Here is a 72089-nt window from a genome sequence, read left to right on the forward strand (position 1 = left end):
GCATTTCAGATGGAAATGGGTTGGGCTCATCACTCCAGCTAATGAAGCTGGAGAACAATTCTTGAAGACCATTGAACCAATGCTCTTGAAGAATGAAATCTGCTCAGCATTCATAGAAAGAACGGAATACTATGTGCAATTCAGCGGTCAAATATTTGATATAGCGGATCAATCAAAGCTTTTCTTACAAACTTTCATGAAAAGCAAAGCAAATGCGATTGTTATATATGGAGAAAGTACATCTATTATATGGCTTACGTCTGTTTTTATTGCAAGGAATATGATTCAGCTAATTCTTCCTCAATCTGTGAGGAACAAACCTGAAGGGAAAGTATGGATTACAGCAGCCCAAATAGATTTCATATCAAATATTGTAGGAAAACTGATTGACCCTAATATACAAATGCTCCAAGGTGCTATCTCCATTACAATTCACTCCAAGGAGATTCAAGACTTCTCAGACTTTCTGCAGAGTGTAAAGCCTTCTGGACAAGATGCAGATGCTTTCATCAAGGATTTCTGGGAACAAGCATTTCTTTGTTCAGTTTCAAACTCCTCTGCATTAGCACTCATTATGGGTACATGTACCGGAGAGGAGATGCTGGAGAGCCTCCCTGCGCCAGTTTTTGAAATGAGCATGACCGGCCACAGCTACAGTATCTATAATGCTGTCTATGCTCTGGCACATGCCTTACATATTAAGTGCTCTTCTGAAGCCATCTGCAACAGGACAATGGACGGAAACAGACTCTTTCCTCAGAATGTAGAGCCTTGGCAGGTAGTGTTTTCTGTTACAAAATCTTTACTCTATAACCTGCTCATTGGGAACTGAAGTGGTGAACTCCTGGAGGAACAGGACTTAATTATTTCCATGAAAACTATTGAATTGTCTTAGTAAGGCTATTACAAGACTACATAGAACTTTTGATTCTCTTTCCACCTAGTTGCACTCATTCCTGCAGAGGCTCTCATTCAACAACAGTGCTGGTGATGAAATTACATTCAATGAACATGGAGAATTAGCAGCTGGATTTGATATTACAAACCTGGTCACTTTCCCAAATACTTCCTATGTCAGGGTCAAAGTCGGAAGGCTGGATCCTCAGGCCCCTCCTGGAAAAGAGCTCACCATTAATGGGAACGGAATTCAATGGCACAGAGCCTTCACTCAGGTAAGGAAATCACTGCACACAGGAGTGGCTTGTCTAGCTTTTACTAGTGTTGCCCAACTATTGCTGCCACTACTAATAATGCTGCCAATAATAATTGTATTAGTAAATATAAAATGAACCACTGGTACAAAAAGAGCAATGTGCAAAGAAAACATGTCAAACTAAGAAACAGCAATGGTTATTAGAGAGTGTTGTCCTACATGCTTGTTTGTGAAATCCCCAAGGCAGCTCTCTATTTAGTGGCATTAGATAGAATGCTATGCAAACTGTATCTTTGTGAATGAACATTGTAATCTTTGAGATATACTCAGAGTCGCAAAGTGATTTAATGCTCTTTATTCAGCTCATAATGGTGAGGAGGAATGAATGAAAGTCCCCTCAAAGTATCTGCCTTATATACATTATTTACACAAATATACATTATTTAGCCACATGATTGGCTAATTCTGGAATTCTACTGAAAGCCAATCAGGTTGTGGATTCACTTCTATCTGGAGCATGATTGGGTGGTTCCTGCCAACCAATCATACTGCTGCATTGTTCTAGGACCAATCAGACTGCAGCATTCTGAATCCTATTGTTCTAGGACCAATCAGACTGCTGCCTTTTGGATCCTATTGTTCTAGGACCAATCAGACTGCTGCAGTTTGGATCCTATTCAACTCAGTACATAACATCTTCATGAGTTTTTCTGTTACCGCTTGAGACTCTAGTGTTGGGTTGCCATCATAGGGACCACAGCTGTGAGGCATTCACGTGCTTTTTTGCAGAGAAAGTCCTGTTGCTCCGCCATGACCTCCCTGCCAATTTAGATACAGTGACTGAACTGGAGGCCCCTCAACTGACTTCAGGTCCAATGTTGGACCATTTCGATCGGATACTCCCTGCTGATGTGGATAGATTCCTCCAAGTTGGTAGGCCAACCACCTGCCTCCTTGATCCGTGCCCATCTTGGCTGATTAGGGAGTGTCCAGATGTTGCGTGGACCCCCCTGGTTGAAATTATCAATTTGTCCCTTGACACGGGGACATTCCCAGGGGAACTGAAGGAAGCAGTAGTGTGTCCATTCTTAAAGAAAACTTCATTAGATCCCTTAGACCTATCCAATTACCGCCCAGTTTCAAATCTTCCATATCAGGGTAAGGTAATTGAGAGAGCGGTTGCTGAAGAGCTTGGTAGGTTTCTGGAGGAAACCAGCTTTAGATCCATTTCAGTCCGGTTTCCGTCCTGGTTTTGGGACCGAGACGGCTCTGGTTGCCCTGACAGATGATCTCCGTAGACAACTGGATTGAGGCTGGTCAGGACTCCTGATACTTTTAGATTTGTCAGCAGCCTTTGACATGGTCAATCATGATCTTCTGGACCACTGCCTCACAGACGTGGGGATACAGGGCATAGCCCGTAACTGGCTGTGCTCTTTTATCTCTGGTTGGGGACAGAGGGTGGCACTAGGGAGGGATATGTCGTCACGCCATTCCTTGGTGTGTGGAGTGCCGCAGGGCGCAATTCTCTCCCCAATGCTTTTTAACATGTTTATGCGCCCCCTTGCCCAGATTATCTGGAGCTTTGGGCTGGGCTGTCACCAATATGCTGATGACACTCAGCTCTATCTGCTGATGGATGGCCACACCGACTCGGCCCCGAATACACTGACCAGATGCTTGGAAGCTGTGGCTGGATGCTTTCGTGGGAGCCGATTGAAACTAAATCCTTCAAAGACAGAGGTCCTATGCCTGGGTCGGGATGGCATGGGGATGAGGGACCAACTCCCTTCATTTGCGGGGGCCCAATTAGTGCCATTGCCTTCTGTTAAGAGTTTGGGTGTAATCCTTGACGCCTCCCTTTCCATGGAGGCGCACGTAACAGCAATAGCCAAGGCGACATTTTTCCACCTTCGCCGCATCAAGCAGTTGGTCCCTTACCTTTCACGTCCCGACCTGGCCACAGTGATCCACGCGACGGGCATCTCCAGGCTTGACTACTGTAATTCGCTCTATGCGGGGCTGCCCTTGAAGCTGACCCAGAAACTCCAGAGGGTGCAGGCTCCTCACAGGGTCTCTGCCATGGGAGCATATTCACTCAGTGCTTTTCAAACTGCACTGGCTCCCGGTGGAGTACAGGGTCAGATTTAATGTGCTGCTTTTGACCTTTAAAGCTCTTCATGGCCTAGGACCCTCGTACCTACGGGACCGCCTCTCCCAGTATGCCCCACGGAGAGCCTCAAGGTCCATAAATAGCAACACCCTAGTGGTCCCGGGCCCTAAGGAAGTTAGACTGGCTTCAACCAGAGCCAGGGCCTTTTCAACTCTGGCTCCGGCCTGGTGGAACGCTCTGCCTCATGAGACCAGGGCCCTGCAGGATCTGATTTCTTTCTGCAGGGCCCTGGTAAGACAGAGTTGTTCCGCCTGGCCTTTTACTTGGAGCCAATTTGATTCCCTCCCTCTCTTTCTTTTTTCCTTTCCTTCTCCTCCGGCGATGAGGCTACATTTTAATATTTTAATGTTTCAATATTTTAATGTTGTATTTTAATTTTGTTTTTAAGTTGTAATCATTCAGCTTGTTTTTATTATTGCTTGTAAGCCGCTCTGAGCCCGGCCTTGGCTGGGGAGGGTGGGGTATAAATAAAAATTATTATTATTATTATTATTATTATTATTATTATTATTATTATTAAAGGAATGTATGGAGGTGTTTGTCAAGTTGACTCCTGCCACAGGCCTAGGAGGTTTCCCCCAAAATCATGCCTTGCTCAGAGTGCCATGGAGTCCAGCTGCCCATCCATGTACTCCGTGGGCTGCTGGGCAAAGAATTCAGGCTCCTCTCAGTGCCTCGGGGGAGGAATCCAGCTGCTTGTCATTGTCCTCTGCTGCCACCATGGCAGAGCTCAGTGGAGGGAGAAGCCAGACAACCAGTTAAGTCTCAGGGGGGTGCTTGCCTGGAGGCAGAGTCCGCATAAAAGGTCCAGTCCAGTCCTAAGGTCACGAGTATCTCAGTTCATGTAGTCAGACAATCTGGGGGTCAAGAAAGCCAAGGGTCAAAGGTCACGAGAAACAAGAAGCAGCAAGGTCTGGTCTGGAATGACAAAAGTCAGGCTGGAAACCCTGCTTAAGAAAGCTGGAGCCTGCTGGTTCTCATCAGGAGCAAGAAGGCAGATCAGCAGCAGGTGGAGTCACTTCACTTTCTGCTCCTTTAGGCTGCTGCTCAGTAGGTGAAGCCATCTCTTGGACCATGACACTGGTGGCATTGGCCATCAGAGCAGCTGTGCAGTTCTTCATCCCTGGTTAGCTGTTGGCATTCTTATACATGTGAGCAGAGTGCCAAGCATGGCCCGGAGGGAAGAAAGGAGAGGCTGGTGGGTGGAGTTGCAATAGATAGAAGGTGGGCAGGTGGTATGCCAAGCGAGGGAGGTAGGCAGGCAGGGAGACCAAGGAACCAGGAGGAGGAGCAGAGCAGACCTAACCCCGATGGCTGAGGAGCAGCAGTTACAGATACAAAAGAACGAGGTTGTTTTGCCCTCCCATACCTTAAATTATACTATGAGGCTGCATCCTGATATGGATCAGGGACTGGATAAATTTGGAAAAGCAAGAAGCATTAGATCTGGAAGGACATGACAACAGATTTGGATGGCATGCATATTTAAGATATGGGAACGAGAAAATACATAAAAGTTTTTATAACCATATAATTATGAAATCACTAATGAGAGTATGGGAGAGATATAAAGACTTATTAGAACAGAAGACTCCTTGGTGGCTTTCACCACATGAAGCTTTATTGCTCAAGCCACTCAGTAAAAAAGGAAAGTGGCTCATGTATGCTGATTTATTAAAGGACCAAGAAGGAAAATGGAAATTAAGAGATTACACAGAAATAAAAGACAATTTTCAAGGCTGGCTACACTATTGGCAACTACACGAGATATACAAAGAAGACAATAAGAAAGGATTTACGGTAGTTATACGATATCTAGATTTCAAAAGAAAGTTGTCGAAGGGAAGGTAAAGCTGCTTAAGGATGCATATAGTATTCTGCTAGAATGGAAGATAAAAGATGAGGAGGTGAAATCAGTCATGATCAAATGGGCACAAGTTATAGGTCATAATATATTGTTTGAAGATTGGGAATGATTGTGGAAAACTAATTTAAAATATACAGATTATTCTTTATTGAAAGAAAACTATATGAAAATTATGTATAGATTGTACATAGCACCAGTACAGTTGCGTGGCGAGTTCCCGCCCCCCACCAGGGAGAAATAAAGACACTGGACACCAAGTATTAAGGTTAAATGGGCAAATTAGGCCACAACTTTATTGATTTCAGGAATGAGAGGTATTGGCTTAGTCATTGGTCCTATCGACTAGCTGGCACCAGCCCGATTGCATGAAGTCCGGCATGGGTTAACACCGTAAGGGGGAGTCCTGCTGAGGCACTTCAACTAGGAGCTCCCCCTGGTCACCGCTTGGGGGCGTGCCTTAGGCCCACACCTCCATAGGCTTCGGACAGGGCCACGCCCCCCCGGAGTCCTTTATTGGACTACTCTTAGCTTTGGGGGGAAGGTGATGGCGTTTCCTCCCCCCCCACATCCTCTTAACCCCTTCTTACCAATGCCTAACCGCCAATACCAAGGAGCTGTGACTAGTTGCTACGAGGTAGGTGAAAAACCAATTGGCTGAAATTGCTGATGGCCCCTTGCAGCGACCGACCGAAGCACATAGCAAAGTCAGATGCCTACCTAAAGGGAGGGAAGATGGGAAAACGGGCAAGCTGGCGCGACAAAAAGAGAGTGAGCCCCGGCCGCGCCGGCCCTAAATAGGACAGGCCACGCCCCCAGACACCCGATTGGCTGGCTGGGTTGACGCCACGGCCAGGATTCCCTTGATCTCACAGGGGCTGTAACTAGCCCCCGCGCACGTGGGGTGGGCATGAAGTCCGCAACCCCACCTCCTCCGCAGGCTCGGAAGTGGCTATAGCAAGAATGTATAAAACTGGCTCAAACATATGTTCGAAATGTAAGGAAAAAGAAGGCACTTTCGATTATATGTGGTGGCATTGTAGAGAAATTAAAAAATGATATATAATGAGTTGAAGAAAATGTTTAAACTAACATTTGTAAAAAAAAAAAAAAAAGCCAGAAGCATTTTTGTTAGGGATTGTAAGAAAAGACCTGCCAAGGAAAGTGAAGAACATATTTCAATCAATCAACCTTTTTATTTGAGCGTAAACAATGGCAGCAAGAGTCTTAATAGCACAAGGATGGAAGAATGAAGAAACCCCGACAAAAGAACAGTGGCAAGAGAAATGGATGGACTATGCGAAACTGGCAAAGTTTACACAGAAACTGCGCAATAAGGACAACTGTGGCTTTAAAGAAGAATGGGACCCTTTTATAAACTACTTAAAGAAACAACAAAATGAATTGGACTCCTTGGCAGGTTTTGAATAAACATACACAAATTTATTTGTTAATATAATAGATGAATAATTTAGAGATTTTTACATTTTTATAACATGTGTTAACAAATCAGAAAGAGGAACTGAGGGAAATCATGGGGGGGGAGGGAAGGGGTATGTGGGGGAGATGGGGGGAAATTGGGATAATCTGTTATGTGAAAATAGTCAATAATTTTATTTTATTTTTAAAGAAGAACTTTCGCTTTTTCTCCCAAGGTATATGGCACCTGGGCACATATGGATCCTACAGTTAACATTTCTGGCCCTCCTATTTACAGATAGTTTACCTGATGTTATACGAATCCCCTAAAGCATTTTCTTAATATTAATCCCTTTCTGTCCCTTTGGATAGGTGCCACCCATTTCCTTATGTAATGCCAACTGCCTTCCTGGTTATGAGAAGAAAAAGAAGGAGGGCAAGAAGTTCTGTTGTTATGCTTGTGATCCTTGTCCTCATGGGATGTTCTCAAATGAGAAGGGTGAGAGATGCCATATTAGCATATACAAGTTATTTTAGTAAATTCTAAACAACTGGGCAATGGGGTTTGCTCTGTATGGCCTCAATTTATATTGTTTATTAAAAATAGTATATTAATTTCCCTTCAGTCTCAGTAAAAGCTGCCACTATGAAGAAATTATCTTAACCTTCTAGGGTGTAACCCATTAGAATGTGACTTTATCTGTAACGTAAAGATTTTCCATCACTGTATCTACATTGATCTTTTAAACGTTATTAAATATAATGTTCCATTTTGTTTAATGCAGTTTCCCATTGCTGGTGGCTCACTGCTGTGGGGTCACATTTTAATAATGTGTTTTAACTTTATAAACCACTAGTGTAGCTTTACCTCAAGTCTGTTTTGATGCAACCAGACATAAATTTCATACAGTGGTACCTCGGGTTACAGACGCTTCAGGTTACAGACTCTGCTAACCCAAAAATAGTACCTCAGGTTAAGAACTTTGCTTCAGGATGAGAACAGAAATCGTGCGGTGGCAGCATGGAGGCAGTGGGAGGCCCTATTAGCTAAAGTGGTGCTTCAGGTTAAGAACAGTTTCAGGTTAAGAATGGACCTAAAAGTTTTGGGGAAGGGAGGATGGAATAGAAGTGGCAGTTTTTTCTCTGAGACCAAGGCTCTTTGGGGACAGTGTTAAAATCCTATAAAAATCACCCCGCTTGCTTCCAAGATTTCAGCTATAATATTTCTCTGATTTCATTACGAAGTATCTGTGGTTCTAAGAAAATGGAGGAGGACCACCAAAATAATAGTTTCTCCATATATGAAATGTAAGATCTCATGCATAACTTTATTTTCAAAGCATCTAGGGCACAAGCATTTGAACTAGAAGTTTTGAAACTTTTCCTTGGGGAAACACAATGGTAAGGGGTCTCCTGAGTTTTTTTAAAAAACACTCTTAAGCATATTCCAGATTGTATCCAATTGTCATGCAACCTTTTTTCAGGGTTGGAAACCTGTGCCAGATGTCCTCCGGATCAATATCCAAATGAGGAGCAGAATGAGTGCATTCCCAAGAAACCAAATGTCCTAGGCTTTGGGGAAACTTTGGCCATGATTTCAACTTTCTCTGCACTTTTATTCTCTTTGATCACAGCTATGGTACTTGGCATTTTCATTAAGCACCGGGACACTGCCATCGTCAAAGCCAATAACAGAAGCCTCACTTACATTCTCCTCATCTCCCTCCTCTTGTGTTTCCTGTGCTCCTTGATGTTCATTGGAATGCCTAATAAGGCAACCTGCCCACTCCGGCAAACGGCTTTTGGCATTGTCTTCTCTGTGGCCCTCTCCAGCATCTTGGCCAAGACCATTTCAGTGGTTTTGGCATTCATGGCTACCAAGCCAGATTCCACAATCAGGAAGTGGGTAGGCAAAAAACTGGCTTATTCCATTGTCCTTTCCGCCTCCATTGTTCAAGTGGGACTCTGTGTTTTCTGGCTGGCAACCTTTCCCCCATTCCCAGATGTGGACATGCATTCAAGCAGTGAAGAAATTATATTCTTATATAATGAGGGGTCAGTTCTCATGTTCTATGGTGTTTTAGGCTACATGGGCTTCCTGGCCATTATCAGCTTCACTGTGGCCTTCTTAGCCAGGAAGTTGCCGGACAGCTTCAATGAAGCCAAGTTCATCACCTTCAGCATGCTGGTCTTCTGCAGTGTTTGGTTTTCCTTTATTCCCACATATTTGAGCACCAGAGGAAAATACATGGTGGCTGTGGAGATCTTCTCCATCTTGGCTTCCAGTGCTGGGCTGCTGGGTTGCATCTTTTCCCCTAAATGCTACATTATTGTGGTGAGGCCTGAGCTGAATAACAAAGAGCAGCTGATACGGAGAAAGATGTAAATACAGTGGTGCCCCGCAAGACGAATGCCTCGCAAGATGGAAAACCCGCTAGACGAAAGTGTTTTCCGTTTTTCAATGCGCTTCACAGGACGAATTTCCCTATGGGCTTGCTTCGCAAGACGAAAATTTCTTGCGAGTTTTGAGATTTTTTTTCGCTCCCCACCCCCTTTTTCTAAGCCGCTAAACCGCTAATAGCCTTTTAGCAGCTAATCCGCTAATCCCTTAAGCCTTTAATAGCCGCTAATAGCCGCTAAACCGCTAATAGCGCTAATCCGCTAAGCTGCTAATAGGGTTGCTTCGCAAGACGAAAAAACCGCTAGACGAAGAGACTCGCAGAACGAATTAATTTCGTCTTGCGGGGCACCACTGTAACAGAATAGTTTGTCATTTCTATATTTATGCTCTAGACTTGTTGGCATGGTAATTTCCTTGTGGTTTTTCAAGAAAGGAAGTTACCTGAAATGATCCAAATTACCGAATGGATTGTCTTATCATTTATGTTATTGATGTCCAGCAGAGCTGTTTATGAGGTTTCAATGAACAGGGATTACATGTATGAAAGAAACTATGGATGATAACCAACCACTTGAATGCCTACACGTCCCCTTATTCTTCTTCTCCTGCATCCAAAAAGATGCCTTCTTATCTTCCCAAGAGGCCTGAACCTCTCCTGAGCCGATGATGGGGTGCAGAGAGGAGGGAAGAAAAAGAACACAAGAACTTAAGAAGCTGCCTTATACTGAGTCCTTTAGTCTACCCAGCAGGGCTGTGCACCAGATTTGACCATGCTCCATGCCAAAATGTGCTGATTTTGGGTGAGCTGGGCATCTATCAAGTTCCTGTGGGACAGCAATGAATTGCAGCAGGTTGGATTAGATGAAGCAGAATGATCCAGGGCCACTGTGGAGAGGGGCATCAGTCAGTGTGCGGATGCCAGCATCAGGCTAGAAAACCTCACTGAGCCATTTCAAAAAGGAAGGGCAGGTAAAAGAAGGGAGCCAGGCAATAAAGATACTAACTTTATGTTTAGATAAGGATGAAGAACAAGCTAAAAATCCAATGATAACGGCCAAAGGTTTCTTGCCCACTGCCACTCTCAAGATTCAGTTTACAGCTTCTATCATCACAACTCACAAACCAAATCAGAACTGACACAATGTTAAATACCACCCCAATCATTCCCCTACATATACTGATTATTTTAAGAAATGAGCGGAACATGACAATTTCATGGCGACAGTAGTTTCATTAAATCACGGGTCATGTTTTGTGTGATTCATTTTGAAGCCCCTACATTTATGTATGTATTCATTTACATTGTTCATAATATCTTGAAGCAGAACATTTAAAAGTGCTCTGAACTGAAAATCAAATGCATGTGGCTCAACTTGCCATAGACACTCCTCCAGGTTCTAAGGTGATTTTATATGTTGTGGTCTTCTCTAGGTATTGAGTGGTGTATAAATAACAACAACAACAACAACAACAACAACAACAACAACAATTCTTTATATAGCAGTGGCAGATCAATATCACCCTAGAGGTGGAACCTTATTCTCACCCCACTCTTATTTGCACCAGGGGTAGTTAATCTATGGCCCTCCAGATGTTGCTTAATGACAGCTCCCACCAGCTTACAACAGGCCATTATTATCAAGGATGATGGCAACTGTAGTCCAGAAACATCTGGATGGCATAACAGTGCATATAACTGTCTTGCACTGATGGGCCACCCTGACAGTCTTCTGCATTTATGCTTCCGACCAGAGTAAGAGAGAGATGTCTTGAACCAGTGGTTTTCAGCCAGTGTGCTGTGGCATCCTGGAGTGCCTTGAATGATGGTCAGGGGTGCCACAGTCAACACTGGCCTCTCTTCCTCTTTCCTTTCCTCCCTCCTCTGATGCCCTCTTGTGGCCTCCCAAAGGCTTGCACAGCCTTGGCTAGAAGCTCCCCTGATGAATGTTGCCTCGGGGGCTGGCCAGGGCTGCTTCCAAGGCTCCTGTGGGGCAGTGTTAGGGGGTGAATGGTGCCTCTGGGGCGGACCAGAGGGTGCTTCCAAAGCCCCCATGGGGCAGTGTTAGGAGGGGTAGGGGGCAGCTTAGAGACTAGGTGTGGCGGCGGCAGCAGCAAGGAGAGGGCAGAGGAGAGGAGGCTGAGGGAACCTGCCACAAGGGAGGGTATTTGAAAAAGTGTGGGAAGCTGCCAGCTCGGCAGACAAATCAGTACTGTATTGCAGACCAGAAGACACAACCCCTACTCCTTCTCTATCAGCATCTCTGGTTCCCTCAAGCCTTTCACCTTCACTCTCCGCTGGTGATTTCTCTCTGTCCCACCAGTCTGAACCTGGTTCAAAGTCTCATTCCCACTCAGGTCCCTCCTGGGCCACTGGCTGCCACTACTCTTCCTCGTCCAGCTAGGCCCTGACACTGTTTGGGGCATTCCCAAGCAGCTCACTCAGCTTCAAACAGTATATAAATGTTCTTTCAAAAGTGTAGAGGCTGTATTATCCAGGGTCTTTACATACTGATATGCTTTGGACCTTTTCCATCATTGTCAATCAATCAATAATTTATTACGATCAGAGACCAGCTTGTTTTTCCATCGTTGTTTCCAAGATCCAGCAACTGGAATCAATGTTACATATGTCAGAGAGTGTCAGGGCCAATAGAAGTAGGAAATTAGACAAGTGGGGAAAGGATGCAGTTGGCTCACCTCAAAACACATTTTGATAGATGGATTTTTGGGGGAAAGATGGGCGCCTGCCTACAGGTGGGGTATTTTTCTTTTTCTTGCTTTGTTTATAGTTCTGGATGTCCTACATTAGCAAGCAGATAGGACAAGATGCCCTTAGAGCAGGGGTCTGCAACCCGCGGCTCCGGAGCCGCATGTGGCTCTTTTACACATTTGCCGCGGCTCCAGGGAGGATACTAGCGAGGGGAGGAGGCGCATTGTGCGCCCCGACACTCCCTACTGTGGCGGGCGCTGTACTGGCTGTGACTTCGCATAGGGGCGGTGCGTGCGTTAGTCACGCACCGTCCTGACGTCACCTTCCCGCCTGCTACATTGTAAGGGGCATGTATGCTGGTCACTGCATTGAAAGGGGGCATGTACGCTGGTCACTGTTTTGAAGGGGAGTGAAGAACACACACACACACAAAAGGTAACTTGTTAATTTAACGTTTATTTCTATGAGGAGGAGTAATTATGAGGGGTCAAACAAAGAAAAAATAAAAAAGTGACAAAAAAGATATTTTTATAATGATGAGTTTTGCGGCTCCCAGTTTTTTTTTCTTTGGAAACGGGTCCAAGTGGCTCTTTTTGTCTTAAAGGTTACAGACCCCTGCCTTAGAGTTTCCTAACCTTTGATTCTGTGATGTGACAGATATGTTTACTTCAGAAATTCACCTACTGATTATGAAGCATAGAATCCAAATATATTATCTCCTCTGTAATTATTAAAATTATGGTATTTAATTCACCTGGAAAAGCTCTAGAAGGCAGAATGGGAAATAAAAAATGAAATCTGAAATGATTAAAAGCACCCCAGTGTTCCATTGACAACTAAGGTAAGGGAGGAAAGGTGAGGCCAGCTTTTGGTTTTGCATTGTATTGGTTAGAATTCAAATTATAGCATTCAATGAATTTTTTGTGACAGTGCCGAAGTTAATGGGAAGGTGGATACCTGCCTCTTTAAGTACAGGATTGGCAGAGTCAGTAGTTAGTTACAAATCTCCAGGTGTAGAAGGATATTTGTGATGAGGATGTGGTTGCTGCTGCTTCTCTTGCTGTTTCCCAATATGGTGCCCCAAGTGCACACTGTTTTTTGCAGCAGAAATAATCCTGTGCATATTCCACATGAATGGTATGAACAAGGTGATCTTACCATTGGTGGGATAATGTCTCATATCCATTACATATTCCCCAGCATTTCCTTCCATGAACACCCATCTCAGGTCTTTATTCCCAACCCACTGTAAGTAAACAGCTCTTAAGATCATTTCATTTATTCTTTCTACATTTATATCTGACTATAAAGCACTTGGTTCACTTTGAAACCCAAAGAAAGATTAAACCCAATAGTAAGATTTTATAAGACTATTCTACTCTTAGTTTAGAGCAGTGCTTTGAAAGAGGGGATACGCCATAACCTGCTCCAAGATACATGGGATCTCTCCATCCTCCAATGAAGTATTGATCACTCGCTAGAGCTCCCAAGTCACAGGGGCAGTGTTAGGGTTCTGCGAGAAGTGGCCACGCATTGGGTACAAGCCATGGGAGTGCTATCTCAAAACCTGGTAAGCAAGGCGCTGGGCTTTGGGAAAGAGGCATGGGCTCTGATAAGGTGTAGAGTCCTCCTGCCTCCTTCCCAAAACCTAGTTAGCACTTTTCCAGCTTTGGGAACGAGGTGGGAAGCTCTAGGACTCTACCCGAACCTTGCGTTTCCTTCCATAAGCTGGGCAAGGGTCAATTTGGAAGCTTCATTTCTTCAAGTGCATTGACTACATCCTCCGGCCACAATAATTTAAAGTGACCTAGCAAAAATGGAACAGAGGGTGCACTGCATACCATTTGACTGACTTTAATCACGATACAGGTAAAGGGACCCCTGACAGTTAAGTCCAGTCGTGAACAACTTTGGGGTTGCGGCGCTCACCTCGCTTTACAGGCCAAGGGAGCCAGGGTTTGTCGGCTTTCGCAGACAGTTTTTCTGGGTAATGTGGCCAACATGACTAAGCTGCTTCTGGCGAAGTCAGAGCAGAGCACAGAAACACCATTAACCTTCCCAACGGAGTGGTACCTATTTATGTACTTGCAGTGCGTGCTTTCGAACTTCTAGGTTAGCAGGCGCTGGGACCAAACAACGGGAGCTGACCCCGTTGTGGGGCCTCGAATCGCCAACCTTCCGATCATCAAGTCCAAGTGGCACAGTGGTTTAAACCACGAGCGCCACCTGTATCCCCCTTAATCATGGTATGCAACTCCAAATCTGATTGATTCCATCCCTAAAGTGTTTTTAAAGTTATAATAGCAGGCTGCTAACGTTATAAGAGAAATCTTCTCTTGGCCAGATAACAAACGTATATTCAACATTGAAAAGTTCTTCCGGACAGCTAGTTGTGGACACAATTGTAGTGAAGAAGTAAGCTGTCTTCACCACTGCCCCTTCCCTTCCACGTTCCAGATGCAGAAATGAAACCTCAGCCATGTTTGAGCTGATTCTGTTTCACATCACCACCACTTGCTTTCTAGCCATGATCCTCCTGCCCACAGTAATTTAACATGGCAGAATTGCATTGGGGACATCTGGGTTCAAATCTCCATTTTCTTGGCCAACTGCAATGTGGGGCTCTCATGAGTATGTAAGGGGAGAGAGGAGAGCTGTGGTATCCAGCTTGAGCCGCTGTGTTGAAGGATGGTATAAAATTGAATTCATGTTTAAAGCACATTGAAAACAATCAGGGACAAGCTTCAAATGCATTTAGTAATAATAGGATGAGAGCCATTTTACAATCTTCACTGCCAGATCATCACTTGGCATTCTTTATATTCAAAATCGCAGCTGCCAATTCCTTTATTTTCATTTCAGAACAGTTTGCATTGCTAGGAAAAAGAACTGACCAAGGGATGTAGGAATGATTTAAATAACTGTGCGTGTCTCCAGTGATGAAAAGCAACATGAAGATCATTTCTCAAACTATGTGTTCAGAAAAACTGATTCAGATGGAAGAGAAATCCAAACAGTAACTCTAAAGGCACAAAACAATTTCCATATTTCCAACATGATTTAATTGAGGCAGTTGTATCCCTCAGATCTAGGTGTTGTGCACTGTTGAATACCCCATAAAATAGTAACATACTTCATTTTCAGGGTAATTACAAAGTTCTATCAGCATATCCTGGCCTTGGTGTTTGCTGTTGACGAGATCAATGAGAATCCCAAGATCTTGCCCAATGCCACTCTTGGATTCCACATCTATGATAGCTATTTTGATTCAAAGATGACCTACCGAAACACTCTGGATCTGCTCTTTAAATCTCATCATTTTGTCCCCAACTACATATGTGGCATTCAGAAAAATGTAGTAGGAGTCATTGGGGGACTTAGCTCTGACACTTCCTCATCCATAGCAGACATCTTAGGTCTTCACAAGATTCCACAGGTAGAATATGGGTATTGAAAAATGGTTATTTCGTGCCATTGTTCACACTTTTCTTCTTTCACTAGGAATCTGTTTATGGATAATATGAAGTGGTAAAATGGAAAAGGGAAACGGGTTGCAATAGATGGGTATTGGGGGAGGGGTATAATATTAATACCCAACAATGTACATGAAAGGACCCAGGTTCTAAGGAATGTGTGTATAATATATTTAATGAAAGATTGTTCAAAAAGTTCCAGTTGGATGAATGGGGCACCTTGATGGGTTCACATTACATTATACCTGAAAGCACTGCCCTAGTTGCATGAGAGGTATACCAGTCCCACTTCGTAGTGATGAAGCTGACTTACAAAGCCATAAATAACTTGGGACAACAATGTCCTTCTCCCTAGGAATCATAAGATCCCCTCTTTTATAGGTATTGTGATGTTTAGTACTGTCCACCTTCAAAGGCTAATCCTAAAACAAAATTCTTGTTATCTTTCTGGCATTTGGGGATGGATGAATTCTTATCAATATGGTGTTGTTCTGCTGCATTACTTGACTTACTAACTACTACTTGACATAACTAACATTAGTTGCCTTAATTTTTGCTGGTATTTTACTTTCACAGGATATGGTTTAATGTGGTCACAGAAGAATAAAATGTATAATATTCAGGAAATGTACAGGATTTCCAAGATATCCACCAACGAGTGTTCTTAGTAGATATGACACCAACCTCTCCCTACAAGTGTTATAAAGATTATAAACCAAAAGAATATGATAAATTGCTTGTATTTCTCCAGTTCCACTTCGGAGTATTGTTGAAGGCAAAGCTCTCCTGTTCTTGGAGAAAATCCTTGTGTACAAGTATGCAGCTGTGATGACTCCCATAATAATAGGAATTAATATCTACAAAAATAATTGAGAAATATTCTTTTTATGTAATGGGGTTTGACTCTCTGTAAGATTAGTAAATATGGGATATACGGGATTTATACTCAGAAAATGGGTGCATTGTGAATTCTTGTTTCCACTTGGAAAGGTTTGGCTTTTTCCGTTTCAGATTTCATATGGTTCATTTGAACCAGCCACAAATGATCAAATCAAACGTGGTTTCTTCTACCGCATGGTCCCCAATGAAGATCTTCAGTACAAGGGAATTATCCAGTTACTTCTGCATTTTGGATGGAAATGGGTCGGGCTCATCACTCCAGATAACGATGCTGGAGAACGTTTCTTGCAGATCATTGAACCAATGCTTTTCCAGAATGGAATCTGTTCAGAATTCACTGAAAAAATTGAATACCATCTGCATTTCACAGGTAACATAGCTGATATGTTGGGTGAAACAAGGTTTTTGTCCCCAGCTTTCATGGCAAGCAGAGCAAATGCAATTGTCACATATGGAGAAAGTGCATCTATTATATGGCTATCAAGTACCATAGAGGTAAGGAAAATAATTCAGCTGATATTGCCTCCATCTAAGAGGAAACAACCTGGAGGAAAAGTATGGATTACAACAGCCCAAATTGATTTCATATTATATTATTTTAAAAAAATGGTGAAAGTTAATATACAAATGTTCCATGGTGCTATCTCCTTTGCGATTCACTCCAAGCAGATTCAAGACTTCTCAGACTTTCTAAGGACTGTAAAGCCTTCCTGGGCAGATGCAGATGGTTTTACCAACGATTTCTGGGAACAAGCATTTGTTTGTTCACTTTCAAATTCCACTGGGCCAGCAGACACATGTACTGGAGAAGAGTTGCTGGAAAGCCTTCCTGCACCATTTTTTGAAATGAGCATGACCGGCCACAGCTACAGTATCTACAACGCTGTCTATGCTCTGGCACATGCCTTACATATTAGGTACTCATCTGAAGCCATCCGCAAAAGGATAAAGGGTGGAGACAGGCTCTCTTCTCAGAATGTAGAGCCTTGGCAGGTAATGTTTCCTCTTATAAAGTGTTCACCTTGCAAAGTATTCAGTGTTCTGCACTGTGTTGATAATATAATGTGAGTTGGCATTCATCTATAAGTAAATAATTAAAGTAATAAATACATCAAAGATTAACCTTAAATTATTTTATTTCCTATAATGATATTAAGCAGACATTAGATTACACAGACTTTCATCAGTGACACACTAGCAGCAACTACTTGACAAGTTATTTTTTTTCCTAAAATTTTAAACATTTAGAACTGGCATTGTTCCAGTATTTAAGCTGGCATTTAATTAGACCAGTGGTTCCGAAATAGCTAATTACTGAAGACCCTCTGTTTTTCAAAAGCTAAGCCATGGACCCAGGCTTTTGAAAATTTTGATAACTGCAAAGCGATTTTTTGGAGAAAATGTGGGGTAGCCCAGAATAAGCAAAGGATTTTAAGTATACTGGAAAATAGATTATAAAATCTGTGATTTTACCATGCAAAAATGACAAAGATTTAGTTGGAGCGGAGACAAATTTTATTTTATTTTAGTACAAATGAACAAATTACGACGTTTCCAGCAGCTTCTAAACCTATATCTATGTATTTATCTCTATCTATCTATTTATGAATATATCTGTCAAACCAGGAACCAGACAGAGGGCCTTCTTGGTAGTGACACCCTCCCTGTGGAACGCCCTCCCTTCAGATGTCAAGGAAATAAAGAACTGCAAAGCTTTTAGAAGACATCTGAATGCAGCCCTGTATCAATAAGGGTTTTTTTTGTAATTATTTTTTAATTAGTTTTCAATTACAATGATCCAATAATAGCCTCATTAAATAAATGCCAAATTACAACACAATTCCTAATATCGATTCAAATACACAAATACATAACTTAGGTGGACCTCTGTGTGTTAGAATTGATGCTTTGACGATTTACTTTACTTCTGCTTTCCAAAATCTTATTAATTTCAATTATATTCCAGTCATAATAGTAATCCCTTATACAACAGCTGCAATACTGATAACTTCTATTCGTATTAACACATTTAGTGATTTATTAGTCTACAAGTGAAGTTCTCATGCATCCTTATTCTTCCTGTATGTGACATTTAATCTGTCCATGTTGTTTCTTCCTGTCCTTATAAAACATTATTTTTACCGGATGTTACTGCTATCTGTCATGCCTTGCACGTAGCTGATATCCTGGTGTTATTCCAAAAGTTTGTCCCTCACTCAGTCCCGTGCTTCTTTGGTTTTGCAACTATTGGCGATAGCTGCAAATGTCACTTTATCCCAATTTATTTTTTCACTTTATTTCTTTTTACCATTCTCTCAGTCTAGGGAAAAGAGTGATCTGACACCCTGCCAATGCCTTGTATTGGGAAGTTTTTAATGTATGATATTTTATTATGTTTTTATATGTGCGCCACCTGTCTGGCTCAGTTGCCTCAGCCACTCTGGGCAGCTCCCAACAAAATGTTAAAAACACATTAAACCCTTTTTGGACTTCCAAGATGAGATGAATCCCCAACTCATAAGGCAAGATTCACTGAAAACCCTCCTTACAGGCAGTGGAATAGTCCTTTAAACTTGATAATCGTTAAAAGCAATTGGAAGTTCTTTTCAGTTAAAATGTAGAGAGCAAGAGGAAGGGATTCCTACACATATATATATATTTAGGGTAAGCATGTGAACCCACCCCGTGCAGAAAGCCGTTTGCATCTCTCCCTACCCCACACCACACCAATTGCAAGAGCCCTAAGAAACTGTGTCAGAGGTTTTCCTCCCAGTCCCACCTCACTTGCCATCCAGCGACTCTTTCACAAGTTTCTCCCTTGCCACCAAGCAGGTATTGGTTGCAAGCAGAGGTTGGAAGGTTTACCCTGTGTAATTAACAAGATAAGTGAGTACCCTGGCAAGGGATGGTGCTGGGACCCCTAATAGGGAACCACTGAATTAGACAATTTGTTGTATGAGGTTAATGGCATAAATTGGCCACAGGTAGTGTATCTCAAGCAGCCTGAAATGACCATTGTGGCCAAGTGCGCCATGTTCTGCCCCACATTGTGGGTGTCTGGTGTGCATATGTGATGTCATGCGCTACATGTGATGTCACACACCGGCAGGAGCCCCAGCCATTCAGAGGGCTCTCTAGGGCATCTCTCAATGGCTTTCAGAGATTGTAAGGGGCTCCATCAACCCCACCCATTGCTCCGTAGGAGCCCACTGGCAGCGATGGAGCCCATCACAGCAGCAGGCGGGCCTGCCAGAGCCCTTCCAGCATGGCCCCCTCATTGAAAATTTTGTGGGTGCCTGGGAACTCAGGGCCCCAGACAGATGGTGCCAGTGCTTGTGGCTTTCTGTAGTTTCTTATCATCAGATAATATGCATTAAAATGTCTGGCTTCCATGGTAACTCAAACAAACAGAGCCAGGAAAAGATCTTAAATTCTCCCAGGAAAACTGTTGAATTGTTTTGTTGTTGTTGTTCAGTTGTCTAGTTGTATCCGACTCTTCATGACCCCATTAATTATCTTAGTAACACTATTACAACACTTCATAGACCTTTTGATTCTCTTTCCACCTAGCTGCACTCATTCCTGCAGAGGCTCGCATTCAACAACAGTGCTGGGGATGAAATCACATTCAATGAACATGGAGAATTAGCAGGTGGATTTGATATTACAAACCTGTTCACTTTCCCAAATAATTCCTATGTCAGGGTCAAAGTTGGAAGACTGGATCCTCAGGCCCCTCCTGGCAAAGAGCTCACCATTAATGGGGACAGAATCCAATGGCACAGAGTCTTCACTCAGGTAAGGAAATCACTGCCCACAGGTGGGAGAGCATGTAGTTTTGCCACATGAGGTGAAAAGGGAAGTGCTGCCCAACTACTGCTGCCGCTACTTATAATGCTGCTACTAATAATTTTATTAATAAATAAACAAATGAACCACATCACCAGAAAGAGCAATATGCACAGAAGACATGTCATGCCAAGAAGGACCAATGGCTACCAGAGAGTGTTGTCCAACATGCTTGTTTGTTGGTAGCTTTCTGGTTAGTAGCATTAGATAGAATGCTAAGCTGACTGTATCATTGTGAATGAACATTGTAATCTTCTAGAGTTTTTCTGATGCTGCTTGAGACTCTAGTGAGACTCTAGTGTTGAGTTGGAATGATAGAAGCAGGGATGTACATAGCGCAAAATATGGTCTGAAGCTCAACATCAAAAAAACTAAGATCATGGTCACTGGGCCCATCACCTCCTGGCAAATAGAAGGGGAAGAAATGGAGGCAGTGAGATTTTACTTTCTTGGGCTCCATGATCACTGCAGATGGTGACAGCAGTCACGAAATTAAAAGACGCCTTCTTCTTGGGAGAAAAGCAAACCTGCAGCATCTTAAAAAGCAGAGACATCACCTTGCCAACAAAGGTCCCTATGGTTTTCCCAGTAGTGATGTATGGACGTGAGAAATGGACCATAAAGAAGGCTAATAGGCAAAGAATTGATGCTTTGAATTATGGTGCTGGAGGAGACTCTTGGGAGTCCCATGGACCGCAAGAAGATCAAACCTATCCATTCTGAAGGAAATCAGCCCTGAGTGCTCATTGGAAGGACAGATCCTGAAGCTGAGGCTCCAATATTTTGGCCACCTCATGAGAAAAGAAGACTCCCTGGAAAAGACCCTGATGTTGGGAAACATTGAGGGCACAAGGAGAAGGAGATGACAGAGGAAGAGATGCTTGGACAGTGTTCTCGAAGCTACCAACATGAGTTTGACCAAACTGTGTGAGGCAGTGGAAGACAGAAGTGCCTGGCGTGCTCTGGTCCATGGGGTCACGAAAATTTGGACACGACTAAACAACTAAACAACATGAGCTGGCTCAGCACATATGGTTCCTACATTTAACATTTCTGACCCTCCTGTTTACTGATAGATCACCTGATGTTACCTGAATCCCCTAAAACATTTTCTTAATATTAACCCCTTCGTGTCCCTTTGGATAGGTGCCACCCCTTTCCTTATGTAATGCCAACTGCCATCCTGGTTATGAGAAGAAAAAGAAGGAGGGGAAGAAGTTTTGTTGTTATGATTGTGATCCATGTCCTCGTGGGATGTTCTCAGATGAGAAGGGTGAGAGATATGCCATATTATATTTTTTTTATATGCCATATTAGCATATAAAAGTCATTTTAGAAACTTCTGAGCAAATCGGCAATGGGATTTGCTCTGTTTTACTCTACTATTAACAATAATCTCCCTGCTGTCTCAGTAAAAGCTGTCAGTATGAAGAAATTATATTAGCTTTCTAGTGGGTATAACATGAAAATGTGACTTTACCTGTAATGTAAAGATTTTCCATCACTTTATCTATATTGATCTTTGAAACGTTATTAAATATAACGTTCCATGATGTTTAATGCAGTTTCCCATTGCCAGTGGCTCACTGCTGTGGTGTCACATTTTAATAACGCATTTTACCGTTATAAATCACTAGTGTAGCTCCACCCCAAGATTGTTTTGTCCTGAAGACAGCACTAAAACTTTTAGGGGGGAGGAGGTAATAGGAGTGATTGTCTTTTCTCTAAGAACAAGGATTTTGGGGACAAGGTTAAAATCCTATAAAAATCAACCCTCTTGCTTCCAAGATTTCAGCTGTAATATTTCTCTGATTTCATTATGAAGTATCTGTGGTTCTAAGAATATGGAAGAGGATCACTAAAAACATACTTTCTCCATATAGGAAATGTTAAATTCCATGCATAACTTTATCTTCAAAGCATCTAGGGCACTAGCATTTGCACTAGAAGTTTTGAAACTTTTCCTCATGGAAACACTATGGTAAGGAGTCTCCTGATTTTTTTAAGAAAACCACTCTTAAGCATATTCTGGATAGTTATCAATTGTCATGCAACCTTTTTTCAGGGTTGGAAACCTGTGCCAGATGTCCTGTGGATCAATATCCAAATGAAGAGCAGAATGAGTGCATTCCCAAGAAACCAAACGTCCTAGGCTTTGGGGAAACTTTGGCCATGATTTCAACTTTCTCTGCACTTTTATTCTCTCTGATCACAGCAATGGTACTTGGCATTTTCATTAAGCACCGGAACACTGCCATCGTCAAAGCCAATAACAGAAGCCTCACTTACATTCTCCTCATCTCCCTCCTCTTGTGTTTCCTGTGCTCCTTGATGTTCATTGGAATGCCTAATAAGGCAACCTGCCCACTCCGACAAACGGCTTTTGGCATTGTCTTCTCTGTGGCCCTCTCTAGCATCTTGGCCAAGACTATTTCAGTGGTTTTGGCATTCATGGCTACCAAGCCAGATTCCACAATCAGGAAGTGGGTAGGCAAAAAAATGGCCTACTCCATTGTCCTTTCCTGCTCTGTGATTCAAGTAGGAATCTGTGCCTTCTGGCTGGCAACCTCTGCCCCATTCCCAGATGTGGACATGCACTCAAGCAGTGAAGAAATTATATTCTTATGTAATGAGGGGTCAGTTCTCATGTTCTATGGTGTTTTAGGCTACATGGGCTTCCTGGCCATTATCAGCTTCACTGTGGCCTTCTTAGCCAGGAAGTTGCCGGACAGCTTCAATGAAGCCAAGTTCATCACCTTCAGCATGCTGGTCTTCTGCAGTGTTTGGTTCTCCTTTATTCCCACATATTTGAGCACCAGAGGAAAATACATGGTGGCTGTGGAGATCTTCTCCATCTTGGCTTCCAGTGCTGGGCTGCTGGGTTGCATCTTTTCCCCTAAATGCTACATTATTGTGGTGAGGCCTGAGCTGAATAACAAAGAGCAGCTGATACGGAGAAAGATGTAAATACAGTGGTGCCCCGCAAGTCGAATGCCTCGCAAGATGGAAAACCCGCTAGACGAAAGGGTTTTCCCTTTTTTCAATGCGCTTCACAGGACGAATTTCCCTATGGGCTTGCTTCGCAAGACGAAAATTTCTTTTTTGAGATTTTTTTTCGCTCCCCACCCCCTTTTTCTAAGCCGCTAAACCGCTAATAGCCTTTTAGCAGCTAATCCGCTAATCCCTTAAACCTTTAATAGCCGCTAAACCGCTAATAGCGCTAATCCGCTAAGCTGCTAATAGGGTTGCTTCGCAAGACGAAAAAACCGCTAGACGAAGAGACTCGCGGAACGAATTAATTTCGTCTTGCGGGGCACCACTGTAACAGAATAGTTTGTCATTTCTATATTTACGCTCTAGACTTGTTGGCATGGTAATTTCCTCGTGGTTTTTCAAGAAAGGAAGTTACCTGAAATGATCAAAATAACAGAATGGATTATCTTATCATTTATGTTATTGATGTCCAGCATAGCTGTTTATGAGGTTTCAATGTACAGGGATTACATGTATGAAAGAAACTATGGATGATAACCAACCACTTGAATGCCTACACGTCCCCTTATTCTTCTTCTCCTGCATCCAAAGAGATGCCTTCTTATCTTTCCAAGAGGCCTGAACTTCACCTGAGGCGATGATGGGGTGCAGAGAGAAGAGAAGAAAAAGAACACAAGAACTTAAGAAGCTGCCTTATACTGAGTCCTTTAGTCTATCCAGCAGGGCTGTGCACCAGATTTGACCATGCTCCATGCCAAAATGTGCTGATTTTGGGTGAGCTGGGCATCTATCAAGTTCCTGTGGGACAGCAATGAATTGCAGCAGGTTGGATTAGATGAAGCAGAATGATCCAGGGCCACTGTGGAGAGGGGCATCAGTCAGTGTGTGGATGCCAGCATCAGGCTAGAAAACCTCACTGAGCCATTTCAAAAAATAAGGGCAGGTAAAAGAAGGGAGCCAGGCAATAAAGATACTAACTTTATGTTTAGATAAGGATGAAGAACAAGCTAAGAATCCAGTGATAACAGCCAAAGATTTCTTGCCCACTGCCACTCTCAAGATTCCATTTGCAGCTTCTATCATCACAACTCACAAACCAAAGCAGAACTGACACAATGTTAAATACCACCCCAATCATTCCCCTACATATACTGATTATTTTAAGAAATGAGTGGAACATGACAATTTCATGGCGACAGTAGTTTCATTAAATCACGGGTCATGTTTTGTGTGATTCATTTTGAAGCCCCAACATTTATGTATGTATTCATTTACATTGTTCATAATATCTTGAAGCAGAACATTTAAAAGTGCTCTGAACTGAAAATCAAATGCAAGTGGCTCAACTTGCCATAGACACTCCTCCAGGTTCTAAGGTGATTTTATATGTTGTGGTCTTCTTTGTGAAACACCCTGCAACCTCTAGGTATTGAGTGGTGTATAAATAACAACAACAACAACAACAACAACAACAATTCTTTATATAGCAGTGGCAGATAAATATCACCCTAGAGGTGGAACCTTATTCTACACCCCACTCTTATTTGCACCAGGGGTAGTTAATCTATGGCTCTCCAGATGTTGCTGAACAACAGCTCCCACCAGCTTACAACAGGCCATTATTATCAAGGATGATGGCAACTGTAGTCCAGAAACATCTGGATGGCATAACAGTGCATATAACTGTCTTGCACTGATGGGCCACCCTGACAGTCTTCTGCATTTATGCTTCCAACCAGAATAAGAGAGAGATGTCTTGAACCAGTGGTTTTCAGCCAGTGTGCTGTGGCACCCTGGAGTGCCTTGAATGATGGTCAGAGGTGCCACAGTCAACACTGGCCTCTCTTCCTCTTTCCTTTCCTCCGTCCTCTGATGCCCTCTTGTGACTCAGCCTCCCAAAGATTTGCACAGCCTTGGCTACAAGCTCCTCAGGTCAATGGTGCCTCTGGGGCTGACCAGAGGGTGCTTCCAAAGCCCCCATGGGGCAGTGTTAGGAGGGGTAGGGGGCAGCTTAGAGACTAGGCGTGACGGCGGCAGCAGCAAGGAGAGGGCAGAGGAGAAGTGGCTGAGGGAACATGCCACAAGGGAGGGTATTTGAAAAAGTGTGGGAAGCTGCCAGCTCGGCAGACAAATCGGTACTGTATTGCAGACCTGAAGACACAACCCCTACTCCTTCTCTAACAGCATCTCTGGTTCCCTCAATCCTTTCACCTTCACTCTCCGCTGGTGATTTCTCTCTGTCCCACCAGTCTGAACCTGGTTCAAAGTCTCATTCCCACTCAGGTCCCTCGTGGGCCACTGGCTGCCACTATTCTTCCTCGTCCAGCTAGGCCCTGACACTGTTTGGGGCATTCCCAAGCATGTCACTCAGCTTCAAACAGTATATAAATGTTCTTTCAAAAGTATAGAGACTGTATTATCCAGGGTCTCTATATACTGATATGCTTTGGACCTTTTCCATCATTGTCAATCAATCAATAATTTATTACGATCAGAGACCAGCTTGTTTTTCCATCGTTGTTTCCAAGATCCAGCAACTGGAATCAATGTTACATATGTCAGAGAGTGTCAGGGCCAATAGCAGTAGGAAATTAGACAAATGGGGAAAGGATGCAGTTGGCTCAACTCAAAACACATTTTGATAGATGGATTTTTGGGGGAAAGATGGACGGCTGCCTACAGGTGGGGTATTTTTCTTTTTCTTGGTTTGTTTATCGTTCTGGATGTCCTACATTAGCAAGCAGATAGGACAAGATGCCCTTAGAGATTCCTAACCTTTGATTCTGTGATGTGACAGATATGTTTACTTCAGAAATTCACCTACTGATTATGAAGCATAGAATCCAAAGATATTATCTCCTCTGTAATTATTAAAATTATGGTAATTAATTCACCTGGAAAAGCTCTAGAAGGCAGAATGGGAAATAAAAAATGAAATCTGAAATGATTAAAAGCACCCCAGTGTTCCATTGACAACTAAGGTAAGGGAGGAAAGGTGAGGCCAGCTTTTGGTTTTGCATTGTATTGGTTATAATTCAAATTATAGCATTCAATGAATTTTTTGTGACAGTGCCAAAGTTAATGGGAAGGTGGATACCTGCCTCTTTAAGTACAGAATTGGCAGAGTCAGTGGTTACAAATCTCCAGGTGTAGAAGGATATTTGTGATGAGGATGTGGTTGCTGCTGCTTCTCTTGCTGTTACCCAATATGGTGCCCCAAGTGCATACCTTTGTTTGCAGCGGAAATAATCCTGTGCATATTCCACATGAATGGTATGAACAAGGGGACCTTATCATTGGTGGGATAATGTCTCATATCCAATACATATCCACCAGCATTTCCTTCCATGAACACCCATCTCAGGTCTTTATTCCCAACCCACTGTAAGTAAACAGCTCTTAAGATCATTTCATTTATTCTTTCTACATTTATATCTGAATATAAAGCACTTGGTTCACTTTGAAACCCAAAGTAAGATTAAACCCAATAGTAAGATTTTATAATACTATTCTACTCTTAGTTTAGAGCAGTGCTTTGAAAGAGGGGATACGCCATAACCTGCTCCAAGATACATGGTATCTCTCCATCCTCCAATGAAGTATTGATCACTCGCTAGAGCTCCCAAGTCACAGGGGCAGTGTTAGGGTTCTGCAAGAAGTGGCCAAGCAGTGGGTACAAGCCATGGGACTGCTGTCTCAAAACCTGGTAAGCAAGGCGCTGGGCTTTGGGAAAGAGCCATGGGCTCTGATAAGGTGTAGAGTCCTCCTGCCTCCTTCCCAAAACCTAGTTAGCACTTTTCCAGCTTTGGGAACGAGGTGGGGAGCTCTAGGACTCTACCTGAACCTTGCGTTTCCTTCCATAAGCTGGGCAAGGGTCAATTTGGAAGCTTCATTTCTTCAAGTGCATTGACTACATCCTCCGGCCACAATAATTTAAAGTGATCTAGCAAAAATGGAACAGAGGGCGCACTGCATACCATTTGACTGGCTTTAATCACAGTAAAGGTAAAGGGACCCCTGACAGTTAAGTCCAGTTGTGAACAACTTTGGCGTTGCGGCGCTCACCTCACTTTACAGGCCAAGGGAGCCAGCGTTTGTCAGCTTTCGCAGACAGTTTTTCTGGGTAATGTGGCCAACATGACTAAGCCGCTTCTGGCAAAGCCAGAGCAGAGCACAGAAATGCCATTAACCTTCCCAACGGAGTGGTACATATTTAGGTACTTGCAGTGCGTGCTTTCGAACTTCTAGGTTAGCAGGCGCTGGGACCAAACAACGGGAGCTCACCCCGTCGTGGGGCCTCGAACCGCCAACCTTCCGATCATCAAGTCCAAGTGGCACAGTGGTTTAAACCACGAGCGCCACCTGTATCCCCCTTAATCATGGTATGCAACTCCAAATCTGATTGATTCCATCCCTAAAGTGTTTTTAAAGTTATAATAGCAGGCTGCTAACGTTATAAGAGAAGTCTTCTCTTGGCCAGATAACAAACGTATATTCAACAATGAAAAGTTCTCCGGACAGCTAGTTGTGGACACAATTGTAGTGAAGAAGTAAGCTGTCTTCACCACTGCCCCTTCCCTTCCACGTTCCAGATGCAGAAATGAAACCTCATCCATGTTTGAGCTGATTCAGTTACACATCACCACCACTTGCTTTCTAGCCATGATCCTCCTGCCCACAGTAATTTAACATGGCAGACTTGCATTGGGGACATCTGGGTTCAAATCTCCATTTTCTTGGCCAACTGCAATGTGGGGCTCTCATGAGTATGTAAGGGGAGAGAGGACAGCTGTGGTATCCAGCTTGAGCCGCTGTGTTGAAGGATGGTATAAAATTGAATTCATGTTTAAAGCACATTGAAAACAATCAGGGACAAGCTTCAAATGCATTTAGTAATAATAGGATGAGAGCCATTTTACAATCTTCACTGCCAGATCATCACTTGGCATTCTTTATATTCAAAATCGCAGCTGCCAATTCCTTTATTTTCATTTCAGAACAGTTTGCATTGCTAGGAAAAAGAACTGACCAAGGGATGTAGGAATGATTTAAATAACTGTGCATGTCTCCAGTGATGAAAAGCAACATGAAGATCATTTCTCAAACTATGTGTTCAGAAAAACTGATTCAGATGGAAGAGAAATCCAAACAGTAACTCTAAAGGCACAAAACAATTTCCATATTTCCAACATGATTTAATTGAGGCAGTTGTATCCCTCAGATCTAGGTGTTGTGCACTGTTGAATACCCCATAAAATAGAAACATACTTTATTTGCAGAGTGATGACAAAGTTCTACCCACACATCCTCGCCTTGGTTTTTGCTGTTGATGAGATCAATGAGAATCCCAAGATCTTGCCCAATGCCACTCTTGGATTCCACATCTATGATAGCTATTTTGATTCAAAGATGACCTACCGAAACACTCTGGATCTGCTCTTTAAATCTCATCACTTTGTCCCCAACTACATATGTGGCATTCAGAAAAACGTAGTAGGAGTCATTGGGGGACTTAGCTCTGACACTTCCTCATCCATGGCAGACGTCTTAGGTCTTCACAAGATTCCACAGGTAGAATACGGGTATTGAAAAATGGTTATTTCATGTCATTGTTCACACTTTTCTTCTTTCACTAGGAATCTGTTTATGGATAATATGAAGTGGTAAAATGGAAAAGGAAAACAGGTTGCAATAGATGGGTATTGGGGGGGTATATTATTAATACCCAACAATGTACATGAAAGGACCCAGGTTCTAAGGAATGTGTGTATAATATATTTAATGAAAGATTGTTCAAAAAGTTCCAGTTGGATGAATGGGGCACCTTGATGGGTTCACATTACATTATACCTGAAAGCACTGCCCTAGTTGCATGAGAGATATACCAGTCCCACTTTGTAGTGATGAAGCTGACTTACAATGCCATAAATAACTTGGGACAACAATGTCCTTCTCCCTAGGAATCATAAGATCCCCTCTTTTATAGGTATGGTGATGTTTAGTACTGTCCACCTTCAAAGGCTAATCAAAAACAAAATTCTTGTTATCTTTCTGGCATTTGGGGATGGATGTATTCTTATCAATATTGTGTTGTTCTGCTGCATTACTTGACTTCATATTAGTTGCCTTAATTTTTGATGGTATTTTACTTTCATAGGATATGGTTTATTGTGGTCACAGAAGAATAAAATGTATAATATTCAGGAAATGTACAGGATTTCCAAGATATCCACCAACGAGTGTTCTTAGTAGATATGACACCAACCTCTCCCTACAAGTGTTATAAAGATTATAAACCAAAAAAAATGATAAATTGCTTGTATTTCTCCAGTTCCACTTTGGAGTATTGTTGAAGGCAAAGCTCTCCTGTTCTTGGAGAGAATCCTTGTGTACAAGTATGCAGCTGTGATGACTCCCATAATAATAGGAATTAATATCTACAAAAATAATTGAGAAATATTCTTTTTATGTTATGGGGTTTGACCCTCTGTACGATTAGTAAATATGGGATATACAGGATTTATACTCAGAAAATGGGTGCTTTGTGAATTCTTGTTTCCACTTGGAAAGGTTTGGCTTTTTCCTTTTTCAGATTTCATATGGTTCATTTGCACCAGCCACAAATGATCAAATCAAAGTTGCTTCCTTCTACCGCATGGTCCCCAATGAAGATCTTCAGTACAAGGGAATTATCCAGTTACTTCTGCATTTCGGATGGAAATGGGTCGGGCTCATCACTCCAGATAATGAAGTCGGAGAACGTTTCTTGCAGATCATTGAACCAATGCTTTTCCAGAATGGAATCTGTTCAGAATTCACTGAAAAAATTGAATACCATCTGCATTTCACGGGTAACATAGCTGATATATTGGGTGAAACAAGGTTTTTGTTCTCAGCTTTTATGGCAAGCAGAGCAAATGCAATTGTCATATATGGAGAAAGTGCATCTATTTTATGGCTATCAAGTACTATAGAGGTAAGGAATATAATTCAGCTGATATTGCCTCCATCTAAGAGGAAACAACCTGGAGGAAAAGTATGGATTACAACAGCCCAAATTGATTTCATATTATATTATTTTAAAAAAATGGTGAAAGTTAATATACAAATGTTCCATGGTGCTATCTCCTTTGCGATTCACTCCAAGGAGATTCAAGACTTCTCAGACTTTCTAAAGAGTGTAAAGCCTTCCTGGGCAGATGCAGATGGTTTTATCAACGATTTCTGGGAACAAGCATTTGTTTGTTCACTTTCAAATTCCACTGGGCCAGCAGACACATGTACTGGAGAAGAGTTGCTGGAGAACCTTCCTGCACCATTTTTTGAAATGAGCATGACCGGCCACAGCTACAGTATCTACAACGCTGTCTATGCTCTGGCACATGCCTTACATATTAGGTACTCCTCTGAAGCCATCAGCAAAAGGATAAAGGGTGGAGACAGACTCTCTTCTCAGAATGTAGAGCCTTGGCAGGTAACTTATAAAGTGTTCACCTTGCAAAGTACTCAGTGTTGTGCGCTGTATTGATCTATAATGTGAGTTGGCATCCATCTATAAGTAAATAATTAAAGTAATAAATACAAAGATTAACCTTAAATTATTTTATTTCCTATAATGATATTAAGCAGACATTAGATTACACAGAATTTCATAAGTGACACACTAGCAGCAACTACTTGACAAGTTAATTTTTTCCCTAAAATTTTAAACATTTAGAACTGGCACTGTTCCAGTATTTCAGCTGGCATTTAATCCGACCAGTGGTTCCGAATTAGCTAATTACTGAGGACCCTCTGTTTTTCAAAAGCTAAGCCATGGACCCCTGCTTTTGAAAATTTTGATAACTGCAAAGCGATTTTTTGGAGAAAATGTGGGGTAGCCCAGAATAAGCAAAGGATTTTAAGTATACTGGAAAATAGATCATAAAATGTGTGATTTTACCATGCAAAAATGACAAAGATTTAGTTGGAGCGGAGACAAATTTTATTTTATTTTAGTACAAATGAACAAATTACGACGTTTCCAGAAGCTTCTAAACCTATATCTATGTATTTATCTCTATCTATCTATTTATGAATATATCTGTCAAACCAGGAACCAGACAGAGGGCCTTCTTGGTAGTGACACCCTCCCTGTGAAACGTCCTCCCTTCAGATGTCAAGGAAATAAAGAACTACAAAACTTTTAGAAGACATCTGTATCACCTGTATCAAGAAGGGTTTTTTTGTAATTTTTAAAATTAGTTTTCAATTACAATGATCAATAATAGCCTCATTATATCAATGCCAAATCACAACACAATTCCTAATATCGATTCAAATACACAAATACATAATTTAGGTGGCCCTCTGTGTGTTAGCTTTGATGCTTTGATGATTTACTTTACTTCTGCGCTCCAAAATCTTATTAATTTCAATTATATTCCAGTCATAATAGTACTCCCTTATACAACAGCTGCAATACTGATAACTTCTATTCGGATTAACACATTTAGTGATTTATTAGTCTACAAGTGAAGTTCTCATGCATCCTTATTCTTCCTGTATGTGACATTTAATCTGTCCATGTTGTTTCTTCCTGTCCTTATAAAACATTATATCTATTTTTACCGGTTGTTATTGCTATCTGTCATGCCTTGCACGTAGCTGATATCCTGATGTTATTCCAAAAGTTTGTCCCTCACTCGGTCCCGTGCTTCTTTGGTTTTGCAACTTTTGACGATAGCTGCAAATGTCACTTTATCCCCATTTATTGTTTCACTTTATTTCTTTTCACCATTCTCTCAGTCTAGGGAAAAGAGTGATCTGACACCCTGCCAATGCCTTGTATTGGGAAGTTTTTAATGTATGATATTTTATTATGTTTTTATATGTGCGCCACCCATCTGGCTCAGTTGCCTCAGCCACTCTGGGCAGCTCCCAACAAAATGTTAAAAACACATTAAACCCTTTTTGGACTTCCAAGATGAGATGAATCCCCAACTCATAAGACAAGATTCACTGAAAACCCTCCTTACAGGCAGTGGAATAGTCCTTTAAACTTGATAATCGTTAAAAGCAATTAGAAGTTCTTTTCAGTTAAAATGTAGAGAGCAAGAGGAAGGGATCCCTACACATATATATATTTGGGATAAGCATGTGAACCCACCCCATGCAGAAAGCCATTTGCGCTCTCTCCCTACCCCACACCCCACCAATTGCAAGAGCCCTAAGAAACTGTGTCAGAGGTTTTCCTCCCAGTCCCACCTCACTTGCCATCCAGCGACTCTTTCACAAGTTTCTCCCTTGCCACCAAGCAGGTATTGGTTGCAAGCAGAGGTTGGAAGGTTTACCCTGTGTAATTAACAAGATAAATCAGTACCCTGGCAGGGGATGGTGCCCCAGACCCCTAATAGGGAATCACTGAATTAGACAATTTGTTGTATGAGGTTAATGGCATAAATTGGCCACATGTAGTGTATCTCAAGCAGCCTGAAATGACCATTGTGGCCAAGTGCACCATGTTCTGCCCCACATTGTGGGTGTCTGGTGTGCATATGTGATGTCATGCGCTGCATGTGATGTCACACACTGGCAGGAGCCCCAGCCATTCAGAGGGCTCTCTAGGGCATCTCCCAATGGCCTTCAGAGATTGTAAGGGGCTCCATCAACCCCACCCATTGCTCCGTAGGAGCCCACTGCTGCAGCACGTGGCAGCGATGGAGCCCATCACAGCAGCAGGAGGGCCTGCCAGAGCCCTTCCAGCATGGCCCCCTCATTGAAAATTTTGTGGGTGCCTGGGAACTCAGGGCCCCAGAGAGATGGTGCCAGTGCTTGTGGCTTTCTGTAGTTTCTTATCATCAGATAATATACATTAAAATGTCTGGCTTCCATGGTAACTCAAACAAACAGAGCCAGGAAAAGATCTTAAATTCTCCCAGGAAAACTATTGAATTGTTTTGTTGTTGTTGTTTAGTTGTCTAGTTGTATCCGACTCTTCATGACCCCATGAATTATCTTAGTAACACTATTAGAACACTTCATAGACCTTTTGATTTTCTTTCCACCTAGCTCCACTCATTGCTGCAGAGGATCTCATTCAACAACAGTGCTGGGGATGAAATCACATTCAATGAACATGGAGAATTAGCAGCTGGCTTTGATATTACAAACCTGTTCACTTTCCCAAATAATTCCTATGTCAGGGTCAAAGTTGGAAGACTGGATCCCCAGGCCCCTCCTGGCAAAGAGCTCACCATTAAGGGGGACAGAATCCAATGGCACAGAGTCTTCACTCAGGTAAGGAAATCACTGCCCACAGGTGGGAGAGCATGTCGTTTTGCCACATGAGGTGAAAAGGGAAGTGCTGCCCAACTACTGCTGCCGCTACTTATAATGCTGCTACTAATAATTTTATTAATAAATAAACAAATGAACCACATCACCAGAAAGAGCAATATGCGCAGAAGACATGTCACACCAAGAAGGACCAATGGCTACCAGAGAGTGTTGTCCAACATGCTTGTTTGTTGATAGCTTTCCGGTTAGTAGCATTAGATAGAATGCTAAGCTGACTGTATCATTGTGAATGAACATTGTAATCTTCTAGAGTTTTTCTGATGCTGCTTGAGACTCTAGTGAGACTCTAGTGTTGAGTTGGAATGATAGAAGCAGGGATGTACATAGCGCAAAATATGGTCTGAAGCTCAACATCAAAAAAACTAAGATCATGGTCACTGGGCCCATCACCTCCTGGCAAATAGAAGGGGAAGAAATGGAGGCAGTGAGAGATTTTACTTTCTTGGGCTCCATGATCACTGCAGATGGTGACAGCAGTCACGAAATTAAAAAACGCCTTCTTCTTGGGAGAAAGGCAAACCTACAGCATCTTAAAAAGCAGAGACATCACCTTGCCAACAAAGGTCCGTATAGTTAAAGCTGTGGTTTTCCCAGTAGTGATGTATGGAAGTGAGAGCTGGACCATAAAGAAGGATAATAGGCAAAGAATTGATGCTTTTGAATTATGGTGCTGGAGGAGACTCTTGGGAGTCCCATGGACTGCAAGAAGATCAAACCTATCCATTCTGAAGGAAATCAGCCCTGAGTGCTCATTGGAAGGACAGATCCTGAAGCTGAGGCTCCAATATTTTGGCCACCTCATGAGAAAAGAAGACTCCCTGGAAAAGACCCTGATGTTGGGAAACATTGAGGGCACAAGGAGAAGGGGATGACAGAGGATGAGATGGTTGGACCGTGTTCTCGAAGCTACCAACATGAGTTTGACCAAACTGTGTGAGGCAGTGGAAGACAGAAGTGCCTGGCGTGCTCTGGTCCATGGGGTCACGAAAATTCGGACACGACTAAACAACTAAACAACATGAGCTGCCTCAGCACATATGGTTCCTACATTTAACATTTCTCACCCTCCTGTTTACTGATAGATCACCTGATGTTACCTGAATCCCCTAAAACATTTTCTTAATATTAACCCCTTCGTGTCCCTTTGGATAGGTGCCACCCCTTTCCTTATGTAATGCCAACTGCCATCCTGGTTATGAGAAGAAAAAGAAGGAGGGGAAGAAGTTTTGTTGTTATGATTGTGATCCATGTCCTCGTGGGATGTTCTCAAATGAGAAGGGTGAGAGATATGCCATATTATATTTTTTTATATGCCATATTAGCATATAAAAGTCATTTTAGAAACTTCTGAGCAAATCGGCAATGGGATTTGCTCTGTTTTGTTCTATTATTAACAATAATCTCCCTGCTGTCTCAGTAAAAGCTGCCAGTATGAAGAAATTATATTAGCTTTCTAGTGGGTATAACATGAAAATGTGACTTTACCTGTAATGTAAAGATTTTCCATCACTTTATCTATATTGATCTTTGAAACGTTATTAAATATAATGTTCCATGATGTTTAATGCAGTTTCCCATTGCCAGTGGCTCACTGCTGTGGTGTCACATTTTAATAATGCATTTTACCGTTATAAATCACTAATGTAGCTCCACCCCAAGATTGTTTTGTCCTGAAGACAGCACTAAAAAGTTTAGGGGGGAGGAGGTAATAGGAGTGATTGTCTTTTCTCTAAGAAAAGGATTTTGGGGACAGGGTTAAAATCCTATAAAAATCACCCCTCTTGCTTCCAAGATTTCAGCTGTAATATTTCTCTGATTTCATTACGAAGTATCTGTGGTTCTAAGAAAATGGAGGAGGACCACCAAAATAATAGTTTCTCCATATATAAAATGTAAGATTTCATGCATAACTTTATTTTCAAAGCATCTAGGGCACAAGCTTTTGAACTAGAAGTTTTGAAGCTTTTCCGTGGGGAAACACAATGATAAGGGGTCTCCTGAGTTTTTAAAAAAACACTCTTAAGCATATTCCGGATTGTATCCAATTGTCATGCATCCTTTTTTCAGGGTTGGAAACCTGTGCCAGATGTCCTCCGCATCAATATCCAAATGAAGAGCAGAATGAGTGCATTCCCAAGAAACCAAACGTCCTAGGCTTTGGTGAAACTTTGGCCATGGTTTCAACTTTCTCTGCGCTTTTATTCTCTCTGATCACAGCTATGGTACTTGGCCTTTTCATTAAGCACCGGGACACTGCCATCGTCAAAGCCAATAACAGAAGCCTCACTTACATTCTCCTCATCTCCCTCCTCTTGTGTTTCCTGTGCTCCTTGATGTTCATTGGAATGCCTAATAAGGCAACCTGCCCACTCCGACAAACGGCTTTTGGCATTGTCTTCTCTGTGGCCCTCTCCAGCATCTTGGCCAAGACTATTTCAGTGGTTTTGGCATTCATGGCTACCAAGCCAGATTCCACAATCAGGAAGTGGGTAGGCAAAAAACTGGCTTACTCCATTGTCCTTTCCTGCTCTGTGATTCAAGTCGGAATCTGTGCCTTCTGGTTGGCAACCTCTGCCCCATTCCCAGATGTGGACATGCACTCAAGCAGTGAAGAAATTATATTCTTATGTAACGAAGGGTCAGTTCTCATGTTCTATTGTGTTTTAGGCTACATGGGCTTCCTGGCCATTATCAGCTTCACTGTGGCCTTCTTAGCCAGGAAGTTGCCGGACAGCTTCAATGAAGCCAAGTTCATCACCTTCAGCATGCTGGTCTTCTGCAGTGTTTGGTTCTCCTTTATTCCCACATATTTGAGCACCAGAGGAAAATACATGGTGGCTGTGGAGATCTTCTCCATCTTGGCTTCCAGTGCTGGGCTGCTGGGTTGCATCTTTTCCCCTAAATGCTACATTATTGTGGTGAGGCCTGAGCTGAATAACAGAGAGCAGCTGATTTGGAGAAGGATGTAAATTACAGTATAGTTTGGCATTTCTGTATTTAGAATCTGTAGAATTGTTTTCATGGTAATTTCACCATCCTTTTACAGGAAAGGAAGTTACCTAAATGATCAAAATAACACAAGAGAGTCTCTTATCATTTATATTCTTGATATCCAGTGTAGTTGCATATGAGGTGTAAATGAACAGGGATTACGTGTATGAAAGAAACTATGAATGATTTCCAAATACATGAATGCCTACACGTCCCCTTACTCTTCTTCTCCTGCATCCAAAGAGATGCCCTCTTATCTTCCCAAGAGTCCCCTGAACCTCTCCTGAAACTATGATCGGGAAAAGAGAGAAGAGAAGAAAAAGAACACAAGAACTTGAGAATCTGCCCCAAGCCAAATTGTGCCTATCTGGGTATCTATCAAATTCATGTGGGACAGTCATATTTTGCAGCAGGTTGGATTAGATGAAGCGGAATGATCCAGGGCCGCTGTGGAGAGGTGCATCAGTCAGTATGTGGGTGCCAGCATCAGACGGGAAAACCTCTGAAAAGGCAGAGTCCTATCTGATCATAAGCTGTACCTTCCTGGGAAAAGGCAGAACCCTGACACTATCCGGCACTCCTCCCTGCCAGACACCCCACTCCATGACATCTATGCCTCTTGCAGGCTTTTAGAATTCCCAGGATAAACATGAACTTCTACATTTCTGGAATCACATACATCAATAGACATGACGCTGTGAAGGGAGACAGGAAGTGATTCACCTTGCCATAGGTAGAAACTGCTGTAGACTCAGTGGTCTCTAATACTTGACATAGCCCTGACAGATCAATATCACCCTAGAGATGGAGCCTTTTTCTACTCCCCACTCTTATTTGCACCAGGGGTAGACAATCTGTGGCCGTCCAGATGTTGCTTAATGACACCTCCCACCACCTCACAACAGACCATTATTATCAAGGATGATGGAAGCTGTAGTCCAGAAACATCTAGTGTGACTCGGCCTCCCAAAGGCTTGCACAGCCTTGGCTAGAAGCTCCCCTGATGAATGTTGCCTCGGGGGCTGGCCAGGGCTGCTCCCAAGGCTCCTGTGGGGCAGTGTTAGGGGGTACCTCTCTTTGGGGTAGGGGGACAGCTCAGAGACCAGGGGAGGCAGCAGTAGCTGCCCGGAGGACTCCCAAGGAGAGGGCAGAAGCGAGGTGGCGGAGGGAACACGTGAGGGTGTTTGTAAAAGGGTGGGAGGCTGCCAGCTCTGCAGGCAAGGGGTGACATAACTGGGCTTTGGAGCCCCACAGGGGTGCCGCAGGAAGAGTGTAGTTGGTCAAGGTATTTGGTTTTTTTTTAGTTCTGGGTGTCCTGCATTAGCAAACAGATGGGACAAGATGACCTTGGAGGCTTCTTCCTAACCTTTGATTCTGCAATGTGACAAATATGTTTACTTTGGCCGTTCTTCTACTGGTGATGCAACATAGAGCCCAAAAACATTGCAAAAGTAATTATCTCCTCTATAATTATTAAAATTATGGTAATCAATTCACCTGGAAAAGCTCCAAAAGGCAGAATGCAAAATAAGAAATAAAAATTAAATCTGAAATGATTAAAAGTACACTGGTGTTCCATAGAGCGCTAAGGTAAGGGAGGAGAGGTGAGGCCAGCTTTTGCTTTTCATTGTATTGGTTAGATTTCAAATCATAGCATTCAATGAATTTTTTGTGACAGTGCTGAAGTTAATGAGAAGGTGGAGACCTGCCCCTTTAAGTACAGAATTGGCAGAGTCAGTGGTCACCAAATACATCCTCTTCAAGTTAGGCTGATGATAGTAACAATATTGTAGAGAGGCAAATGAGAGTCGGGGTGTAGAAGGATATTTGTGATCAGGATGTTGTTGCTGCTGCTTCGCCTGCTGTTTCCCAATATGGTGCCCCAAGTGCATACTGTTGTTTGCAGCGGAAATAATCCTGTGCATATTCCACATGAGTGGTATGAACAAGGGGACCTTATCATTGGTGGGATAATGTCTCATATCCAATACATATTACCCAGCATTTCCTTCGATGAACACCCATCTCAGGTCTTTATTAACAGCCCAATGTAAGTAAATGGCTCTTAAGATCATTTCATTTATTCTTTCTACATTTATATCTGAGTATGAAGTACTTTATAGTACTATAAGTACATCTGGAGTGCTCTGGTCCATGGGGTCACAAAGAGTCGGACACGACTAAACGTCTAAACAACAACAACAACAACAAAAGTACTTGGTTTGCTTTGAAACCCAAAGTAAGATTAAACCAAATAGTAAGATTTTATAATACCATTTTACCCTTGATCAGAGCATCCTCCAATGAAGCTAGACCTCCCCAGTCACAGGGGTGGCATTAGGGTTCTGCAATAAGTGGCCACACATTGGGTACAAGCCATGGGACTGCTGTCTCAAAACCTGGTAAACAAGGCGCTGGGCTTTGGGAAGGAGGCATGGGCTCTGACAATATCCTAGAGTCCTCCTCCCCACTTCCCAAAGCTTAGTTAGTGCTTTCCCAGCCTTGGGAACGGGGTGGGGGCTCGAGGACCCTAACTGAACCTCGTGTCTCCTTCCTTAATCCGGTCACAACTTTACCCACCTCTATGTGGGTGCAAAATTTTGGCCTTGCCCAGGGTACCATAGTACCAAAGTCTGCCACTGCCAGTCAATTCCATATAGCTAGATTTCAAAAGCCAAGATGGGCAAGGGTCAAGGGGTCTGTTGGGTAGCTTCAGTTCTCCAATCCCATTCACTACATCCTCAGGGCACAATAATTTAAACTGATCCAGCAAAGATGGAACAGAGAGTGCTCTGTATACCATTTGACTCTCTCCAATCATGGCATGCAACTCTGAATCTGATTGATTACATCCCTAAAGTGTTTTTAAAGTTATAATAGCAGGCTGCTAAAGTTATAAGAGAAATGTTCTCTTGGCCACATAACAAACCTATATTCAACATTGAAAAGCTCTTCCAGACGGCTAGTTGTGGACACAATTGTGGTGAAGAAGTAAGCTGTCTTCACCACAGCCCTTTCCCTTCCATGTACCAGGTGCAGAAATGAAACCTCAACCATGTTTGAGTTGATTCTGTTTCACATCACCACCACTTGCTCTCTAGCCATGATCCTCCTGCCCACAGTAATTTAGCATGGCAGACTTGCATTGGGGAGATCAGGGTTCAAATCTCCATTTACTTGGCCAGCTACACACTAGGGGCTTTCATGCATAAGCAAGGGGAGAGAGGAGAACTATGAAACCCAGCCTGAGCTGCTTTAGTGAAAGATGGTGTAAAATAGAAGTTATGTCTAAAGCACTTTGAAAACAATCAGGGATAAGCATTAAATGCACTGAGTAAGAATTGGATGAGAGCCACTTTAAAATCATCACTTCCAGATCATCAGTCGGCATTCTTCATATCCAAAATGGCAGCTGCCAATTCCATTATCTTCATTTCATACCAGTTTGTGTTGCTAAGGACAACAACTGATGAAGGGGCTTTTTAATGATTTCAATAACTGTACATGTTTCTAGTAATAAAAAGCAACGTGGTTAGAAAAACAGAATGTTATTAAGTGAAGATCACTTCTCAATCTTCATGTTCAGACAAATAAAAAATTTGATTCGTGTGGAAGAGAGATCCAAACATTAACTCTATAGAAACAAAATCATTTCCGTATTTCTAACATGATTTAATTGAGGAAGTTGTATCCCTCAGATCTAAGTGTTGTGCACTGTTTAATTCCCTATAAAATGGTAAGGCATTTTCTTTGCAGGGTTATGAGAAAGTTCTACCAACACATCCTGGCCTTGGTGTTTGCTGTTGATGAGATCAATGAGAATCCCAAGATCTTGCCCAATGTCACTCTTGGATTCCACATGTATGATAGCTATTTTGATTCAAGGATGACCTACCGAAACACTCTGGATTTGCTCCTTAAATCACATCACTTTGTCCCCAACTACATGTGTGGCATCCAGAAAAATGTAGTAGGAGTCATTGGGGGACTTAATTCTGACACCTCCTCATCCATGGCAGATGTCTTAGGTCTTTACAAGATTCCACAGGTAGAATATGGGTTTTGAAAAATTGATATTTCATGCCGTAGTTCACTCTTTTCTCCTCCCACTAGGAATCTGTTGATTCCTAAATTTGAAGTGGCAAAATGGAAAAGGGAAATGGGTTGCAATTTATGGAATTTTGGGGGGGAGGTATAATATTATTACCCTACCGGGTACATGAAAGGACCTAGGTTCTAAAGAATGTGTGTATAATATATTTAATGAAAGATTTTTTGATATGTTCCAATATTATAAATGGGGTACCTCCCTGCACAGGTATGGTGATCTTTAGTATTGTCCACTTTCAGAGGCTTATTGAAAACAAAATTCTTGTTATTTTTCTGGCATTTGGGGATGGATATATTCTTACCAATATGGTGTTGTTCTGCTGCATTACTAGACTACTTTTTAGTCGCCTTAATCTTTGCTGGATCATCCTTTAGAATCCCCTGAATCCTTCCATTCCTTCCGCCATTCCATTGTTACTATTATCAATCTTTTCCCCCCAACTGTTTCTCTTACTTTCTCTATTCCATTTTTACCATAGGTTTTCATACATTACAAGCATTATTCAAATCCTGTCAGAATTTTTACTTGTTTTCCTTGTTCTCTTAAATACATTATGATTTTTTCCCATTCCTTTTTAAAGTTCTTCTCTTCTGATTTTCCTGGTCATTTTCAGCATTTCAGCATAGTTCATCAACTTCAGCAGCCATTCCTCTCTGGTCGGGACTTCTTTCCATCTCTGGGCCAGTAGTATCCGTGCTGCTGTAATCGCATACATAAGTAATCATTTCTGCTCCTTTGGTATCTCTGCATCTTTTATAAGTTATGGCTTATTGTGGTCACATAAAATTAAAATGCACAATATTCAGGAAATCTTACGAATTTCCAGGAGATCCTCCCACAAGAGTTCTTAGTAGAAATGCCATCAACCTCTCTCTACAAGATTATAGACCAAAAGAACATGATCAATTGCTTGTATTTCTCCAGTTCCACTTTGGAGTATTGTTGAAGGCAATGCAAGGATAAAAGCTCTCCTGTTCCTGGAGAGAATCCTTGTGTACAAGTATGCAGCTGTGATGACTCCCATAATAATAGGAATTAATATCTACAAAATTAAATGAGCAATATTGTTTGTTTGGTTTTTGAGAAATATATTTTCTATGTAGATGGGGTTTCGCCATGGCGAAGATTAGTAAATATGGGATATACAGGATTTATACTCAGATAAATGTGTGTGTTTTGAATTTTTGTTTTCACATGGAAAGGTTTGACTTTTTCCTTTTCAGATTTCATATGGTTCATTTGAACCAGCCACAAATGATCAAATCAAACGTGGTTTCTTCTACCGCATGGTCCCCAATGAAGATCTTCAGTACAAGGGAATTATCCAGTTACTTCGGCTCATCACTCCAAAGAATGAAGCTGGAGAACGTTTCTTGCAGATCATTGAACCAATGCTTTTCCAGAATGGAATCTGTTCAGAATTCACTGAAAAAATTGAATACCATCTGCATTTCACGGGTAACATAGCTGATATGTTGGGTGAAACAAGGCTTTTGTTCCCAGCTTTCATGTCAAGCAAAGCTAATGCAGTTGTTATATATGGAGAAAGTACATCTATTTTATGGCTATCAAGTACTATAGAGGTAAGGAATATGATTCAGCTGATATTGCCTCCATCTAAGAGGAAGCAACCTGGAGGAAAAGTATGGATTACAACTGCCCAAATTGATTTCATATTATATGCTTTTAAAAAAATTATTGAAATTAATGTACAAATGTTCCATGGTGCTATCTCGTCTGCGATTCACTCCAATGAGATTCAAGACTTTTCAGACTTTCTAAGGAATGTAAAGCCTTCCTGGGCAGATGCAGATGGTTTTATCAACGATTTCTGGGGACAAGCATTCAGTTGTTCACTTTCAAATTCCACAGCGTCAGAAGACACATGTACTGGAGAGGAGATGCTGGAGAGCCTTCCTGCACCATTTTTTGAAATGAGCATGACTGGCCACAGCTACAGTATCTATAACGCTGTCTATGCTCTGGCACATGCCCTACATATTAGGTACTCCTCTGAAGCCATCCGCAAAAGGACAAAAGGTGGAGACAGACTCTCTTCTCAGAATGTAGAGCCTTGGCAGGTAATGTTTCCTCTTATAAAGTGTTCAGTGTTCTGTACTGTGTTGATAATATAATGTGAGTTGGCATTCATCTGTAAGTAAATAATTAAAGTAATAAATACTTCAAAGATTAACTTTAAATTATTTCATTTCCTATAGTTATACTAAGCAGACTTTAGATTATACAGACTTTCATAAGTGACACACAAGCAGCAAGTACTTGACAAGTTAATAATTTTTCTAAAAATTTGAACATTTACAACTGGCACTGTTTCAGTATTTCTACTGGTATTTAATTAGACCAGTGGTTCCTAATTTGCTTCTGAAAAATTTGATAACTCTATGGTAGTTACCTGTGTAAAGCAATGTTTTGAAGAAAATGTGGGGTAGCTCAGAATAAGCAAAGGATTTTAAGTATACTGGAAAATAGACCATAAAATTGGTGATTTTACCATGCAAAAATGACCAAGATTTAGTTGGAGGGGAGACAAATTTAATTTCATTAAAGTATAGTATAATGTAGAAATTATGACACACATACACATGCTGCTAGAAATGTCATAATTTCTTCATTGTACTATAATGAAATATATACCAGGAACCAGTAGTGATGCCCTCCCTGTGGAACGCCCTCGCTTCAGATGTCAAGGAGATAAAGAACTACAAAACTTTTAGAAGACATCTGTAGGCAGCCCTGCATTGGGAAGTATTTAATGTTTGATATTTTATTATTATTATTTATATTATTATATTATATTATATTATATTATATTATATTATATTATATTATATTATATTATATTATATTATATTATATTATTATTTATATGCACCATTCCTCTGGCTGGGATGCCTCAGCCACTTGAGAGTGTATCTCAAGCTGCCTGAAATGACCGTTCTAGCCAGGTACACTATGTTTCAACCCACATTGTGGGGGTCTGGTGTGCATGTGTGATGTCATGTGCTACATGTGATGTCACAGATTTGGAGGTGCCCGGGCAGGCCTATCCGGGCCTTTCAGAGGGATCTCTAAGGCTTCTCCCAAAGGGTCTGTAAGGGGTTCCATCGCCCACTGCTGCAGCACAGCAGGAGGGCCCACCAGAGCCCTTCCGGCTGCAGAATATTGAGGGCTCCTTGCTCCATCATTAAAAATTTTGTGGGTGCCTGGGAACCCAGGGCCATGCAGTGATGGTGCCAGTGCCAGGCTGTTTGACTACAGCTGCTCATCTGATTGGGGCACCATAGCCACTCTGGGAAGTCTCTGTCAAATTAAAACGCAAGACATGAAACATTTAAAACTTCCCTATACAGGGCTCCCTTCAGATGTTTTCTGAAAGTCAGATTGTTGTTCATTTCCTAGACATCTGATGGGAGGGCATTCAGCAGGGCAGGTGGCTCCGTGCTTTCTCCATTCAGCATCTGGGCTGAATGATTGGGGTGCGGATGCTCCTTCAGGTATATAGGAGCAGACACTAAGGGCTATAAAGGTCAGCATCAACCCTTTGCATTTTACTTGGAAATATAATGGGAGCCAATGGAGTTCCTTTAAGACCAGTGTTATATGTTCCTGGCAGCCACTCACAGTCACCAGCCTGGCAGCTGTGTTTTGGATTAGTTTTAGTTTCCGAGTCAACGTCAAAGGTAGCCCAACATAAAGCGCACTGCAATAATCCAAGTGGGAGATAACCAGAGCATGTTCCATTCTGGGGAGACAGAGCACAGGCAGGTAGGGTCTCAGCTGGAATACCAGTTAGAGCTGGTAGACAGCTGCCCTGGACACAGAATTGACTTGCACCTTCATAAACATCTGTGAGTCCAAAATGGCTCCCAGGCTGCACACCTGGTCCTTTAAGGCCACAGTTACACCATTCAGGGCTAGGGAATCCCCCCCACACCTACCTGCCCCCTGTCCCCAGAAACACTACTTCTGTATTGCTGGGATTGAATCTCAATCCATTAGCCACTATCCACCCCCTAACCGCCTTCAGACACCCAAACAGGATGTTCACTTCACACCCAAACAGGATGACTTCTGATTCTCTTTCCACCTAGCTCCACTCATTGCTGCAGAGAATCTCATTCAACAACAGTGCTGGGGATGAAATCACATTAAATGAACATGGAGAATTAGCAGCTGGTTTTGATATTACGAACCTGGTCACTTTCCCAAATAATTCCTATGTCAGGGTCAAAGTTGGAAGACTGGATCCTCAGGCCCCTCCTGGCAAAGAGCTCACCATTAATGGGGACAGACTCCAATGGCACAGAGTCTTCACTCAGGTAAGGAAATCACTGCACACAGGTGGGAGAGCGTGTAGTTTTGCCACATGAGGTGAAAAGGGAAGTGCTGCCCAACTTCTGCTGCCACTACTAATAATGCTGCTACTAATAATTTTATTAATAAGTAAACAAATGAACCACATTCATAAAAAACAGCAATATGCACAAAAGACTTCATGAATTTTTCTGTTGCTGCTTGAGACTGTAGTGTTGAGTTGGAATCATAGAAGTAGGGGTGTATGAAGGTGTTTGTCAGATTGGCTTCTGCCACGGGCCCAGGCCCAGGAGGAGACCACAAAATGCCTTCCTCGGAGTGTCTTGGAGCCCAGCTGCCCATCCATGTACCCCATGGGCTGCTGGGCAAGGCATGAAGGATTCTCTCTCTGTGCCTCAGTGGAGGAATCCAGCTGCTGGCGTTGGCCATCAGAGCAGCTGTGCAGCTCAGCATCCCCAGTTGGCCAGTGGAACTATCATAAGTGTGAGCGGAGTGCCAAGCAGGGCTTGGGGGGAAGAAAAGAGAGGGAGAGAGGAAGGAAGGAAGGAAGGAAGGAAGGAAGGAAGGAAGGAGGTGAGTGAGTGAAGGGGGATGCAGGAAAGAAGGCAGACAGACCGACCAAGGAGGGCAGGAGGCAGAACCGATGGCCAAGGAGAAAGTGACCGAAGGAGCACAAAAGGTGACAAAAAACAAACTTTTTGAGTTTCTTTTCCATGGTCCCTCCCGACTTTGGAGGCACTGATATATCTCCTTGCCAACGCACAAGGGAGCCTAGGTACACCACTGCATTGAAGGCATCAATATCCTCAAAAGCAGATCTCAGTTATACTGGAACTAAAGATGGCAGTATGATTGCTCTTGCTTTCAGGATATATATTGGTAAAGAAAAACAGCGCTGTGAAAAGCTCAACCACAGCTGACTTATGAAGGAGAAATCTTCAGTACTTTGGTCCAGAAAGGAATTATTATTTTAAAAGATATTTATTAGATCTGCCTTAATTCCGTTATGCCTTGAACAATGCCTGTTTTCTCAAAATAAATACAGAAATAAATTCTGTATAAAGTAAAGTACCATTGGAATATTGACTTAAGATAGTCCTCTTTCAGGTTCACATGGATAAGCATTTTTGGAATATTTTAATGCCCACATCCATTTTGAGGAGGTTAAGGGGGGATATGATAGCCATGTTCAAATATATAAAAGGATGTCACATAGAGGAGGGAGAAAGGTTGTTTTCTGCTGCTCCAGAGAAGCGGACACGGAGCAATGGATCCAAACTACAAGAAAGAAGATTCCACCTAAACATTAGGAAGAACTTCCTGACAGTAAGAGCTGTTCGACAGTGGAATTTGCTGCCAAGGAGTGTGGTGGAGTCTCCTTCTTTGGAGGTCTTTAAGCAGAGGCTTGACAACCATATGTCAAGAGTGCTCTGATGGTGTTTCCTGCTTGGCAGGGGGTTGGACTCGATGGCCCTTGTGGTCTCTTCCAACTCTATGATTCTATGATTCTATGATTCTATGATTCACTTCATTCCAATGGTATAAGTGGTAGGGGCCGTCCAAATATGAGCAGAACCACAATATTTCACTACTTCCAAATCCCAACACCTTGAACCTCACTAAAGGGACATCAAGTGAATTTTCTAAAGCAAAGGGCATGAGGCTGCAATTCCATCAAAACAAATAACCAATAGTAGTATTAGATTGAATTATGTGATGGTTGCAGCATTAATCAATCTAGATATGAAAAATTGTAATCTTCTTGTGTTTGCATGATGCTTAGAACTGTAGCTTTTTATCGCACTGTATGTGCTGCTTTGGCACATTAACATTTCTGGCCCTCCTACTTACTGGTAGATCACCTGATGTTAGATGAATCCCCTAAAACATTTTCTTAATATTAACTTCTTCATGTCTCTTTGGATAGGTGCCACCCCTTTCCTTATGTAATGAGAACTGCCTTCCCGGTTATGAGAAGAAAAAGAAGGAGGGGAAGAAGTTTTGTTGTTATGATTGTGATCCATGTCCTCGTGGGATGTTCTCAGATGAAAAGGGTGAGAGATGTCATAGTACCATATACATTTTATTTTAACATATTCTGATCAAATTGGAAGTGGGGTTTGCTCTGTCTGATACCAATTTATATTGTTTATGAACAATAGTAGAATGATTTCACTTCAGTCTCAGTAAAAGCTGCCACTATGAAGAAATTATTTTAACCTTCTAGGGAGTATACCATGAGGATGTGAGCTTGATCTGTAATGTAAAGATTTTCCAACAATGTATCCACACAAATTCTAAATTGTTTAATGCAGTTTCCTATTGCAAGTGGCTCACTGCTGTACTGCCACATCTTAATAACACATTTTAATAATTTAAACCATGATTGTATGTCCGCCCGCTCTGTTTTGATGCAACAAGACACAAAAATTTTACATGGAAGAAACTATAGTTTTGGGGGAAGGAGGATGCAATAGAAGTGGTAGTTTTTTCTCTAAGAAGAAAGTTCTTTGGGGACCTTATCTTCAAAGCATTTAGGACACAAGCATTTGGGCAAAAAGTTTTGAAACTTTTCCTCATGCAAACACTATCATAAGGGGACTCATGTAAAAACAAAACAAAACAAAACCTCATGAGCTTATTTGAGTTGTTTCCAATGGTTATATCACCTTTTTCAGGATTGGAAACCTGTGCCAGATGTCCTCCGGATCAATATCCAAATGAAGAGCAGGATCAGTGCATTCCCAAGAAATCAAACGTCCTAGGCTTTGGTGAAACTTTGGCCATGGTTTCAACTTTCTCTGTGCTTTTATTCTCTCTTATCACAGCTATAGTACTTGGCATTTTCATTAAGCACCGGGACACTGCCATCGTCAAAGCCAATAACAGAAGCCTCACTTACATTCTCCTCATCTCCCTCCTCTTGTGTTTCCTGTGCTCCTTGATGTTCATTGGAATGCCTAACAAAGCAACCTGCCCACTCCGACAAACGGCTTTTGGCATTGTCTTCTCTGTGGCTCTCTCCAGCATCTTGGCCAAAACCATATCGGTGGTTTTGGCATTCATGGCTACCAAGCCCGATTCCACAATCAGGAAGTGGGTAGGCAAAAAACTGGCTTATTCCATTGTCCTTTCCGGCTCCATTGTTCAAATGGGACTCTGTGCCTTCTGGCTGGCAACCTCGGCCCCATTCCCAGATGTGGACATGCATTCAATGACTGAAGAAATTATATTCTTATGTAATGAAGGGTCGGTTCTCATGTTCTATTGCGTTTTAGGCTACATGGGATTCCTGGCCATTATCAGCTTCACTGTGGCCTTCTTAGCCAGGAAGTTGCCGGACAGCTTCAATGAAGCCAAGTTCATCACCTTCAGCATGCTGGTCTTCTGCAGTGTTTGGTTCTCCTCTATTCCCACATATTTGAGCACCAGAGGAAAATACATGGTGGCTGTGGAGATCTTCTCCATCTTGGCTTCCAGTGCTGGGCTGCTGGGTTGCATCTTTTCCCCTAAATGCTACATTATTGTGGTGAGGCCTGAGCTGAATAACAGAGAGCAGCTGATACGGAGAAAGATGTAAAGAACAGTAGAGTTTGTCATTTCTGTATTTAGAATCTGTAGAATTGTTAGCATGGTAATTTGCGTGTGGTTTTTCAAGAAAGGAAGTTACCTGAAATGATCAAAATAACAAAATGATCAAAATAACAATAGAGATTGTCTTACCATTTATGTTTTTGATATCCAGCATGAGGTGTAAATGAATTGGGCTTATGTGCATGCAAGAAACTGTGGGTGATAACCAACCACTTGAATGCCTACATGCCCCCTTACTCATCTTCTCCTGCATCCAAAGGGATGCCACCTATCTTCCCAAGAATCCCTGAACCTCTCCTGTGGAGATGATGGAGTTCAGAGAGAAAAGGAATGCAAGAACTTAAGAAGCTGCCTTTTACTGAGTCCTTTAGTCTATCCAGCAGGGTTGACCATGACTCCAAGCCAAACTGAGCCTATTTTAGGTGATCTGGGCATCAAGATCAAGATCAAGATCAAGATCTGGGTATCAAGTTCAGGTGAGACAGCCATGAATTGCAGAAGGTTGGATGCAAGATACTTTGCCTTCACTATTTGCCTAACTGCACTAGCAACCAAAACAGTGGTTGCACTAGCAACCAAAACAGTGTAAAAAGTTGACTGAGCCATTTCAAAAGCTGCAGAAAGTAATGGCAAGTAAATAGAGGGAACCAGGCAATAAAGATACTCACTTTATGTTTAGGTAAGGATGAAGAAGGTAAGAATCCAGTACTAATGGCCAAAGATTGCTTGCCCACTGCCACACTCAAGATTCAGTTTCCAGCTTGTGTCATCACACCTCAAGGAAGCCAGTCAAGAACTGACTCTGTGTTAATTACCAACCCAGCCATCCCCCTCCATGTACTGATTATCTTAAGAAATGAATGGAAAGTGAGAATTTCCTGGGAACAGTAATTCTATAAAGTCATGTATCATGTTTTGTTTGATTCATTTTGAAGCCCCTACATGTATGTATTCATTTACATTGTTCATAATATGTTGAAGCAGAACATTTAAAAGTGATCCAAACTGAAAATCACATGTGCACTCCGTTAGAAATTCTAGGCACAAAAAGACACCTCTAATCAATTTTAGAATTCCCAGGATAAGCTTGGATTTCTACACTTCTGGAATTTCATACCTCCATTGACCTGGGGCTGTGAAGGGAGACAGGAAGTGACTCACCTTGCCCATACATAGACAGTGCTCCAGACTCAGAGGTCCCTAATATTTGACATACCCCTAGCAGAACAATATCTCCCTAGAGATGGAGCCTTATTCTACACCCCACTCTTATTTGCTCCAGGGGTAGTCAATCTGTGGCCCTCCAGATGTTGCTGAACATCGCTCCCATCAGTTTTCAACAGACCATTATTATCAAGGATGATGGAAGCTGTCGTCCAGAAACATCTGGACAGCATAACAGTGCCTATCACTGCCTTACACTGATGGGCCACCATGACAGTCTTCTGAATGAATGCTTCCTACCAGAGTAAGAGTCAGTGGTTTTCAACCAGTCTGCCATGGCATCCTGGGGTGCCTTGAATGATGGTCAGGGGTGCCGCAGTCAACACTGGCCTCTCTTCCTCTTTCCTTTCCTCCCTCCTCTGATGCCCTCTTGTGACTTGGCCTCCCAAAGTTTTCCACAGCTTGGGCTACAAGCTCTCCAGGTGAATGCTGCGTCTGGGGATGACCAGGGGGTGCTTCCAAGGTGCCTGTGGAACAGTGTTAGGAGGTACTCCTTTTGAGGTAGGGGGGTAGCTCAGAGACCAGTGGCAGGAGCAGCAGCTGCCTGGAGGATTCCCAAGGAGAGGGGAGAGGAGAGGAGGCAGAGGGAACATGCCACAAGGGAGGGTGTTTGAAAGGGAAGCTGCCAGCTCTTCAGGCAAGGGGTGACATATCTGGGCTCCTCAGTCCCATAGGGGTGCCACAGAAAGAATGTAGTTGGTCAGGGAGCCGTGGACTCAAAAAGGTTGAAAACCTCTGTCTGTCAGGCTCTCTTGAAAAGCCCTTCCATCTTTGGCTCAACACCGTAATCAGAAACAGGCAAGGCCTGACAGTAATCAACTTTATAACTCAGAAACAAAGGAGGTATCACACTGCACATCCATCAGCTAAGCAAGACAATTGAAGAAGCTAAATTTCCTGCCCTTTTGACCCTGTTTCTACCTCCCTTCTTAATTGTTCCAACCTTTTCTTGACTCTTTGAGACTGAGAATGGGGTACGGGAAGGAGCCGGATCACTACTGTATTGCAGAGAAGACACAACCCCTATTCCTTCTCTATCAGTGTCTGTGGCTACCGCAATCATCTCCCTTTCACCTTTCACCTTCACTCTCCAGTGGTGATTCCTCTCTGTCCCACCATTTTGAACCTGGTTCAAAGTCCCCTTCCCCCTCAGGTGCCTCCTGGGTTACTGGCTGCCACTACTCTTCCTCGTTCAGCCAGGCCCTGACATTGTCTTAGCTATTCCTAAACATGTCACTCAGCTTCAAACGGTATATACATGTCCTTTCAAAAGTAGGTGGACTATATTATCCAGGGCCTCTATATCCTGATATGGTTTGGACCATTTCCATCATTGTTTCCAAGATCTAGCAAGTGGAATCAATGTTACATATGCCAGAGAGTGTCAATACAAGTAGGAAATTAGACAAATGGGGAAAGGATGTATTTGGCTCACCTATAAACACATTTTTTTAGGGAAAAGATGGGTGCCAGTCTACAGGTGGGGTGTTTTTCTTTTTCTTGGTTTGTTTTTAGTTCTGGATGTCCTACATCAGCAAGGAAATAGCACAAAATGACCTTGGAGGTCTCTTCCTAACCTTTGATTCTGTGATGTGACAGATAAAAGTGATTATCTCCTCTGTAATTATTAAAATTATGGTAATTAATTCACCTGGAAAAGCTCCAGAATGCAGAATGGGAAATAAAAAATAAAATCTGAAATCATTAAAACAACCCCAGTGTTCCACTGACAGCTATGGTAAGGGAGGAGAGGTGAGGCCAGCTTTTGCTTTTCATTGTATTGGTTATATTTCAAATCATAGCATTCAATTACTTTTTTTGGCAGTGCTGAAGTTAAGGAGAAGGTGGATACCTGCCCCTTTAAGTACAGAATCAGCAGAGTCAGTGGTTTCAAAATACATCTTGCTCAAGTCAGGCTGATGATAGTAACAATATTGTAGAGAGGCAAATGAGAGCCGGGGTGTAGAAGGATATTTGTGATCAGGATGTTGTTGCTGCTGCTTCTCCTGCTGTTTCCCAATATGGTGCCCCAAGTACATACTGTTGGTTGCAGCAGAAATAATCCTCTCCATATTCCACATGAGTGGTATGAACAAGGGGACCTTATCATTGGTGGGATAGCATCTCATATGGATTACATATTGCCCAGCATTTCCTTCCATGAACATCCATCTCAAGTCTTTATTAACAGCCCAAAGTAAGTAAATGGCTCTTAAGATCATTTCATTCATTCTTTCTACATTTATATCTGACTATAAAGCAATTGGTTTGCTTTGAAACCCAATGTAAGATTAAACCCAATACTAAGATTTTATAAGACTATTTTATAACCTGCTTCAGGATACATGGCATCTCTCCATCCTCCAATGAAGCTAAGATTACTCACTAGACCTCACTAGTCGCAGGAGCAGTGTTCAGGATCTGTGAGCAGTGTGCACATATTGGGCACAGAGTTGTTGGGAGTGATGTCTCAACCCCTGGAAAGCAAGGCACTTGGCTTTGGGAAGGAGGCATGGACTCTTGGAAGGTCCGAGAGTCCTGCTGCCTCCTTCCCAAAACCTAATTAGCACTTTCACATATTTGGGAACTGGGCGGGGGCTCAAGCAACCTACCTGAGTGAGCCTTGTGTCTCCTTCCTTAATCCGGTCACAGTTTTACCAGCCCATAGTACCCAAATCTGTCACTGCCAATCAATCCCATATAACTAGTTTTTAAAAGTCAAGATGGTCAAAGGTCAAGGGGGTCTGTTGGGTAGCTTCAGTTCTCCAATCCCATTCACTACATCCTCAGGCCACAATAATTTAAACTGATGTAGCAAAGATGGAACAGAGAGTGCACTGAATACCATTTGACTCGCTTCAATCATGGCATGCAACTCCGAATCTGAATGATTCCATCCCTAAAAAGTTTCTAAGGTTATAATAGCAGGCTGCTAATGTTATAAGAGAAATGTGTTCTTGGCCAGATAACAAACCTGTATTCAACACTGAAAAGCTCTTCCATGCAGCTAGTTGTGTACACAATTGTGGTGAAGAAGTAAGCTGTCTTCGCCACAGCCCTTTCCCTTCCACTTTCCAGGTGCAGAAATGAAACCTCAGCCATGTTTGAGCTCATTCAGTTTCAGGTCACCAGCACTTGCTCTCTAGCCATGATCCTCCTGCCCACAGTAATTTAGCATGGCAGGCTTTCATTATGGAGATATGGGGTCCAATTTTTCTTTTCTTGGCCAACTATTATCTAGGAGCTGTTTCCATGATGCTTCGAACAGTAACATTTTCTCCCACTATTTGTGCTACCTGGGCACATACGGATCGTACAGCTAACACTTCTGGCCCTCCTATTTACTTTCATGAGTATTCAAGGGGATAACTGAGACCTATGAAACCCAGCTTGTGCTGCTTTGGTGAAGGCTTATATATAATTGAAGTCATGTCTAAAGCACATTGAAAACAATCAGGGACAAGCTTCAAGTGCACATAGCAATAATAGGATGAGAGCCATTTAGTCAACTGGCATTCTTCATACTCAAAATGGCAGCTGCCAATTCCATTATCTTCATTTCATACCAGTTTGTGTTGCTAGGGACAACAACTGATGAAGTGGCGCTGTAATGATTTCAATAACTGTACATGTTTCTAGTAATAAAAAGCAACATGGTTAGAAAAACAGAATGTTATTAAGTGAAGATCACTTCTCAATCCTTGTGTTCAGACAAATAAAAAAATTGATTCAGGTGGAAGGGACATCCAAACATTAACTCTAAAGGAACAAAACCATTTCCATATTTCCAACACGATTTAATCGAGGCAGTTGTATCCCTCAGATCTAAGTGTTGTGCAGTGTTTAATTCCCTATAAAATGGTAAGGCACTTTCTTTGCAGGGTTATCAGAAAGTTCTACCAACACATCCTGGCCATGGTGTTTGCTGTTGATGAGATCAATGAGAATCCCAAGATCTTGCCCAACGTCACTCTTGGATTCCACATCTATGATAGCTATTTTGATTTAAAGATGGCCTACCGAAACACTCTGGATCTGCTCTTTAAATCACATCACTTTGTTCCCAACTACATGTGTGGCATTCAGAAAAATGTAGGAGGAGTCATTGGGGGACTTAGCTCTGACACCTCCTCATCCATGGCAGATGTCTTAGGTCTTTACAAGATTCCACAGGTATCTAGGTATTGAAAAATGGCTTTTTCATGCCGTAGTTCACTCTTTTCTCCTCCCACTAGGAATCTGTTGATGCATAAATATGAAGTGGCATAATGGAAAAGGGAAATGGGTTGCAGTATATGGATATATTTGGGGGGTATAATATTAGTACCCAACAATTTACATAAAAGGACATAAGGTCTAGAGAAAATTTATATCATATTGTTAATGGAGGATTGTTCAAAAAGTTTCATTTTGATAAATGGGGCACATTATTATTATTTTTTTAAAAAAATAATTTTAGCAGTTTTCAGTTACAAAATTCCAATATACGCCTCATTGTATCAATACCAAATCATAATATCAATTCCAATATCAATCAATCAAATACCCAATTACTTAATTTAGGTGACCCACCACATGCTAGAATTGAAGGTTTGATAATTTATTTTAATATGTGTGTATATTAATGTGTGTATATTATATTTAATGGAAGATTGTTTGAAATGTTCCAATATTATAAATGGGGCACCTTAATGGGTTCACATTACATCATTCCTGAAAGCATAAATGGGTGCATTGTGAATTCTTGATTCCACTTGGAAAGATTTGGCTTTTTTATTTTTTCAGATTTCATATGGTTCATTTGAACCAACCACAAATGATCAAATCAAAGTTGCTTCTTTCTATCGCATGGTCCCCAGTGAAGATCTTCAGTACAAGGGAATTATCCAGTTACTTCTGCATTTTGGGTGGAAATGGGTCGGGCTCATCACTCCAGATAATGAAGCTGGAGAGCATTTCTTACAGATCATTGAACCAATGCTTTTAAAGAATGGAATCTGTTCAGAATTCACAGAAAAAATTGAATACCACCTGCATTTTACTGGTAACATATTTGATTTGGGTAACACAAGGATTTTGTCCACTGCTTTTCTGAGAAGCAGAGCAAACACGGTTGTTATATATGGAGAAAGTACATCTATTTTATGGCTGTTATCTTCTATAGGGATAAAAAATATATTTCAGCTGATGTTGCCTCCATCTAAGAGGAAGCAATCTGAAAGAAAAGTATGGATTACAACAGCCCAAATTGATTTCATATTAGACCGTTTTGAAAAAAATGGGGAGGTTAATATGCAAATGTTCCACGGTGCTATCTCCTTTGCGATTCACTCCAAGGATGTTCAAGACTTCTCAGACTTTCTGAGGAGTGTAAAGCCTTCCTGGGCAGATGCAGATGGTTTTATCAAGGATTTCTGGGAACAAGCATTCAGTTGTTTACTTTCAAATTCCACTGCATTAGCACTCATCATGGGGACATGTACTGGAGAGGAGATGCTGGAGAGCCTTCCTACACCATTTTTTGAAATGAGCATGACCGGCCACAGCTACAGTATCTATAATGCTGTCTATGCTCTGGCACACGCCTTACATATTAGGTACTCCTCTGAAGCCATCCACAAAGGGATAAAGGGTGGAGACAGACTCTCTTCTCAGAATGTAGTGCCTTGGCAGGTAGTGTTTCCTCTTATAAAGTGTTCACCTTGCAAAGTGTTCAGTATTGTGCACTAATGAAAATGTCTGGTTTCTATGGTAACTCAAGCAAACAGAGCCATGCTGTTTGACTACAGAGGAAAATGATGCCATTTTACAGTGTTCAATGCAATGCAGGGATTCCAAAATATAAAACATATTATTATTATTATTATTATTATTATCATTATCATTATCATTATCATTATCATCATTATCATTATCATTATCATTATCATTATCATTATTATGCCGCTCATCTAATTAGGGTATCCCAGCCACTATGGGAAGTTTCCAACAAAATAAAACAGAACAAGATATGAAATGTTTATAAAAAAAGTTTTATAAACCTCCCCATACAGGGCTGCCTTCAGATGTATTCTAAGACTCAGATTGTTGTTCATTTCTTAGACATCTGATGGGTGGGTTTTCCAAAGGGCAGGTGTGGGTATCAAGAAAGCCCTCTGCCTGGATCCCTGTAACCTCACTTTTTGCATTCAGTGTCAGGGCTGGATGATTGGGGTGTGGATGCTCCTACAGATATACAGGAGCAAAGAGGCTTAAGGGCTATAAAGGTCAGCATCAACACTTTGCATTTTGCTTGGAATCATACTGGAGCCAATGGAGTTCCTTTCAGACCCATGTTATATGGTCCTGGCAGCCACTCACAGTCACCAGTCTAGCAGCTGTGTGACACCTAACCCAAACCCCCTGATGATCTCTCCCAGCGGCTTCATATAGATGTTAAAAAGCATGAGGGAGAGAACGGAACCCTATGGCAACCCACAAGTGAGAGCCCAGGGGTCTGAACACGCACCCACCATCACCACTTTCTGGACACGGCCCAGGAGAAAGGAGCAGAACCACCAGTGCCCCCTGCTCCCAGCCCCTCTAGACAGTCCAGAAGAATGTTGTAGTCAATGGTATCAAAAGCCGCTGAGAGATCCAGCAGAACTAGGAAACAGTCTTCCCAGTCAACAGTCTGGCAGCTGTGTTTTGGATTAGTTTTAGTTTCTGAGTCAACTTCAAAGGTAGCCCCACATAAAGTGCATTGTAGTATTCCAAGCAGGAGATAACCAGAGAATGTTCCACTCTGGCGAGACAGTGCACAGGCAGGTAGGGTCTCAGCTGGAATACCAGATAGAGCTGGTAGAAAGCTGCCCTGGACACAGAATTGACCTGGACCTTCATAAACATCTGTGAGTCCAAAATGGCTCCCAGGCTGCACACCTGGTCCTTTAAGGCCACAGGGCTTAAGGAATCCCCCACACCTACCTGCCCCCGTCCCCCAGAAACACTACTTCTGTCTTGTTGGGATTGAATCTCAATCCATTAGCCACCACCAACCCCATAACTGTCTTCAAACACCCTAACAGGATGTTCACTGCCTTCACGGGTTATGAATTAAATGCTAGGTGGTGGAGCTGAGTATCATACACATTTTGGTGAACACCCAGCACAAACCTTCAATGATTTCTTCCAGCAGTTTCAAATATATATGGAAAGCATAGGAGAGACGGCAGAAGCCTAGGGCACCCCACAAGTGAGCTCACGGGGGTCCAAACACTCATCTCCCACTACTACTTTCTGGACATGACCCAGGAGGAAGGAGTAGAACCACTGCATAACAGTGCTTCCAGCTCCCAGCACTCCAAGATGCTCCAGGAGGATAGCATGGTTGACAGTATCAAAAGCAGCTGAGAGATCTAGCAGGACCAGGAAACAGCTTTCGCCTCTGTCCCAAGCCCACCAGAGATGATTGACCAGCATGACCAGGGTTGATTCAGTATCCTGCACATCAAGTCAAATCCTTTCCATTTCTTAATGATTTACAAAGGGTGATCTGAACTTAGCAGGCCTAAAGGTTTATGCCTCCATTATGTATCTTCCTGGAGGTCTCTTGGCTGCTGAGTTTATGCTAATTCATGATATCCCTCTCTTCCTGTATCTCCTACTAAAATTTGGATTCTCTCCATTGCTAATTGAAGTGGTGAACTCCTGGAGGAAAATAACTTAAATCCTTCTAGAAAAGCTATTTATCATTATAAGTCAATTACAATATTTTCTATTTCTTCCGATTCTCTTTCCACCTAGCTCCACTCATTGCTGCAGAGGATCGCATTCAACAACAGTGCTGGGGATGAAATTACATTAAATGAACATGGGAAATTAGCAGCTGGCTTTGATATTACAAACCTGGTCACTTTCCCAAATAATTCATATGTCAGGGTCAAAGTTGGAAGGCTGGATCCCCAGGCCCCTCCTGGCAAAGAGCTCACCATTAATGGGGACAGAATCCAATGGCACAGAGCCTTCACCCAGGTAAGGAAATCACTGCACACAAGTGGGAGAGCGTGTAGTTTTGCCACATGAGGTGAAAAGGGAAGTGCTGCCCAACTTCTGCTGCCACTACTAATAATGCTGCTACTAATAGTTCTTTTTATAACTAAACAAATGAACCACACCATAAAAAGAGCAATATGCACAGAAGACATGTCACACCAAGAAGGACCAATGGCTATCAGACAACATGTCCAACATGCTTGTTTGTCCAAGGCAGTTCTCCAGTTAGTAGCATGAGATAGTTTTCTTTGATACCGCTTGCGACACTAGTTGGAATGATAGAGGCAGGGGTGTAAGGAGGTGTTTGTCAGGTTGACCCATGCCATGGGCCCAGGCCCATGGGGAGCCTCCCCAAAAATCATGCTAGGAGCCCAGTGGTCCATTCATGTACTCCATAGGCTTCTTGGGTTGCTGGGCAAGGCATGCAGGCTCATCTCAGTTTCTTGGTGGGTTTATCCAGCTGCTGGCATTGGCCATCAGAGCAGCTGTGTGGTTCCGCATCTCCGGTGGGCCTCTGGCACTATTATAAATTTGAACAGAGCGCCAAGCAGGGCTTGGATGGAAGAGAAGAGAGGGAGATTGAGAGTGGCAAGAGAAGGAAGGAAGGAAGGAAGGAAGGAAGGAAGGAAGGAAGGAAGGTGATGGGTGAAGGGTGAATGCAGGAAGGAAGGCAGACAGACCGACCAAGGAGGGCAGGAGGCAGAACTGATGGCCAAGGGAAAAGTTTTGGTGACAAGATGGAAACTTTTCAATTTTCCGTTCCATGATCCCTCATGACTTTGGAGGCACTGATATATCTCCTTGCCAAGGGCACAAGGGAGCCTAGTTACACGTCTGCATTGTAGGCATCAGTATCCTCACAAGCAGATCTCAGTTTTACTGGAACTAAGTGTAGCAACATAATTGCTCCAGCTTTGCGAATATATATTGGTAAAGGAAAACATCACAGGGAAAAGCTCAACCACAGCTGACTTACGAAGGAGAAACCTTCAGTGCATCAGTCTAGAATGGCATTATTATGTTAAATTTCAAAATATATTTATTAGCTCTGTCTTAAATCCATTGTACCTCAAACAATGCCTGTTTCTGTCAAATAAATAAATAAATAAATTCTGTGTAAAGTTAAGTACCATTGCAATATTGACTTAAGATAGTTCTCTCTCAGGTTCACACTAATAAACATTTCTGGAATATTTTAATGCCCACATCCATTTTGCTTTCAGGATTGTTAACCCAATATTTGCTAACTCCCATTCCCATTTGCTTGTATATGAAGGATGAAGAGGTTATTTTGCATATATTGAGAGTATTAAAAAGATCTTTGCTGCTATAGTTCGACATATTTTTCCAATTCCTTCATCCATAACTTTTCAGAAGTAGTTGCCTACAAAATCATATATTAAAAAATAAGACATTGGGAGGGAAATGTTGGAAATATTCGTTTTTGAAAAATGACGCCAGACTTTATGAATTGTTTTTGTAGAGAACAAAAAGTTCCAATTTATTTTATATATGCATTGTATTGCAGTTCCCTCCATTTCATGAAGCTGGTTTTCTAAAGCCAGTCCATCACCACCCCAATACATCTGCCCACCATCTTCACTTCATCTTCACCGTATTCCAATGGTATAAGTGGTAGGGAGCATCCAAATAGGAGCAGAACTACAATATTTCACTACCTCCAAACGCCAACTCCCTGAAGTTGACTAAGGGGACATCAAGTGAAATTCCTGCAGCAAAGGGCACGAGGATGTAGTTCTATCAAAAGAAATAGCCAGTAGTAGTATTAGATCAAAATATCTGATGGTTGCATGAATGGTCAATCTAGGTATGAACATTATACAGTGGTGCCTCGCAAGACGAAATTAATCCGTTCCGCGAGTCTCTTTGTCTAGCCGTTTTTTCGTCTTGCGAAGCAACCCTATTAGCGGATTAGCGCTATTAGCGCTATTAGCGGTTTAGCGGCTATTAGCGGCTATTAGCGGCTATTAAAGGCTTAAGGGATTAGCGGATTAGCTGCTAAAAGGCTATTAGCAGTTTAGCGCCTTAGAAAAAGGGGGTGGGGAGTGAAAAAAAACCCTCAAGAATCGCAAGACATTTTCGTCTTGCGAAGCAAGCCAATAGAGAAATTCGTCCTGCGAAGCACCTCTGAAAACGGAAAACCCTTTCGTCTAGCGGGTTTTCTGTCTTGCGAGGCATTCGTCTTGCGGGGCACCACTATAATCTGCTTGTGTTTCCATGATGCTTCAAACTGTATCATTTTCTCCCACTATTTGTGCCACCTGGGCACATATGGATCCTACTATTAATGGGAGATCACCTGATATTAGATGAATCCCCTAAAACATTTTCTTAATATTGACCTCTTCACGTATCTTTGGATAGGTGCCACCCCTTTCCTTATGTAATGCCAACTGCCTTCCTGGTTATGAGAAGAAAAAGAAGGAGGGGGAGAAGTTCTGTTGTTATGATTGTGATCCGTGTCCTCGTGGGATGTTCTCAAATGAGAATGGTGAGAGATGCCATATCACCACATTCAAGCTATTTTAGTATATTATGAGAAAATTGGCAATGGGGTTTGCTCTGTATAGTAACAATAGTAGAATAATCTTCATTCTGAGTAAATGCTATCAATAAATTATGAATAAATTATCTTAACCTTCAAGAGTGAAGGAACTGAGATTAATCTATAATTTTCCAACACTGTATCTATGTACATTGATCTTCTAAACATTATTGCATATAATGTTTTATAATGTTTGATGAAGTTTCCAATTGCCAGGGGTTCACTTCTGTGTTGCCACATTTTAATAACATATTTGTACATGCATTCTGCCCTGGAAGAAACTAAGGTTTGGGCAAAGTGAGGATGGAAAATAATTGGTGGTGTTTTCTCTAAGAACAAGGTTCTTTGGAGACTTTATATTCAAAGCTTCTAGGCCAGAAGCATTTCAACTAGAAGTTTTGAAACTTTTCCTCATGAAAACACAATGGTAAGAGGATTTTTTTTTAAAAAAAAAAAAACTCTCATAAGCATATTCTGGATGATTTTCAATTGTCATACCACCTTTTTTCAGGGTTGGAAATCTGTGCCAGATGTCCTCCGGATCAATATCCAAATGAAGAGCAGAATGAGTGCATTCCCAAGAAACCTAACGTTCTAGGCTTTGGTGAAACCTTGGCCATTGTTTCAACTTTCTGTGTGCTTTTATTCTCTCTGATCACAGCTATGGTACTTGGCATTTTCATTAAGCACCGGGACACTGCCATTGTCAAAGCCAATAACAGAAGCCTCACTTACATTCTCCTCATCTCCCTCCTCTTGTGTTTCCTGTGCTCCTTGATGTTCATTGGAATGCCTAATAAGGCAACCTGCCCACTCCGACAAACGGCTTTTGGCATTGTCTTCTCTGTGGCCCTCTCCAGCATCTTGGCCAAGACTATTTCAGTGGTTTTGGCATTCATGGCTACCAAGCCAGATTCCACAATCAGGAAGTGGGTAGGCAAAAAACTAGCTTACTCCATTGTCCTTTCCGGCTCCATTGTTCAAGTGGGACTCTGTGTTTTCTGGCTGGCAAACTCGGCCCCATTCCCAGATGTGGACATGCACTCAAGCAGTGAAGAAATTATATTCTTATGTAATGAGGGATCAGTTCTAATGTTCTATGGTGTTTTAGGCTACATGGGCTTCCTAGCCATTATCAGCTTCACTGTTGCCTTCTTATCCCGGAAGTTGCCGGACAGCTTCAATGAAGCCAAGTTCATCACCTTCAGCATGCTGGTCTTCTGCAGTGTTTGGTTCTCCTTTATTCCAACCTACCTGAGCACCAGAGGAAAATACATGGTGGCTGTGGAGATCTTCTCCATCTTGGCTTCCAGTGCTGGGCTGCTGGGTTGCATCTTTTCCCCTAAATGCTACATTATTGTGGTGAGGCCTGAGCTGAATAACAGAGAGCAGCTGATACGGAGAAAGATGTAAATAACAGTATAGTCTGTCATTTCTGTATTTACACTCTGTAGACTTGTTGGCATGGAATTTCTGTAATTTTTAGGAAAGGAAGTTACCTGGAATGATCAAAATAACAGAAGAGATTCTCTTATCAATTATGGTCTTGAAATCCAGCGTGGTTGCATATGCGGTGTAAATGAACTGGGATTGTGTGTATGAAAAAACTATAGATGATCTCCAACAGCTTGAAGCCCTACTCGTCTCCTACTCTTCTTCTCCTGCCTCCAAAGGGTTGACGTCCCATATCTTCCCAAGAGGCCCTGAACCTCTCCTGAGGAGATGATGGGGTGCAGAGTGAAGAGAAGAAAAGCAGTGCAAAAACTTGAGAAGCTCCCTTTTTCTGATTCCATTTGTCTATCTAGCAGGGCTGTGCACCAGTTTTGACCGTGCCCCAAGCCAAATTGTCCCTATTTTGGGTGAGCTGGGCATCTATCAAGTTCATGTGAGACAGCTATGAATTGCAACAGGTTGGATCCGAGATACTTTGTCTTCACTACATGCCTAACTGCACTAGCAACCAAACTTCACAAAGTAAGGCTAGGTAAATGGAGGGAGTCAGGAGATAAAGATACTCACTTTATGTTTAGATAAGGATGAAGAACAAGGTAAGAATCCAGTAGTAACGGCCAAAGATTGCTTGCCCACTGCCACTCTCAAAATTCAGTTTCCAGTTTGTGTCATCACACCTCAAGGAAGCCAATCAAGAAATGACTCTATGTTCATTATCAACCCAACCATTCCCCAACATGTACTGATTATTTTCAGAAATGAATGGAAAGTGACAATTTCGTGGCAACAGTAGTTCTCTTAAATCACGGGTCATGTTTCGTGTGATCCATTTTGAAGCCCCTACAAGTATGTATGTATTCATTTACATTCTTCATAATATGTTGAAGCAGAACATTTAAAAGTGCTCCAAACTGAAAATCACATGTGCACTCCACTAGAAATTCTACACACAAAAAGACACCTCTAGCCAATTTGATAACTCTCAGGATAAGCTTGGATTTCTCCCCCCCCCCCCTTTTTAAAGTGTTTATTAATTTTCCAATAAGAACATCTAATTAACATATCAAATCAAATCAAATCCAATAAAAATAAAAAACTAAAATACAAAAGTCCAATTGTCTTCCAAATTGTAATCTTAATTTTTTTGACTTCCCGTGGTCTGACTTCCAATGTGTTTTCAACATCATAGTCCTGCATCTTGTCATCGATGTTTTCATAATTCTGTATTGTGATTTTATCCTCCATGTTTGACCCTCAATCATATCAGAAGATGAATGCTTTTTTTCTCATGGAGTGCAGATTTGCCAGTGTGTTGTACTCTTTCAACTGTTTTTGTTTTTCAATCACGCCGCTTCATCTAATTGCCTCCATTCCAGGCTTCTGTCCAGCTCTTTAAAGATGATTGTTTTGGCAACTCCCAAATTGTTAGTCTTTCCCGTCCAGCTGTTATCAGAGAAACAGGGGGAAAACCTCCTTCAAAGACTCCTTGTTGATTTATTCTTAAGCAAACTGTTTGCTATGTAGCCATATATCAGACATGACGATCAATTAGCCTTTGGAATCCACCAAGTCTCCCCTCCGGGCCCTGGAGGGGGGCTGTTAGACATCCATTTAGCCTTTTCTCTCACTCATAATGAAAAAAATTCTTTTTGCAAACAGTTGCATATTTAATATTGTCTCCAATCGTTATAACCAGCCATCGCTTAGCTCCTGTTTCTCTTAATCAGGGAGGTATTTCAGATATTCCATAACTGCGTAGTAGGCGCCATTATGTTATTCATTTTTGTCTTTAACAGGCATTTCAAATCAAGCCCCTCCAGATTCCAAACATCATGATGAGGATCTCTTTGAAGTTCAATCTTTTACACCAGACACTGTACATACTGTAGGTATTTTCCAGCTTTGTCAGTTCAGAGCGTGTTTGGTATATTTTCCCAAACAGATGCGTCAGGCTATGGGGTGGCATTGCAGGAGTATCAGTCCGTCCCTTGCCCCTACCGCCTACCACAACGGCAATCTGGGGCAAACTGCGGGTCATCGAGACAGCCCTCCCCTGCCCTGGGGAGGCTCCAGGGCTAATTACCCCCATATTAGCCCTGAATTATCAGAACGACTGGAGTCCGATCATGTGGAAGTTCACTATTTCCCACCGCCGGAAACAGGAAGTCGATATGCTTGGATTTCTACACTCATACCTTTTTAAATATATATATATATATTTAATCATTTTTTCAACACAGAGAACAACCACAAAAAACACATGCAACAAAAACCACAATAACACTAATAACACAATTTAACAATTCAGATTTGAGTACTGATATACCTATGATATACCTATGACTTTTTAACAATATTTTCCCACCTCTCCTCCCCCTGCCATAGCGTCAGGGCCAAACTGCCTTTCCAATATATGTTTCAATTGGATGTATTTCCATTGTGTTTCACTGGTTAATCCATACTTTACTTGCAAAGTATTATATTCCACAAATTTGTAATTTTCATCGATTTATTGATTCAATGTCAAAATACCTTTTTTCAGCCAATTTTGTCAAATTATTACTTGATTTCCAATTTTTAATTTTGGGTTGCCCCATATTGTTAATTTCTCATGCTGATAGGGGTCATCCTTATTATTTTTATTTATATTCATCCAAATTTTTATAGGTGCTTTAATACTCTCCAGGATAATAGGATATTTCATAAAATTGGAGCTGAGTTTAGTCCACCCTACAAGAGGTTCAAAGAAACTATATTTGAGAGTAGCCCAATTGGGATCCCTGCTAGCTCTCCAGTCATTAGTCTTACTCAGCAGGTTAGGCCTGATGATATAGTTCCATATTTGGGAGACCAAAGCCACCTTCCTTAGTTGGAAGTTGCATTTTATGTAGTGATATTTTTGGTGGCTTTGTACCCCACAGGCACGATCTAAATAGTTGATTTATTTTTTGGAAGTAAAATTTGGGAATATGTATTGGTAATCCTCTAAGAATGTATAAAAGCTTTGGAACAACATTCATTTTGAGGGCATTAACCTGTCCCCAAAGGGAAAAGTTTGGAGGTCCCCACCTTTCAATATCAAAATAAATCTCATTTATAATTTGATTGAAATTTAGGGGCCACTAGGTGGCGCGTTGGAAGATGGCCGACAATAACATCTCTCTGACCCATACGAGGTATTAAGGGGCTGCTATGGGAAGTAGGCAACCTTCCTACCCCCCCAAGGGTATGGGGGGGGCTGCCCTGCCAGCGGTGTTCATAATGCACCCCCTGATCCGAGAGACAGGGGTGTGGAACACTTGGCAAAAGCCCTCGATGGAATCAGATCTTCCCGACGCCGATTCCAATCAGCGCGTGCTGGTTGCTTCAGCCTGGAATTATAATTGGACTAATTGGCAATAACGGATCAGAAGAAGGCTGAAGCACATATATCAAGTAAGGCTCGAGATAAGGACTGCTGACTAATGCATCTCTGTGATCGGGAGTGACGGATGGATAAGTAAATCTCTTGATGAATTACCACCATGAGAACGTAAGGCTGGAACGAAGGGGGGGGGGTGGAGGAAAAAACTCTCTTAAATTCCTTTGCATGATATGACTACAATAATCCTCCACCCTAGAAAGAAATAAGATCGTCGCGTTTTAAAAAAACATAAACAGAACTTTAAAACTGTGTGGGGGAAATGACTACAATACGAGAAGATTGAAAGGCGAGAAGGAGGAAAATTCCTATGACGCAGTTAAAAAAACATGGCGTCTCGCAAAGACAGGCTGGCAGGAGAACAGACGAAGGGGAAGAGATTCAGGGCTTTGAAAAAGAAAGAAGGCTGGAATGCAAGTTTGACCTGACAGAGCCCCTGATAATGTCTGATTTATTGTGCTAGCCTGAGGAAAAATAATGGACCGACCGAAGACTAACAGAGGTCGTTCCTGAATAATTTGAGCTTGGAAGAGCACAAAACCCACACAGAGACGCCAAATCTTCAATCTGTTTGTGAAAACCATCAGAGATCGCAAAGAAAGGAATAAATGATAACAACAAGAAGAGAAAGAAGGTAATAAAGATCTATCCGATTCGAACGGATGGAACTGTTTAATAAAAGCAGCAAATAAGTGATGTCTGGAGTCATCTGGAATTTTGGACTCGTGCTGAACTTGATGTATGGGTACCCCCCAAAAATTTTAAAATTTGGCTGTATAATTTGGAATTAATGTGATTTGAACAATGTGATGTGATTGGCCTGCTAATAAAAATTATTTCAAAAAAAAAAAATATAATTTGATTGAAATTTAATTTTACAATTTGGTCTATATCTGATGAAATCATTATGCCCAAGTATTTAATAAAGTCCCTGCACATCCGAAATTGATGGTTTCTATACAATGTAGCCCTTGGCCCAATTGGTAAAATCTCTGATTTTGTCCAATTTATAGAATATCCTGATATTCTGCCAAAGGTTTTTATTATCTCCATAATTTTTGGAATTGTATCTTCTGGTTTTGTAATAAATAAAAGAATATCATCCGCAAATAATACAATTTTGTAATTATCTGTGTTGTGTTTTGCACCCTCTACACTCTTACCTTAATCAACATAAGGCTGTGTAGGGAGGCAAGTGACTCACCTTGCCATAGACACTGCTCAAGACTCAGAGGTCTCTAATACTTGACACAGTTCTGGCAGATAAATATCACACTAGAAATGAAGCTTTATTGTATACCCCACTCTTATTTGCACCAGGGGTAGTCAATCTGTGGCCCTCCACAGGTTGCTGAACTGCAGCTCCCACCAGCTTACAACAGACCATTAATATCAAGGATGATGTAAGCTATAGTCAAAACTTCTGGACGGCATAACAGTGCCTATCACTGCCTTACACTGGGGTGCCTTGAATGATGGTCAGGGGTGCCACGGACAACACTGGCCTCTGTCCCTCTTTCCTTCCCTCCCTCCTACGCCAGTGTGGTGTAGTGGTTAAGAGCGGTAGTCTCGTAATCTGGGGAACCGGGTTCGCGTCTCCGCTCCTCCACATGCAGCTGCTGGGTGACCTTGGGTCAGTCACACTTCTGTGAAGTCTCTCAGCCCACTCACCTCACAGAGTGTTTGTTGTGGGGGAGGAAGGGAAAGGAGATTGTTAGCCGCTTTGAGACTCCTTAAAGGGAGTGAAAGGCGGGATATCAAATCCAAACTCTTCTCTTCTTCTTCTTCTTCTCTCATGCCCTCTTGTGACTCGGTCTCCCAAAGGTTTCCACAGACTTGGCTACATGCTCTCCAGATGAATGGTGTCTCTGGGACTGGCCAGGGGGTGCTTCCCAGCAGTAGGGCAGTGTTAGGAGGCACCCCTGTTTGGGGTAAGGGGGCAGCTCGGAAACCAGGGTCAGCAACATCAGCTTCCTGGAGGACTCCCAAGGAGAGGGCAGAGGAGAGGAGGCTGAGGGAAAACACCACAAGGGTGGGTGTTTAAAAAAAAGGTGGGAGGCAGCCAGCTCTGCAGGCAAGGGGTAACATAACTGGGGTCCTGAGCCTCACAGGGGTACCACAGAAAGAATGTAGTTGGAGAAGCGACCCATGGACTCAAAAGCCTCTGTCTGTAAGGCTGCCAGAAAAGCCCTTCCATTTGTGGTTCAACGCTGTAAGCAGAAAAAGGCAGGGCTTGAGAGTGATCAACTTCATAGCTCAGTAACCAAGGAGACATCACATGGCACATCCATGAGCTAAGCAGGTCAGTTGCAGAAATTAAATTCCTGACCCTTTCACCCCCCATTTATACCTCCATTCTTAATTGTTCCAGCCTTTTCTCAACTCTTCGTTCCTGCACTGAGAATGGAGAAGGGGAAGGAGATGAATCAGTTCTGTATGGCAGAGCAGAAGACACCCCCTATTCTTTCTCTATCACCTCTGTGGCTACCTCAAGCCTCTCCCTTTCCTGTTCAGTCTCTGCTGATGATTCCTCTCTGTCCCACCTGTCTGAACCTGGTTCAAAGTCTCCTTGGATTCTGGAATGACGCTTGATACCAGAGTAAGAGAGAGATGACTTAAACCAGTGGTTTTTAATTAGTGTGGCATCCTGGGATGCCTTGAATGCTGTTCAGGTGTGCTGTGGACAACACTGGCCTTTGTCCCTGTTCCTTTCCCTCCCTCCTCTGATGCCCTCTCTCATCTCTGCCTTGGATACAAGCTCCCGAGATGAATGGTGCCTCTGGGGCTGGCTAGGGAGAGCTTCCCAGATCCCTGTGGGGCAGTGTTAGGAGATGCCTCTCTTTGGGGTAGGGCAGCAGCTCAGAGACCAGCAGCAACAACCCAGAGGACTCCCAAGGAGAGGGGAGAGAACAGGAAGCAGAGGGAACACACCACAAGGGAGAGTGTTTGGAAAAGTCTCTCCCTTTCACCCTAACTCTCCATTAATGATTCCTCTCAGTCGGAAGATGCTGCCCTCGCCCGCGGTTGCCATAAATCACCCCCGAGTTCGGATGAAGGAGGCAGTGAGAGCACTGGGCGGAAAGACCTCGAACAGGCTCGGAACTCCCTGAAGCTGCTTTCAGGAGCGAATCTGGTTGCGTTGCTTAAAAAGAAGAAAAAATTGGAGAAGTAAGCGCACATGCTTCAAGAGAGGTCAGGAGTGTTTTTATCTGCTAATAATTTTACCACTGAGATGAAGAAGATCGGGATGGAAGGAATAGAGATAACATCAGAGAATCGCAGACATGTTGGTAGGTGGAACAGAACAGAACGGAAAGGGGGGGAAGACTTTTTACTTTTTTATGTGATTAATTTAACAACCCTCCCCCTTAAAGAACGGTTTCTGTTTTTATCTGCTAATAATTTTACCATTGAGATGAAGAAGATCGGGACGGAAGGAATAGAGATAACATCAGAGAATTGCAGACATGCTGGTAGGAGGAATGGAATGGAAGGGGGGAAAGACTTTCTACTTTTTCATGTGATTAATTTAACAACCCTCCCCCTTAAAGAACCGTCTCAACGACTAATTTGCAAGAGGGATTAAAAATGAACTGTGGGGGTAGAAATAATATGAATTAAAGGTTTTATTCTGTGAAAGATTTGGAAACAAAAAGAAGCTCTCTCTGTGATGCAGCAAGAATTGTGACTCGATATGGACAGGCAGACCTTCGCTACATGATATATGATCTTAGGGAGGAAGAGCCGTGGATTGGTTATCAGTTTGGGATCGTAAATTTGAAAGGCTATTACCCTCCTGGAGGACTAATTTACGATGCAGCGGGTCTGGAAAGTTAATGAGTGGACATTTAGACTGTATTTCATCAGAGCGGCAAGATGGCGTGTCTGCTCGAACGAATGCCTGGACTATTGGATTTCTGTGAGAGATCTACGAGAGAGCATTACAAAGCCCACACAGAGATATAAACAAGACTGTTTTTTTCAATCCACTTGTGGAGAGAACTCAGTGTTGACAGAAAAGGAAAATGAGTAATGACAAAGAGTTGAGAAGTTGGGACTGAAAACATCATTGTAAACATGAAAGCAGCATAAATATAGATGATTGGACTCCGGCCGATCGCGAAGCATGGGAATCCCCCACAAAAAATTATAATTTGGAAAACATTTGGACTTTATGATGTGTATTTATACAACTTGGACTAATTGGTATGATATGTTTAATTTGGTAAATGGAAATTTAATAAAAATTATTTTTAACAACAACAAAAAAATGATTCCTCTCAGTCCCACCACTCTGTACCAGGTTCACAGTCTCCTTCCCCCTCATGTCCCTCCTGTGCCATTGGCTGCCAATACTCTTCCTCATCCAGCCAGTCCCTGACACTGTCTTAGCTGTTCCCAAGCATGGCACTCTGCTTCAAATGGTATATATGTGTTCTGTGAAAAGTACTGGGACTGTATTATCCAGGGTCTCTATATCCTGATATGCTTTGGACCCTTTCCATCTCTGTTTCCAAGATCTAGCAACTGGAATCAATGTTACATATGCCAGAGAGTGTCAGGGCCAATAGCAGTAAGAAATTAGACAAGTGGGAAAAGGATGCAGTTGGCTCACCTCTAAATACATTCCGTAGAGGAGTTTTTAGGGAAAAGATGGATGTCTGTCTACAGGTAGAATGTTTTTCTGTATCTCTGGTTTGTTTTTAGTTCTGGATGTCCTACATTAGCAAGCAGATAGGACAAGATCACCTTGGAGGCTTCTTCCTAACTTTTGATTCTGCAATGTGACAAACATGTTTACTTTGGCCAGTCTCCTACTGGTGATGCAACACAGAGTCCAAAAACATTGCAAAAGTGATTATCTCTTCTGTAATTATTATAATTATTATAATTAATACACCTGGAAAAGCTCCAGAAAAGCAGGATGGGAAAAAAGAAAGGGGGAAAAAATGAAATGATTAAAAGTAACCCAGTTTTCCATAGACACCTACGGTAAAGGAAGAGAGGTGAGGCCAGCTTTGATAGAGGAGTTTTTAGGTGAAATATGGATGCCTGTCTACAGGTAGAATGTTTTTCTTTTAATTGGTTTGTTTTTAGTTCTGGATGTCCTGCATTAGCAAGCAGATTGGACAAGATGACCTTGGAGGTTTCTTCCTAACTTTTGATTCTGCGATGTGACAAATATGTTTACTTTGGCCGTTCTCCTACTGGTGATGCAACACAGAGTCCAACAACATTGCAAAAGTAATTATCTGCTCTATAATTATTAAAATTATGGTAATCAATTCACCTGGAAAAGCTCCAGAAGGCTGAATGGGAAATAAGAAAAAATAATTAAATCTGAAATGATTAAAAGCACCCAGGTGTTCCATAGAGAGATAAGGTAAGCTAAGGAAAGGTGAGGCCAGCTTTTGCTTTTCATTGTATTGGTTAGATTTCAAATCATAGCATTCAATGAATTTTTTGTGGCAGTGTTGAAGTTAAGGAGCAGGTGAATACCTGCCGCTTTAAGTACAGAATTGGCAGAGTCAGTGGTCACAAAATACATCCTGTTCAAGTTAGGCTGATGACAATTACAGTATTGTAGACAGGTAAAGGAGATTCCAGGTGTAGAAGGATAGTTGTGATGAGGATGTTGTTGTTGTTGTTGCTTCTCCTGCTGCTTCCCAATATGGTGCCCCAAGTGCACACTGTTGTTTGCAGCGGAAATAATCCTGTGCATATTCCACAAGAATGGTATGAACAAGGCGATCTTACCATTGGTGGGATAGTGTCTCATATCCATTACATATTCCCCAGCATTTCCTTCCGAGAACACCCATCTCAGGTCTTTATTCCCAACCCAATGTAAGTAAACAGCTCTTAAGATCATTTTATTTGTTCTTTCTACATTTATATCTGAATAAACTGCTCTTGGTTTTCTTTGAAGATTAAACCCAATAGTAAGATATTTATAAGACTATTTCATTTATGGTCCAATGAAGCACAGATCATTCACTAGACCTCCCCAGTCACAGGGGTGGCATTAGGGTTCTGCGAGAAGTGGACACGCATTGGGTACAGTGCCATGGGACTGCTGTCTCAAAACCTGGTAAGCGAGGCGCTGGGCTTTGGGAAGGAGGCATGGGCTCTGACAAGGTTTGCTTTTTGTCACTTTTTGTGCTCCTCCAGTGACTTTCACCTTGACCATAGGCTCTGCTTCTTGCCCTCCTTCATCTGTCTGCCTTCCTTGCTTCCTTTATCCCTTCATTTTCAAAATGACAACTGCCAATACTATTATTTTCATTTCATACCAGTTTGTCTTGCTAGGGACAACAACTGACAAAAGGGTGTAGTTATGATTTCAATAACTGTACATGTTTCTAGGGATAAAAAGCACCATGGTTAGAAAAACCGAGTGCTATTTCGTGAAGATCACTTATCAATCTATGTATTCAGACATATAAAAAAATCTGGTTCAGATGGAAGTGAGATCCAAACATTAACTCTAATGGAACCAAATCGTTTCCATATATCTAACATGATTTAATAGAGGCAGTTGTATCCCCCAGATCTAAGTGTTGTGTACTTTTTAATTCCCTATAAAATAGTAAGGCATTTCATTTGCAGGGTGATTAGAAAGTTCTACCAACACATCCTCGCCTTGGTGTTTGCTGTTGACGAGATCAATCAGAATCCCAGGATCCTGTCCAATGTCACTCTTGGATTCCACATCTATGATAGCTATTCTGATTCAAAGATGGCCTACCGAACCACTCTGGATCTGCTCTTTAAATCACATCACTTTGTCCCCAACTACATATGTGGCATTCAGAAAAACGTAGTAGGAGTCATTGGGGGACTTAGCTCTGACACCTCCACATCCATGGCAGATGTCTTAGGTCTTTACAAGATTCCACAGGTAGAATATAGGTATTGAAAAATTCATATATCATGCCGTGATTCACTCTTTCATCCTTCCACTAGGAATCTGTTGATGCATAAATATGAAGTGGGGAAAAGGGAAACAGGTTGCAATATATGGATATATTTAGGGGGAATAATAATAATAATAATAATAATAATAATAATAATAATAATAATTCAT

At 42.1% G+C, this 72089-nt stretch overlaps 3 protein-coding genes across 3 annotated transcripts; all 3 read left to right on the forward strand.

The window, feature by feature from the left end:
- Nucleotides 1-22147: 22147 nt before the first annotated feature.
- Nucleotides 22148-22909, forward strand: LOC310662621 (vomeronasal type-2 receptor 26-like; the record flags this gene model as incomplete). Its single annotated transcript, XM_083409566.1, has 1 exon — nucleotides 22148-22909. A coding segment is annotated over one exon (762 nt), but the record flags the coding sequence as incomplete, so codon positions are not given.
- A 5436-nt stretch (nucleotides 22910-28345) lies between these two features.
- On the forward strand, nucleotides 28346-36243 carry LOC310662622 (vomeronasal type-2 receptor 26-like; the record flags this gene model as incomplete). The annotated part of the gene is made up of 5 exons (XM_083409567.1): nucleotides 28346-28507; nucleotides 29529-30410; nucleotides 32987-33214; nucleotides 34427-34553; nucleotides 35342-36243. 5 exons carry the CDS (start codon nucleotides 28346-28348, stop codon nucleotides 36241-36243), a joined length of 2301 nt encoding a protein of 766 aa, XP_083265693.1.
- Nucleotides 36244-38238: 1995 nt separating this feature from the next.
- On the forward strand, nucleotides 38239-48442 carry LOC310662623 (vomeronasal type-2 receptor 26-like; the record flags this gene model as incomplete). The annotated part of the gene is made up of 6 exons (XM_083409568.1): nucleotides 38239-38315; nucleotides 40022-40313; nucleotides 41600-41959; nucleotides 44489-44716; nucleotides 46639-46765; nucleotides 47390-48442. 6 exons carry the CDS (start codon nucleotides 38239-38241, stop codon nucleotides 48289-48291), a joined length of 1986 nt encoding a protein of 661 aa, XP_083265694.1. The 3' UTR covers nucleotides 48292-48442.
- Nucleotides 48443-72089: the final 23647 nt, after the last annotated feature.

This window comes from Podarcis tiliguerta (assembly GCF_965153285.1).
Source record: "Podarcis tiliguerta genome assembly, chromosome: 13".
Lineage (NCBI taxonomy): Eukaryota > Metazoa > Chordata > Lepidosauria > Squamata > Lacertidae > Podarcis > Podarcis tiliguerta.